The sequence below is a fragment of the Pyrus communis genome, chromosome 17 (genome assembly GCF_963583255.1).
Source record: "Pyrus communis chromosome 17, drPyrComm1.1, whole genome shotgun sequence".
Taxonomy (NCBI): domain Eukaryota; kingdom Viridiplantae; phylum Streptophyta; class Magnoliopsida; order Rosales; family Rosaceae; genus Pyrus; species Pyrus communis.
The window spans coordinates 5,781,427-5,853,363 of record NC_084819.1 but is presented as its reverse complement, the minus strand read 5'-3'; the positions used below and the strand labels follow the sequence as shown (position 1 = coordinate 5,853,363).

Here is a 71,937-nt window from a genome sequence, read left to right as displayed (position 1 = left end):
CTCATAAACGGCCGATCGGCTGTAAGTGGGTGTATAAGGTGAAATTGAAGGCTGATGGTACGGTCGAACGCTACAAAGCCCGCTTAGTGGCAAAGGGATACAGTCAAGTTGAAGGAATTGATTACCGGGAGACTTTTGCTCCCGTTGCCAAACTGGTGACAGTCCGTGTCCTGCTTAGTGTGGCCTCTCTGCGTGGCTGGCATCTCCACCAATTGGATGTGAACAACGCGTTTTTGAATGGTGATCTTAATGAGGAGGTGTTCATGTCTTTGCCTCCCGGTTTCAGACGAAAGGGGGAGCATCGAGTCTGTAAATTGCACAAGTCATTGTACGGTTTAAAACAGGCATCTAGGCAGTGGTTTATCAAGCTGTCTACTGCCCTCAAAGCTGCGGGATTCCAACAGTCACGATCCGACTACTCTCTGTTCGTCCGAAGTCGTCAAGGCAACCTCCTGGTATTACTCGTATATGTTGATGATGTTATATTGGCAGGGAACAATTTGGAGGATATAGAGAACACGAAATTATTCTTAGCCAACCAATTCAAGCTTAAGGATTTGGGACAGCTGAAGTATTTCCTTGGCATCGAAGTTGCCAGGTCACGGCATGGAATCAGCTTGTCCCAACGTAAATATGCCTTGGAGATTTTGGATGATGCTGGATTCTTAGGGGTCAAACCTTCTCGGTTCTCTATGGAACAAAATTTATCACTCACACAATCCAATGGAATGTTATTAGATGATGCTTCGGCATACAGAAGAATGGTTGGAAGATTGATATATTTGACCATAACTAGGCCGGACCTGACTTACGCCGTGCATGTGCTAAGCCAGTTTATGGACAAGCCACGGCAACCGCATTTGGAAGCAGCCCATAAAGTGCTTAAGTATATTAAGCATACACCGGGTCAAGGTATTCTGCTCCCATCTACAGGATCACTTCAATTGCGGGTATTCTGTGATGCAGATTGGGCACGTTGCAAAGACACAAGGAGATCAATCACGGGATACTGCATTTTACTTGGGCAAGCACCGGTTTCTTGGAAGACTAAGAAACAGACGACAGTATCACGTTCAAGTGCAGAAGCCGAGTATCGTTCGATGGCTACCACTTGCTGCGAGATCACATGGTTGAAGAATATTTTGAAGGATTTGGGAGTTGATCACACACAGCCCGTAACTTTATTCTGTGACAATCAGGCGGCTATACACATAGCATCGAATCCGGTGTTTCATGAGAGAACCAAACACATAGAGATAGATTGCCACCTGGTTCGAGAGAAGATTCAACAAGGGATGATTAGGACAACTCATATTCGAACTGAAAACCAGCCGGCTGATTTGTTCACTAAGCCATTAAGCTCGACACAGTTTGAAGTTCTCCTTAGCAAGTTGAGTGTTATAAACATACACTCCAACTTGAGGGGGAGTGTTGAAGGAGATCAAGCTAAGAATGGAATGTAGTATTTATCAATATTGTAAATGACTTGTTTCCTTATTTGTAGTTGACTTAGCTTGATTGTAGAACCATATTAGGATACTTCTGTAACTATAAATTGGTGGCTCCACCTCTTGAGTAAATACAAATCAATTGCATATCAATTTCTTACAATATGCCTTTGTTCTGTAATCCCGAACCAAACCGATAAATATTTTAATATAATTTTATATATAGTTGAATTAATAACGACCATTGGATTTAGTTGAGATTAAATCTCAACCGTTCGTTACTCTCTGTCACCTCACTTCCTCAAAGACTTCAAACTCTCTGATCTTTCTCAACCTTCGAATACAAAGTACTGCAACCTCTGCTCCCTCCCAACCCCCAAAACGCTAAATTCCCAACCCTCATCGTGTCCTTCCAGTGCCCAATCACTGACCGAGAGATGCCACGCCGTGGCCAAGCTGCTTACTTCTCATCAGATAGTCCCCCAGAGGGTCCTCATTCTTTGTTGGATTTAATTAGTATCAAGATAGAGCATACACAACAGGCTTATACAAGAAATATGCTAGATGAAAAATGGAGAAAAGAGAACAAGTTTTCTTCTTTCTATAGAAACCAATCTCTTTCCTTTTTTTTTTTCTCAAACAGAGGAACCAAAACTTGGTTTTGCATTGTTTTCACCCAAAGAGAAGTTTTACACACAGGAATCGAAAGCATAAAGCTTCCTACACCTTAGCTATAATCATTATGTCTGGAGCATAATGACTTTCACATAGACCTGGCATTCGTGTTGTGTTTTCCGTGTTCGTTTCATTTTCGTGACATACTCAATATCTTAATAGATCGTGTCGTGTAATACCCATTAAAGTAAACGGGTAATATGACCAGACCTGAAATCGACCCATTAATATTATCAAGTAATATGACCCGACCTGTTACCCATTAAAGAAAATATATTTTAAATTAATAAATAATGAAAATGAAAAACATAATATAAAATTAGTACATGCATACCATATTGTCACATAAACATTACTTCAAAACATAAAAAAATAAATAAATAAAGAAAAAACAACATTTGTCTTTCAAGTATTACATACTCCAAAATAAGAGCCTAATGAAAAAACATTAATACATTATTACAAAATACCAAATGTTCAAGGATATGCACAATGAAAGGAATTGTGTTTCAAGGTTGAGGAACTTTGCACGTTTATATATGCTTTCACATTTTTTTCAAACTTGTATATTAATAATTATGAATTTTATTTATTTTGAACTCCCTTAAAAATGCTATTCATGAGGATTTGTATGGTTTTAAAAATGAGAGTTTTAACGAAAAGCCCACGGTACTGTTCACTTTAACGAAAAACCACATTTTTACACTAAAAAGTCAATCCTGGTACTATTCACTTTACCCTTTATTTTGTCCTTATCATTAAAAAGTTTTCAAGCATTTTTCTTTAGTTTTCCTTTTAAAAATTCAGACGACAATGTACCCATACTCAAAACTAGAGGATGCGAACACGAGCGTTTGCATATTTTTTCACATTTTTCGCACTTGTAACTAATTATTATAATTTTTTTAATGTGTTTGATATTTTTATTTTTAATTGTGTTTTATAATTTTTTAATGTCACTCTTTACTATGGTATATTATAAAAATTAATTAATTAATTAATAAAACGACATTCTTATATATTTCCTTTAAAAGATGCAAAAGGTGTTGATACGTCCTATCTACATAGAAAGTTTACCCTCTTCCACGCATTACCGGTGGATGCTATAGCCGCTAACACTTTGGCTACAGGAGGGGAATGGTTAAGTGAAACTATCTCCTATATCTAATAGCTACACAGAAAACTTATTCCCAGACTATCCCTGAACTTTGATTGCTAATCCACGCGGAAAGTCTGTTTATACAAATCATGTGCAAATGCAATCAAGCATTCCATAAGAGCCCATTATGTGATAAAGAACCTTGCTTTCCTAATACAATAATACATATTTAAATTACAATATATACATATACATTATGGCTATCGTATTTTATAATGAGTTTTTCAATAGTTTAGAAAATTAAAATCTTCAAAATAATTTTTTTTCTTAACGTGTCGAAACGGATTACCTACGTGTCACCTTCGTGTAAACCTATTAAGGACCCGTTATTAACAGGTTCTTATAATGACCCGAAAACAACCCGATTAGTTATCGTGTTGATCTGAAACCTATTATTTTTGTGTCATTTACGTATCGTGTTAACAGATCGTGTAAGAAATTGCCAAGTCTAATTCCACCTCTTTGCTAACATCTAGACTCTAGGCATATTGACTTTCAAACATAAAGCAAAGACAACTTGGCCTTCACAATACAAAACCAACGTGCCTTTCATACAGACACAGGTAAAACTAAAACGTTATAACTGAACATTAATTTATATTTAACATTCTCAACTCGCTTCATACCCTGATATTCTTTCTCTCTCCCCCATCTGAGTTCTCCATGTTTTCTCCGTCGCCCAGCTAGACTATGCAGTCACCACGCACCACCACCGAATGACTTTGTCGTACAACCACCACATGTCTATCACCACATCGCACAGCCACCACGACTCGCTTATTGTTTCTTTGTCTCTCAATCTTTGTCTCTCAATCTTTCCTCCTCCCTTATTCTCCACCTCTGTCAATCCATGGCGCAGTGGGAAATCTTTGCACGAAAAATGGCCAATCTTGAATTGTAACGAAATTCTAAAAATTTTTTGGGAATCCCAAAATTGCTGTTCAATTTCGGTTGTCAGAATCCCATCCCGAAATAGATTGGTTCGGGATTTGGGTTATGAGTTTCGATTCAGGATCCCGTCCTGAACCACCCCTACTTGTCATCATTGGGTTGCTGTGTAGTTTCTTTCTTGCCTAATCCTCTATAGTCCATGCTACTTGAGATCTATAGAAGTAACTCTATACGTAGCAAAACTCATCCTCTTGTGCAAACGGAAAGGTCATACATTTCAGTTTGGATGTTGTATACTGAGAAGGACAAGTTAAGAAATATATTGTGCACCGATATGTTGTCTTTGCCAAACCATAGCAGGCTTGAATCTTCTTAAACAAAATATATTTGCTTCAACCTAACTCTCTACATTCTTGGAAGAGAAAATGTTATTTATGTATTTCAAATTGTAATTAACTTAATAATAAGCATTAACCTAATTCCTTACGGGGGCGTTTGCTTGCCCTCACTAAAGTTCATTGGACTAGACAGGACTAAGGGTTAGTCTAGTCTCAAGTTTGTTCCCAGTAGGGATTAGATTGGCTTTTTAGCCAAAATGGTCCCTGAGATTTGCATAACACATCACTTTGGTCCTTGACATTGAAAATCAATAGAAATGGTCCTTAAGATTGTCCACCATCAATAGAAATCTTGTTCTAAACTTTCCTATCTTCATTTTGATATATTATAGGTCGAATTTGTTAAGAAACGATTGAGTTACGAAACTTTGAAAATTGCCCAAATTTCCGGCAAAGAGCTCCGGGGCACTTAACGGATTAGATTTAATAAGACCAAAGTGATGTCTTATGCAAATCTCTGGAACCATTTTGGCTAAAAAGCCAATTAGATTTAATGAGACTAAGTCTCACTCGCCTAGACCAAATCAAGGGCTAGCCGGTCTCAGTGAAGCCCCCCAAAAACCATGGGACTAGCTAAGACTATCATCTCTCTCACCTTCGTTATGCTCAATGACCACTCCAATGACTCCTCGTCATCTCCGATCACCTAGATCGATTGTTAACTTTCTGATTCGACTCTCTTTCAAATTCGTTTCACAACCAACTTTCAAATAAAATATACCAAATTGAAGCTGGGAGTGACAGGATTATGATTTTACTTGAATCGAGGCCAAAAGGTGGTCGAATGTGGCTGGAAAATGGCCTGGAAGTCTCGACCTGTTTGGGCTTCTTCAAATCCATGACAAATTCGAGCATGCAAAGCTCAGATCCGGTCAAGGAATGGTGAAGAGTTTTTTGGCGGTGCTAACTTCATCCAATTCAACAAGGTTTGGCCGAAAAACGCATCGGGACACCTGCAACTCATCTGAAAAAATGGAGCCGTGAGGTTCCGTTTGAACAACGCATAGCTAGATAGGGATGAAGGAAAGAGAAAAAGAGACTGGAATCGAGAAGGAGTTGGACCGGAAAGAAAAAAAAAAGAGAGAAAGAGAGAGAGAGAGAGAGAGAGAGAGAGAGAAAGAGAGAAAGAGAGACGGGAGTCGAGAGGTATGGGAGGAAACACAAAAGGGAGGGTGCTACGGAGAAGGGAGAGAATAGGGAGAAAGTGGGACGGGAATGGTAGGAAAAGATGGAGAAAAAGAGGGGATAATAATAAAATATTAATAATTATAGATTAAATAATATTATATTAGAATTTGTTATTATCCAGCTTCTTAGTCAGACACTGCATCAAACGCTTCATTAAGTTAGTCCAACTTAGTCTAGTATAAGTTATTCCTGCTTAGTCCTTGAAGTTAGTCAAGTCCGAGATAGTTCGGTGCAACAAATGCACCCTACGTGTTTCAGTTGCGACATACATTTAGGCTCTCTTTTCTTTTCTTTTTTCATTGGTTCTCAATATAACGGTTACAGTTTCAAATTTCTTGTGCATAAGTAAATACTCGTAATTATTGTGATACAAGTCAATTTCAGCATTTTTGCATCAACTGTTCAAATCTCACCATGTCTTCCACCATTAAAGGCATACAATTTTTGGAAAAGGTAACACATATGTACCCTCATGCATAGGGCAAATGTTGTGCTACAAAATCAAACTGCATTAAGAGGAAGACAATGATAGAGAAAAGTAGACCTGGTAATTTCTTACATGACCTGTTACCATAACGCGTAAACAACACGACAATAACAGATTTTTAGGTCAACACGATAACTAATCGGGTCATTATCGGGTCACACGATAATAACCCATTAATAACAGGTTCTTAACAGGTTTACACGAGATAACACACGGGTAACTTGTTTCGACACGATAAGAAAAAAGTTATTTTGATGATTTTAATTTTTTAAACTACTAAAAAAAACTTACTGTAAAATACAATAGATATAATGAATATGAATATATTGTTTATTAATTATTATTCTATATAAATTTTAAAATTTAAGTTTTATTTATTTATTTTTATAGTATATTTGACACACTTCGATCCGGAATGTCCACTAGGACCCCAAATCGAGCTGTGTTGGCCGACACCTGGAGGGTGACGAAGCCATAAAATGTGATAGTGTATAAAATGTGAATAAATTTGAACCTAAAAGTGTCTAAATACCAGAGTGCGCTACGAGTGGGAGCGAACCCATTTCACACGCTATGTCAGAGCGTAAGTAAACTACAGTAGTGTGAGTAAGAATCATACCCTTAAAAGTAGCCACCAATACTAAGATTAACTATATATCCTCGTCCATACGAACTCAGCTGTTAAAACCTGAAGGGGTACAAAACAGAAAGTGTGAGTAAGCAGTAAAACCAAGTTTCCCAAAACTATTACCTTTCTAACAATAATAACCCCTCACTGTAATTCCCTTATCGTTTTCTATAGGACAGTACCACACACACACACACACACACACACACACACACACACACATATATATATATATATATATATATATATCCACCCATGCTCAAAAATGGCCAAAACCACGGGTATGTCATGTCCATAGACTCTACAATGCATTAACAAGTAGGCCAAATGAACTTAATCAATATAAAATGATACATCAGCCGGAATCACCTAATATGACCCGTACGACTGCACTCATATCTCATTAATCAATGCTAACATATAAGTCAAGAGTCACCTCTAGTGACCTGTATGACTTATCCATATCTCATCAATCATCCCTGCACACGAGTCGGAACCACCTCTAGTGGTCTGTACAACAGGACTGGGTGTAAATAAGTACGCTCAAGTGCAACGATCACGTGAAGACTGTGCGAATAATCGCAGGTCACCTATGAGTCATAACCACCTATAGTGGTATGTACGATAAGCATGTGCACCTACCTTGAGTCCAAGGTGATCGTAAGGTGCGGGAGGTGAACATCACGTGAAGGACTGTGCCCTGGTCACGGGCGGGAGCACTAACATCGGGGTGCAGGTATCCATATCACATCAATCAATACTAGCATACAAGTCGGGAGTCACCTATAGTGACCTGCACGACTTAATCTATAGTTCATCAAACATCCCTGCACACGAGTCGAAACCACCTCTAGTGGTCTGTACAACAGGACTGGGTGTAAATAAGTACGCTCAAATGCTACGATCACGTGAAGACTGGGCGAATAATCGCGGGTCACCTACGAGTCGAAACCATCTATAGTGGTCTGTACGACAAGCCTATGCACCTACCTTGAGTCCAAGGTGAGCATAAGGTGCGAAAGGTGAACATCACGTGAAGGAATGTGCTCTGGCCATGGACGGGAGCACTAACACCGAGGTGCAGGTTTATGAGCTCTCAATGCATCTCAATATAACATGTACAACTCATGGCAACCAGTACGACAGTATCAAAGTTGCCTAACACATAAATATAGTCATGCTATAACTGTATCGATTCAACTAATACCATAAACTCACCTGAACTTACCTGGGTGTCCTGCATTCACCTTTGCACTTGAAAGCATTCCCAATAATTATGTGCAAGTAATATACATATAGATATACCATGATGCAATCTAATACTCAACCATGTCGTAGCATTTTCAATTATATACAATACGGTGTAAAATGTACAGTCAATAACGTCCTACTCCCGAACTACTTATTTTCAAGGATAATTATTCGTGACCAACCCAATTAACACTAATTTAACTAACTAATTCACAAACCTAAAACTTTCCTTTACCAATTTTCTTCGCATTACTCAATTTCCCAAATAAGGCTTTTGTCTCAAATATATTATGGCTGCATCTAACGTCTCGTTAGACTGCCTACGTACCCTAAATAGGGATCAAACCATTCGTAGTTCATATTAGTACTTCAAGCATTCACAATAATCATATGAAGGTAATATACCTAATATATTTAAAAGTGTCGATGGAATTATCAATAATATGTACGATAAAAGGAAAAGATCCACTGACCTGGAATCCACGCTATGATTCCTAGCGCACGCATCGAGGCGTCCCGAATGATTGGCCCCTGTGACCAATTATCGAATCACATCTCGGAACTTTTATCAATAGAATATGTAATTCACATAAAACACATCCTCAAGGACATTCTAAAATAGTTTGAGACTCATTGACCACAAGTCAACCGTCGATCAAAGATCAACGGTAGGGTCTACACCCTGTATAACTCGACCCGGAAGATCCGCATCTCAGATTTCCAATCCACAACTCCCAAAGATCCACAATATGCTTCTAGAATAACATATTAAAATATCATTACGATCCAACGGTCGGATATCCACCAATTGCCCAAAACAAGTGGCCGTGAACATTTATTTTACTAACTTACAAATCCAATTCGGGAAGATCCGTACGTCGAATTCCTGATCCATAAATTCCTATGATTTTTAAATATTATGTATTATAATGTATCCAATTTTGGTGACGATCCAACAGTCGGATTATCGATTCACATTTTTATCAAGTAACGTATCGTAACGAATTTAGGTTCCAACGATCACCCTACGTCATTCAAATATCAAAACTGAATTCAAGACATTCGACATAGCCTAAAAATAGCATTGGTGGCCCACTAGCCACGCGCCGCTGTACGCGCCACTATGGGTGGTGGTCGGCCATCCCAACTCACCGGAAAATCCAACTATTTCCAAAAATTCTCAAACTTCACAAAAATGAAGATCTCAGTGAGTGGAGCAACTTTCATACCTGCCACGAAATCCAAAAGTGGACGGAAGATGGTCAATTTTGCCCACAAAGCCGGTGGGTGCCTAAAACTTCCCGGTGTCGATTCGTCTTCTACAATGGTCCAACGGGGTCAAGGTTGGTTGGGTTTTTCTCCTGGGATGATGGGCTACAAAGCCCAAGTGGTGGCATCGGCCATCGCTTTGCCGATTTGCCGGAAAATTGAAAAGAGTGGACGGAGCACTGTTGATTTTTGTTGACTTTCGTGGCCTCCAACCGCCATGTACCATGGTTAACCAAGATGGTTCTTGGGTGAGTTTTGTAGAGGAGAATGAGAGCTTCAAGATGGTGGTGGTGGCATCGAAAAAATCCATTGGAGTTGGCCAGAATCGGCCTTGGAAAATGGGTGGTCACGCAGGATTGGGCATGGGTACACGGGAAGCTTTCCCCTTTTTTTTTTTTTTCTTTCTTTTCTGATTGGGTCTCACCCTCTATCTCTAATTCTAATTGGTTCCTTGACCTTATAATTGATCGGTCCTTCCTATTTGTGCCTAAAATCTGATTGGCCACTTTCCCACAAGGTGGGAATTCAAATAATTTATAACTAAACTTTAAATAATCATTTTCAAACATCCATAACTATACCGTTATAATCCGGACTCGCAAACGGCTTTCGCCTATGCGTTCACACCAACGAGTACTACGAGAATATGTTAACAGAATAAGTCATACGTCTCTCTAGACGATGGTCAACATAAGTCAAAATCTTTGCCTCTAGGGCATTTTCGTAAATTCACGTTTTTAAAATAAAATAAAAACGTAAAATTTGGAACGGATTGTCACAATATTATAGGCAAAGATTGAGATTAAAAATCATAAAGCACATTAAAAATAAAAATATCAAGTAATTTTAAAATACCAAACACATTAAAAAAATTATAATAATTAATTTACATGTGCGAAAAATATGAAAAAAATATGCAAATGCCCGAGTCGCATCCTCTACACTTTAAGGATGGGTATATGATTGTTTGAATTTTTAAAACCATACAAACTCTCATGAATAGTATTTTTAATGGAGTTCAAAATAAACAAAATTCATAATCATTAATGTATAAGTCTGAAAGATGTGAAAGCATAATAAACGTTCATAATTGCATCATTAACACTTAGGCGATGGTTACATGGTCGTTTAGATTTTTAAAACCCTCCAAATTTCATGAACAGTGTTTTTTATTTGAGTGCAAAATTAATAATAATTATTGTAGAAGTGTGTTAAATGTAATTACTCGTAATGAAAAGCTTTACAACTTGCATGAAGGAGTCAACTCTGAAATTTAGTATGTATATACGAATTTAGTATTATGTTTTACAATTTTTTGGGTCAAATTATGTTTTTCATTTTTATTTTTATTGATTTAAAATATATTTTTCTTAATGGGTAACAGGTCGGGTCATATTACCTGATAATATTAACGGGTTGATTTCGGGTCGGATCATATTACCCGTTTACTTTAATGGCTATTACACGACACGACCTGTTAAACTATCAGGTATGATACGAAAACAACACGAATACAAAAAACACGACACGAATGCCAGGTCTAGAGAAAAAGAATATAACCAGTCCTCTTTTTTTTTTAAGAAAAACTAATGAAAATGGCTTAAAAACTTTGAGTTTTAACGATAAGGACAAAATAAAAAGTAAAATAAATAGTACCAAGTTTGACTTTTTGGTGTAAAAATATGATTTTTTGTTAAAGTGAACAGTACTGCGAGTTTTCCGTTAAAACTCTTTTTTTTTTATTCTTTAGTTCAAAGGTTAGCAATAAAAATAAATTTCAAGTTCACTAGTACTTGTGTTTGTGTAGAATCCCCTTTTTTTTTCTTTTTTTTTTTTTGGAAGCAGAACCTTTTTTTTTTTTTTTTCGAACGACAAGTACCTTTCTAATGCACTTTTATCTTTTTACAATAGATATGAAATGAACTTACTGACGTTGCAACGTCCCAAACCATTTATACATGATATAGAAAAATAGTGTTACACATAGGTGCAGTTTGGGATTAAGGTGATTAAAAAAAAAGCTAGGATGAAAAAAAGCTAGTAAGGATTTTGGTGTTTGGTAAACATCCCAAAACAGCTTTTTTTCAAAGTTTCACATGAAAAAAAGCCAAAAAGTGGAAGCTGCATTTTGCAGCTTCCAAGAAGCCACTTATTTTTACAAAACACAGAGCTACAATACCCACTTAATGAATTTTTTCAATTTACCAAAACTACCCCCTCCTTTCTCCTTTCTCCCGATCCTACACTCTGCACTCCCTCTTTCTCTCTCGCAAAAAACTTCTACCCTGCGCCGTTCAGCGAACCCCTCTTCCCTCCCGCCGCTGCACCTCTTCCTCCTCCTCCTTTTCGTTTCTCTCTGTCACTCTCAACGCCATACCGCCGCATTCCAGGTACCAGCTATTTGACTTGCTTTCAATTTTTGCTATAACTAATTAATTTAATTTTTAGGTTAGGGTTTGGCTGCTCTCTGATGATGAACCCATGTTTTGGGGTTTTCTGAAACAGGGTTTTGTGTGGCAACCAACAAACGAGCTCGATCTCATTGATTAGGTAAACATAACTCTTTCTGAAACAGGGTTTGGTGTTTGAATTAATGTTCTAATTTTCAGTTTTGGGGTTATGTTCTGATTTTCAATTTTGGGGTTTGAATTAATTCTCTAAATTTCAGTTTTGGGGTTTGAATTAAGGTTATTATCATGAGATCCATGAATCAATTTCAGTTGTTAGGGTTTGATTGGCAACGATGGTGTTGCTTTGTTTGTGTTGCTTTGTCTGCTATAAAGACGTTAACAACATCCATTCTGTGTAAAGGCTCAGTCATATTGTTGATTTTCATCCATTTGAATGCCACATATAAATGGGTTTCCTTATCTTGAATCTATAAATTCTATATGAAAATCAACAATATGACGGAGCCTTTACACAGAATGGATGTTGTTAACGTCTTTATAGCAGACAAAGCAACACAAACAAAGCAACACCATCGTTGTCAATCAAACCCTAACAACTGAAATTGCTTCATGGATGTCATGATAATAACCTTAATTCAAACCCCAAAATTGAAAATCAGAACATAACCCCAAAACTGAAAATTAGAACATTAATTCAAACACCAAACCCTGTTTCAGAAAGAGTTATGTTTACCTAATCAATGAGATCGAGCTCGTTTGTTGGTTGCCACACAAAACCCTGTTTCAGAAAACCCCAAAACATGGGTTCATCGTCAAAGAGCAGTCAAACCCTAACCTAAAAATTAAATTAATTAGTTATAGCAAAAATTGAAAGCAAGTCAAGTAGCTGGTACCTGGAACGCGACGGCGGTATGGCGTTGAGAGTGACAAAGAGAAACAAAAAGGAGGAGGAAGAGGTGCAGCGACGAGAAGGAAGAGGGGTTCGCTGAACGGCGCAGGGTAGAAGTTTTTTGCGAGAGAGAAAGAGTGCAGAGTGTAGGAGCGGGAGAAGGAGAAAGGTGAAAGGAGGGGGCAGTTTTGGTAAATTGAAAAAATTCATTAAGTGGTACTGTAGCTCCGTGTTTTGTAAAAATAAGCGGCTTCTTGGAAGCTGCAAAATGCAGCTTCCACTTTTTGGCTTTTTTTCATGTGAAACTTTGAAAAAAAACTGTTTTGGGATGTTTACCAAACACCAAAATCCTTACCAGCTTTTTTTCATCCTAGCTTTTTTTTTAATCACCTCAATCCCAAACTGCACCTAAGTCCTGTGCTATTTTACATATATATTGTTTGTAAGGTTTTCTCTTCCGAATCTTATTCTGCAAGAGTTTTCAATTGGCTACTACAAATTTTGAAAAATAGAGTTGTTAGTGATTAATTCGAAACAGTAGAACATATGAGAACAAATGGGGACAATGTAAGTAAAAGCTAAGACACGGTTTATTTGTCATCCTGAAGGTAATAAAATCCTTAATTTCCCTATTTTTCATCTGCTCTATCGTATTAAGCAAAAGTAGTAACAAAGTCGGAACTGGACTGTGATTAAACAGAGGTCCACAATCTCTCCAACAGTGCCTCTGCATTGCTACTTGTTTCCTAGGTCCTGAACTGGAAAAACCCCCAAACGGGCAAATCCAAATTTTATCATCAAAACCAAAATTATAGTAAAAAAAATAATCATTTTTTCCAAAACCCTTCTAAAGGGCTGAAAGAGAGAAAATACAAGTTAAGTTTGGAAACCTACAGAGGGGTTTTGGAGGAGGAGCAGAGAGGAGGAGAGGTGCGACCACCATGAAGAGTCCAGGTCAGTCATCCTGGATTCAGTTTGCAGCATAATTGCTGCTTCTTGCGGTGATTCGCCTATCATTGTCTGGCGAGCGAAAACCCTGCAAGGATCAAAAATCCCAAAATATAAGTATATATCACTCCCTGCAAAACTCCACAATCAGAAAATTAGAAAAATAAAATTTGATAACGTTATACCTGAAGAAACCCCAAATTTCCATTCAAAGGGAAATTAGTACAATCTCTGCAAAAAATAATCAAGAGACAAATACTCAGTTCCTAGAAAAAGAATCAGCAAATTAATCATATAAATTGTGATTTGGAAGAAAATTTAGGAGGAAGGTCAGATTGAAACGCACTGAGAGGTAAGCATTGTATTTTTGCAATCCTTGTCCCATTGGCCCTTCACAAACTTCTCCGAGTACCACCTACACACAGAAACATCTATTAAACCCTTTCCAGAAAATAAAAAATGGATTTTAGAGAAAGGAGAGAGAAATTATTTAAAAGCAATAATTGAAACTAATTTTCTGCTGAGAGGACCTGGTGAATCAATTGTGGTAGGCGTCTTTGAGATTTGCACAGGGAGAAAATGAGGAGCTACGAGAGAGTCTGAGCAAGACGATGTTGAGAGCTCAAGAGATCTGTACACAAATGGAAAAGCGTACTGGAACCTTCGAGAGAAGACTTGGGCTTCCATCCTCCTACACACGTCCACCATCAACAACACGTGTAGTATTTGCCATATTTTTCCTTCAATCTAGACATTTTCGTAGACGGGCTTTGCTCAAAACCGAAATTTCTTCCAAGTTTTCAAATCACACTCTAAATTCTTCAAGAAGCATGATAAGATGGTGTCCTCATATATATTGATTGTTTATTATGTAATACTTATTGACTATTCAATGAACCATCAATATGAGAGAATTTTGTACAAAGATCTGTATATCAATTGCGTTAGCATGCTAAGCATAAATTCTGTGGTTGTGGTATGCTAACGGTCATTTGCAGCACAACAAATGGAAGCTCATTATAAGCAGAGATGGTCACTATATATACAACCTGATCCAACCACACTATGCAAAAGGAACTATAGTCTTAAACAATGGTAGGAAAAATGATTATACTTACATAATACACAGCCCAATGGCAGACCTCATACTTCAATTCTGAATCCAATTTCTTCAATAACTCATAAAGCAGCCTAAGATAACAGCAAATATTAACTTTCAAATTAAATTCAGCAAAAGCTGTAGAAACACAAACAAAGGAACACTATATTTAAAAACTAGTGTTTTTCGTTTTTAAGAAATGAGAATTACATTGCTATTACAAATTTTACACTAAAAAATTTTAGAGGCATTCCCAAGGTTTTGTATGGAGTTTATGATTTATCTAACCATCTGGTCTTCTCAATTTCATCCATGATTCATACAATATATGTACATGCAACCATTCTTTCTTTCACATCAGAGTAAGTTAAGCTTTTGTTCAGGTAACGTTGCCAGGTGATGTACATGTTTGAATATAATTTAGGCACAAAAACTTTCATAATCTTTATAATAATTAATCATGAAGACAAATGAGAGTGCAGAAATCAAATTACACTCCATAGTAATCCCACTTGCTTCATCGTCAACACTGTATGCATTAGAGGTCTTTGCTATTTACTGATTGAGTATGTGGCCTATATGCAGTCACTTGGGCATGTTTTCCAGATCCTTGAATTGCAAAAGATGTATTCCAATACCATACCCAAATACCCTACGACACAACATATAAGGCATATTCATCATAACCTCTTACAAATGGTAATTTGTTATCAAAGCATTCTTATACAAAAAATTTATTTAAATAGTAACTTCATGCAATCCAGTAGCTAAATGTTAACTCAGAAACCAAAACTCAAAACATTTGCAATTAGATAAGGCTAGTAAATCTGAACTCACCAAATCACTTACCCCAACAAAAAAAAAATGTCAGACAAAATACCTGCATCAACATGCAACCAAAACAAAAGATAAAATAAAATAAATCAACAGTTCATCAAATAGAAAAGAATACAGTTCATCAAATAGAAAAGAATATGTATTTAAGGTTGTAAGAGCTGGCAAATAGACCATACCAGAGAGCTCACCAGGAAACCCAACCTTTTTTGGGTTTTAAATTTTTTTTCGGATTCGAGCAAGAACAGTGGTGATGCTGATCCACTGCATGCTGCGAAAACTCCACTTGCTAATCTTTTCTAGGTAGACTAAAATTGGGGACGGCGAAAAACCCAAGAATTCAATCACTGAGAAAACATCAAAAACCAAAATTAAACGCCAAAGAAGTCAATCACTGAGAAAACTGCAAAAACAAAAATCAGACTCCAAAAATCCATAAAAATACAAAAATTAAAATATGCAGTTGTCGCCAACTTGAACAAATCAAGCATGGCAGCCTTCAGAACACAAAGTAAAGTGAGTCACTGTGAGCAGAGCAAGAAAGAAGCAAGACGAAACATCCAAAAGGAAGAAAACTCTGTATAAATGAAATTGAGTTGGTGAGGACCCACGCGTCACCATTTTCATCTCACAGCAAAGCAAAGCAACAATGTTGAAATAACAAAAAAGAAGCAGGGGTGAAAAAGGAAGAACACTATAGAATGAACAGTAATTTGTGAAATTATATAATGAATGATACAAAATTGTTAAGCAAACATGGACTAGAGCTGATTTAAGTTATTTAAAAGGGAATGGTAAATCTTATGCATGCCAAAGAAGATTCAAAGCAAAATATTATGAAACATTTCCAACTCGTTTACTTTTGGATGCATATATGTGTGTGTGGTGTGGGTGTGGGTGTTTATTGTTCTTAAACTAATATATTGTACAAAATTGGGTCAATTTTCAGATTTTCACCAACATAGCAACCTTGAATTCTTCGACAATCAACATTCACATGCACTGGTAACAAATATTGTTTTCATCTTACCTTTTCTCCCAAAAGAGAGAAAAGTAATGTCAAAGATCCAAATACTTCAACTTCAAGAAATTCCCATATCAATTGCAAGAAACGGCTTCGACCTTGTATAATTCTTCAATTTTCAGAAAAAAAAAATTCAAAGAATTATATTAACAAATTCACCTTTTATCATCTAAATCATTGACTAAGTTCAAAACTTGGAACGAAACGAGCACCTTTGACACTTACTGGCTTCAAGGTCAAGTATTTGCATGATCATAAACATGATATTGACACCAACAACAACGAAAGGATATTCCCAAGCAGCTTGCTTTCCACCCTGCTTTTTCAATAGATACTGGAAAGATGTTCTGCAACATAAATAAACATATTTAGACAGCCTAACATGGTTGGAACATTAAGTATATATCAGTCGAGCACATTAGCCATAATAACACTTGTATTTCAAGCTTCGTAGTTTCTTGTTATGTTGGGAGTATGCGAAACCTATTTCTTGTTGTTTCAAACTTTCTAGTTACATATCAATGTTGGAATCTTACCAAAAATGTTTTCGCAAAGAACAGCAGGTTCTCCAAGGAAATGAATCCCATCTTTTCTGCCAGGTAATCCAAACTAAGCAAATAAGAGAATGGACAATACAAACTAAGCAAATAAGAGAATGGACAACACAAACTAAGCAATAAGATAATGCTATTAAACTGTAATAATTAGATAACTATACTTCAGTTTGAATGGATGAACAAAACCATTATAATCATTTTGTTTACCTCCATCATTATGTCTGTGTATTAGACCAAATTTCTGTAAGGGATATATAATTGAACGGATCAAAAAGTCCAGCATAAATTGGAAGATCAATTATTCACCATACATTGCACAATGTGTATAGAGCAAGTACAAATTATAACAGCAGAATTTTGATTCATCCATTCCATAACACATTGCACAATGTGTATAGAGCAAGTACAAATTATAACAGCAGAATTTTGATTCATCCATTCCATAACAACCCAAACCTAAAAAACATAAAAACCCAAAAAAGATTAATAATTTACAGATGTTTAAAATGTAAGTGTATAATATACCAAATGAGTTTCTCAATCAAACTCAAATGCTTCAATTTTCCAAAACGGAGAACCAGAAAAATCAGAGAACTCAAACCAGAAACATGAGCACAAGATTGACTACTTTCCTGCGGGACTCTCGAGCATGGAAAGGTTTTTTGTTGACAGAGTGATAAAATTCAACAGTAAACCAAAATAAAAGGACTAGAGAGTAAAATTTTATTCTCTCCCGCAGAATTGAGAAAGAATAAAATGTACAAATCTAAAAATGTATCCAAGCAGCAAATTTTAGTTGTTAGTTTACTCATGCATCAAAATTTATAACATCCCAAAGATATGTAAGAACAAATTGCCTTGATATGAGGGTGCAACTGATTGTGCCATCTTTCTCTGCACTGCTTGCCAGCCCTACCCACCAACTTCTCAACTATCTGTGCCCATTTTCCCACTCCATACTGCTTCACCAGCCTGATCAGCTTTCTGAAAGTTTCACCATACGAAAACAAAACCAAACCAAACAAAAAAGAGGAAAACCCATTTAATTTTACATATTATTTGATGGCTTCGAAACAATTAAAAAAAAAAAAAAAAAGGAAAGAAAATAATGATTTAAGTGGGACAAATAAAAAGGAAGGGAGAATCCACTTTACCAAACAACGTGCCCACGCGTCCGAGACGAACATGGCAGAAAATCAATAACCCCACAACCCTAAACCCAGTCACTGACGATTCTTTGGCTGAGAAAGCTCAGAAGTCACTTTTCGAAGATAATTAACAAAATAGATTCAATCAGAGGCCAGAAAGATTGAGCAGAACAGAGAGAAAAAAAATAATCTCAAACAAAATTCTAGAGAGAGAGAAGACTTACCCTGCAATTATAGCCGTCTTGGGTGATCTCGCCGAGCTGGACGGGGGCGGCAGAGGTAGCATCCCCTCCAGGCTCCTGGCCCGCTGGTGGTGGTTGTTGGACGGCAGAGTTAACATAGTGAAGAAGGTAGCCAAGTGTTTCTCCAGTTAAGATTTTTGAGAGAGAAAGTGGAATGAGATAGAGAGTGGAATGATAGTCTCCCTCCCACCGCAGATGAATCAACACGCGTATATTCAACCTCTTTTCATTCCTAGATGACCCACACGTGTACATCTAGATCCTTCCCTTCTTAGAGGTACTCCACCTCTAAAGACTTTGCGCCAACACCCAATCCATTTGTCCACTTCAGTGAACAGTAATAGACCCTAATGAAAGGTAATAGGCCAAAACATCTCCATCCCTATAAAAATGTGCTGGCACCCAGTCTAAAAATGCGATGGCACAAACGATCTCCACCCCTACAAAATGCACTGGCATCCAGTCCATTTAAAATATTAATAATTTTTTTATAAAATAATACATTAAAAAAATATTTTTAATTTCGGATAGGATTTTTAACCAATCTCGTCACGCCACGTGTCATTATCTGAACGTACTATTTTGTGAATAGATTTTCGCTAAGATTTTCAACAAATCCCAACAAGCCACATGTCACTTCCTGTTTACAATAATTTAGGCAAGATTTCGATAAGATTTTCAACCAATCTTGTCACGCCACGTGTCATTATCCGAACGTACTATTTTGTGGATAGATTTTTGATAAAATTTTCAACCAATCCCGACACGCCACGTGTCACTTTCTGTTTATAATAATTTAGCCAAGATTTCGATAAGATTTTCAACCAATCACGTAGTGCCACGTGGCATTGTCCAGAGCCTCATCTTTTCTTTTTTTGTCCATATAAACCCTACATCCCTACATCCATCCTCACACTAAACTCAATCCTTTTTTTTAGCTCAGAATCCTTCTTTATCGTTTTCAAATCTTAAGTTCTTACAATGTCTTATTCAAGGAGAGTGTATAAACAGTTGCAAGAGCAGCAGAAAAGGTTGTTGGCACAACAGAAAGAATTGGTAAATCTTGACGAAGGTGGAGGTGGAGATGAGGCCTTCGCAATGGAGGAGGATGAGGATGATCACCATAAAAGGCGGAGGGCCTCACATTCCTGCCATATCATAGAAGCTGTGGGTCAAATAGCCCAACCCAGACGTGCGGCAAACATCGATAGAAGAAGGGAAAGACGAGGTAAAGATCTCTTGGAAGATTATTTTATTCCCAACAGCGTTTTCCCTGATCATGTTTTTAGACATCGTTTTAGAATGCAACGAAGTTTGTTCGATAAAATTATGAGTGCTGTTTGCAGCCATGATCCATATTTTGTGCAAAAAGAGGATGCTTTTCATGTTTTAGGTCTTCTTTCTAAGCAAAAAATTATGACTGCCTTGCAAATGCTTGCATATGGAGCATCTGCAGATCAAGTGGATGAGATGGCAAGGATGGGAAAAACAACTGTTCTAGAGTCCCTGATATGGTTTTGCTCTGCAATTGAAGCCGTCTACACCAATAAGTACCTTCGGTAACCCACGCCAAGGGACATGCGAAGGCTTCTGAGGAAGGATGAGATGCGAGGCTTCCCTGGCATGATTGGAAGCATCGACTGCATCAACTGGACTTGAAAAAACTGTCCAAGTGCGTGGAATGAGCTTATGGCGACAGAAAATGAACCAAAAGCATTATTTTGGAAGCGGTGGCTTCATTTGATACATGGATTTGACATGTTTTTTTTGGTGTTCCAGGAGCTCAAAATGACTCAAATGTCCTTGCCCAATCTCCAGTGTTTGACGAACTGCTACAAGGAAATGGGTCGAGATGCACATATTGGGTTAATGGTAATAAATACGAGGGACCATACTACCTTGCAGGTGGCATTTACCTAAGGTGGTCAACATTTGTCAAAATTGTGCCACATCCATAGAGTGAAAAAGAAAAACACTTCGCAAAGTGTCAAGAGGGGTGTAGGAAGGATGTCGAGCGTTGTTTTGGTATCCTGCAAGCTCGTTGGGCGATTGTCAAGGCTGCAGCTAGAATGTTTGATGTCGAGGCTCTTCGATCCATCATGATGACGTGTATTATTCTCCACAACATGATTGTTGAAGACGAGTACGATTATGATGCCGTCGATGAATACGAGCCAGATTCGATGAACAACTCAAGAATACAAATCTACTATGCTCATGACCAGACCGAAGATCCCATGCAACACGAGCCGTTGGAACGGGATGGACGTTACAATGAATTGATCGTTCAGCGGTACACTTCATTGCAAGAACCATACTGGCACATAACCCGCCAGAATGACTTGATTGACCACTAGTGGGCATTGCACAAAGGCGAAGATAATTAAAATAAGGCTTGTGGTTGAAGAATAAAGTGTATTGTTTTTTAAGTAATCTTATTTAGTGTGTTTTTTTTTTTAAGTTTATATGGTGAGGTTATGTAATTTTATTTGGTGAGTTTATGTAATCTTATTTGATGTGTTTAAATAAACTACAAAAATTACATAAGAAATTAAATAAAGTTCTAAAAATAAATAAGAAATTACATAAGAAATTAAATAAAGTTCTAAAAATGTTAAGAAATTACATAACAAATTAAATAAAGTAGTACAAATAAATACGAAATTATACAAAGTCTGTGGAGTTAGGATATGTGGTGCTAGGATCTTCGTTGCTAGGATTTCTGTAGCTAGAACCCCCTTGACTTGTTTCGGCATCTCTTGCACGCCTCCTTCGCACGACATCTCTTTTTTCCGATGTCCAAAAATATTTCGAATTCGAAGACAGTCCTACTAGAGACTTGTTCATAGTGTCACGATCTGCTTGAGCCATCCTTTCTTCTCTAAGCATCTCATTCTCTCGATGAAGTGCTTCTCTAATCATCTTGTTCTCTCGATTAACTATTCTCTTTGTCTCTCAGCCGTCACATCACGAGCCTCAGTAGCTACTATTATTGCTGCCATAGCAGTAGCTTTTTCCTCATCTTTAGCCTTTTCCCATGCCATGTCCAGTTCACCTTGGCGAGCAAGTTCCTCCATATATTTAGTGTAGTCATTTTTGGAAGAACTACCTTTTTTCTTTGATGTCTTTTTACCTTGAGGCCTGAGGGACTAACGAGTCGGTTGGGTCTCTAGCACTTCTTCAGGTGTCCCTTTCGTGTCTTCAAATGTGTTGGCTTCTTGTTCGGCCGTGTCTGCTTCTGGCGAGCTGTGTAGACCCATACCATGCATGACAACTTCTGGACCGGTTGCCACAATTTTGTATCTAGGGCAATCTTTGACAATTTGCCAACATTCCCATTTGTTGAATGATTTGTTACGATTCTTTGCATTGTAGAATGCTTGTGCTTGTAGTGTCAATAAAAATGTGGGATAAGATAGTATTAAAAAATACGGGTGTAACACAAATAAATAAATTAAAATATTGATGCGCGTGGAATGCATATAAATTACATAAGAAATTACATAAAAATTGCATAAGAAATTACATAAGAAATTAAATAAATTAAAATATTGATGTGGGTGGAATGCATATAAATAAATAAAAATATTGTTACCTGATCCGCTAAACTTGTCCCACTACGCAGATTACCTGAAGCATGAGCGATGACATTTTTCCAACAAGTAAAGGATGCGTTGAGTTTTTTCCAACGACCTTGAAGACCTTGACTAGATCTGACATCTTTTCCATGTACATCGCAAAACGCTTTCGTAATTTTACTCCACATTTCTCGCTTATCCATCTCATTACCTATAATCGGGTCATGAGTAGTGTGAACCCAACATTCACACAACGTAACATCTTCAATGAGCTTCCACGAAGTCATTTTTTTCTCTCAAAGTGTACAAAATATTCAAATGTAGAAAGTGTAGAAAATATTGAAATGTGGTGTAAGGTGGAAGATGAGAGTTAGGTATTTATAGAAAAAAAATTTTTAATTTTTTAAAATTTTTCTGTATTTTAAAAAAAAAATTCATAATTTTTAATAAATTTTAATGTTGTTAATTAATCTGGACCGTTGGATTTGAAAAATATTCAAATCCAACAGCCAACGAGCTGTCATGTGACATCCCACATCGCCCAGGGGAGTGATCCTTATATGTATATTCTCATCTCTACCTAGCACGAGGTTTTTTGGGAGCTTACTGGCTTCGGGTTTCGTATGAACTTCGAAGTTAAGTGAGAAGGGGGTTAGAGCAATCCTATGATGGGTGACCCACTGGGAAGTTGCTCGTGAGTTCCCAAAAACAAAACCGTGAGGGAATGGTAAACCCAAAGCGGACAATATCGTGCTACGGTGGTGGAGCGGGTCCGGGAGGTGATCCGCCCCGGGCCGGGATGTGACAATATGGTATCAGAGCCAATCCCTCCCCGGAAGTGTGCTGACGAGGATGTCGGGTCCCTAAGGGAGGTGGATTGTGACATCCCACATCGCCCATGGGAGTGATCCTTATATGTATATTCTCATCTCTACCTAGCACGAGGCCTTTTGGGAGCTCACTGGCTTCAGATTCCGTAGGAACTTCGAAGTTAAGCGAGAAGGGGGCTAGAGCAATCCCATGATGGGTGACCCACTGGGAAGTTGCTCGTGAGTTCCCAAAAACCGTGAGGGAATGGTAAACCCAAAGCGGATAATATCATGCTACGGTGGTGGAGCGGGCCCGGAAGGTGATCCGCCCCAGGCGGGGATGTGACATGTCACGTGGCCAACGGTCAAAATTCTGACCGTTAGGCCTTTTTTTTTTTTTTTTTTTTTTTTTTTGTGAAAAAAACATGGACCGTTGATCTGTGATCGGACGGTCCATTTTAAAAGTCAAATTTAAATTTTTTTTTACCGTTGGAAATCCAACGGCCTACAAAAACTAGCCGTTGGAAATCCAACGACATTGAGGAGGGCTACGTAGCCTTCATCCGGGTGAACACAAGTGGGCTGACAAGCAGGCCCCGCCGCCTACACCCTTGTCTCCTACTCGCGCCCAGTCGCGAGTATGCTGCACGCGCCAGCCAAATAGGCCGGCTTCTGGGTCTGTCCGAAATGGGCTGGTCTGTTGCCTGGCTTGGGCTGGGTGCCAAGCTATTTTGAGGGCTGGAGCACTTGGACAGGGTGTTGGCCTCACTTTTGGACAAAGTGCTGGGCTATTCCACCTCCGGTGGAACTGCTCTTAGATAGACAAAAACAAAGCACAAGACTCGAGAAGAGCTAAAAAAGAAAGGGTAAAAACGGAATCACGCTGTACAATAAACAGTAACTAAAGAAACAAAGAAGGGGTAAAAAAGGAATCACACTGTAGAAGGAACAGTATTTTAGGCTTTTTTCCTCTTTTAGTATATATATAATTTTTCTCAAATGTGTGAGAATGGTATTGCGTAAATTGTTGAGTTGAAGGTCTTCTGTACGTTGCAAAACCACTTCTATTTATAGAAGTGAATTATATGACAGTCAAGTCTACTGAAGCAGAGTTCTATTATAAATGTAACTCCTCAGCACACTTGGATACCCTTGGCACTTATCTCAACAAACACCTCTCATGCCAAGACTTTATCTCTATCCAGATTCAACTTCTTGGACTTGGACTAGGACTCTGAACCTAATCTCTTTCTACGCTGGTTTCATTCTTTATATGATCAGTCATAGGTTTAGATTCTTAAAATAATTTGAATCTTACCAAAACTCATTATGGTCCTTCAACAATCCTAACCCAAACAGGACTCGATCGAACCACTATCACAATCTGATCCTTTAACAATCCTAATTTCACTAGGACTTAGTCAAATTGCTGGCATTCTATTTCTGAGCTGAGAATGTTGCATGGACTGAAAATTCATTATTGAGCCGATAATCACAACCTTCCATCTTGGTTTATTTACTCTCGGCCCATATCTGGATTTCATGCCCAAGCACTATCACTTGGTCTCACCTGGCCAACATGTAATTGTCAAATGTCGATGTATTCGGTGTCAATTTTAATGTATAATTTATTTACGTTTAGTTATACCACGAAACCAGCAAGTTATAAAGGACCGATGCGACTAGCAAAAACCAATTTTTCTTTTCAGCCTTCTCTATCACTTCTCTATTTATAAAGCCATGGACCATGGGCAGCATGCGAAGTGTAATCGTGAAATGTTGATGCATTTGGTGCTAATTTTAACCTATAATCTGTTGTTAATTATACCACAAAACCAACCAGGTAAAAGTTATAAAATATCGATGCAACCCTCAAAAATCAACTGTTTTTGTATTAAATATGATGGAATTTTTCCTCAATAATGATACATTTGAGTTTGGTTCACGTTTCAACATGTTAGTAATTCAAATGAAAACTTATAACTGCAATGATCAAGTACTCCTACAAGCTTCTGATATTTTGACATTGCTAAATGTTTTACTGAATTTGATTAACATAGTGAATCTGCAGATAATATTGTTCAACTTTTTATTTTTCTATATCAGAACATGTTGGCAGCATGCTCCATATCATATCACATCTTCTAAAGTCAAACCTGCTTTTCTATTATTTTTGTATGATTAATCAGAAGGGTATCCATTAATTCCATATACTTGTTTAATCATAGATTCATAACCACTTGTGAAAAATAAATAGGCTATAAATAATTGAAAAAAAAAAAAGAAGATGAACTGAATGGTCCAATCCATTGGTCCCTAGACAAACAAAGCGTAGTTAACAAAGATATTGATAAATTTTTCACGGAATGACTAAAATGATTTACAGTGGACAAACTCAGAGACCACTTGAGCAACTTTCATCTTCAAAGACTGAATTGAGGAGTTATGTCAATTTTATGGATCATTTTGGCTAAAATGCCAATTAACAGCGTAGTTACGTTGGTTAGACTAGATGTGCTCTTCCCTGTATATCTGAATATGAATCTCCGTTTTCGTAGAGTAAAATATCGCTGGTACAAAAAAGAAAAATCATACAACTTGAATGGAACCAACCACACAACAACTTCCATTTTGTGTTTTGTACCCATCTCTTCCTTTATTCCTTTTCACTTCTTTTACTTATCCACCATAAGTTATTTACAGATTTGCAAACAGCAAACCCCAAAAGTAGAGAAAAAAAATGAGATACCAGTTAATTGTAACAAATGGAAAATCAGACCAGGAACAATGTATTTAATTATACATGTTTTAACAATGCAATTCTCATTGTTTTGGACTCTAATTTGAGGAAGAACGTACTCAAACAACTTCTAATTAGCCCTTTTGGTTTTAATCAAAAGTTTCCCATTTTGTTGTAACTACAACTGACTCAGAATTCTTCTCTTGTTGCTGCTGCATCACTGGATTTTTTCGTACCGAATTTTCTAGTTTCCAATGCATGCTTTGTTTTTGTGTCGGTTTTGAGTCCTTTGGCATGTGGCCGGTTGAACTGTCTTGTTGCTGCAATTTGATTTTATTCCCATTGCTGCTAGATTTGGAGTTCTGATGCTTCAACATGTCCAGAATTTCTATGTACTTCTGAACTCTTGTGACCTTCAAGTTTGTAAACCAACAGTTAGAATAATACAAATAATGTGCAAGTAGAATACATTTTAAAGATGTTGAAATTTATAATACCTGCACTCTTCTCTGCAATTTTAGATCTCCGTCGGCAACAGTTCCATCCAGTTTAATCAACTTCATCATCAGAAGCTCAGTCAATTTCTCCACATCCGTCTCGGAAACTTTCCCACCTGCGGAAGCTGTTGTTTCCAAAGATGTGACCTATTTACAACAAAAAGGATATTAATACAAACTATTCAGTAGATAGCGATTAGGCCAGTTCGTCACTGCACGCTTGCGCCCAAGTTCGAGTTCTTTTCCCCCAAATATGATTCAATTTCATTACCTGGCCTGCAAGCTTGTCCACTTCCAAGTTGATTTCGGCTATGGATTTCGAAGATTTCTCTGCATTTGAATTTCTGAGCAACTCTAGGCACCTTTTTTCTCTGCCCAAAATGTCCTCCACCAGCACAATCCTTGATCCGTGTTTAACTCTTGCCACATCAAGATACTCTTTGGAGTCCCTCTCTTTCTTTTTGTATATTAGCTTCTGATCCAGATGGTGCAATTTCGTTGGCTCTGCCAACATTTTCTTCAACTCCCCTGCAAATTCAAAACCAAATTCAGTTAAACAAAACAATTCCAAAACAAAAGTTTATGGATTCGAAATTTCAAAGTAGTACCAAAGCTTGCTTGGGAGCTGATTAGAATTTCGTGGTACGAAGAGCCATAACGGACTCTAATTTTGATTGTGGGGATTGAAACAGAACTGGGATTCATCTCAACGGTTCGCTTTTGCACCAGCATTCCCCCCGGCCTGATTTCCAAGCCTGCGCTCTCGGGGCATCCCCTGCCATCGTCATCAGAGCGCTTGCTTTCCGAAGAAAGCATTTTGTTCTTCTTTGACTTCATTGGCTCCATCTATAATCTAGTTCTTGATCTTCTGAGGGTAAGACCAAGAAAAAAGAAAACTACTTGAACAAGAAACTCAAGAGAAGCCGAGAGTTTTCGTGCGATGTTCTTTGCTTGGATTCAAAGTAACCCAACAGAGAAGAGAGAACCCTTCGATCCCTATCGTGGAATCAAAGAAAACCCAATGGTGAAAGAATTGGGAAGAAAGGGTGCAAAACAAAAACAACGGTTACAAGTAATATTAACAGCCTTTTTCTATTGACGACAATAGCAAAAGGAAACAGAGGATTAGACGAGCACAACTATAAAACTAATGGCCAGCAGAGAAAGAAGGTGAAGTGAGTGAAGGGAATAAATTTTTTATACAAAAAATGGAAAAGAGGGGGAAAAGAGAAAAATCCACATCAGTTTACGTGAACGTAAGGAGAGGGACAAAAAATAGAGACAACTATTTGGATTTTAATGTAAAATAAAACCAAAAATGGCAAATAACAATAAGCATTTTACATGCAGAATTCAGATCTTTTAACTCTTTTTTTTTTCTTCTTGTTCAAGGCTGTCGTGTGTGTTCATGTAAACTCAAAATTCAACACCAAAACAAAAGAAATTAAAGCAGGAAAAGATTATATAATAAGATATGTTTCTGTCCCCATAGCAACGGGTAGACAACTACATTGGTTTTCGTAATGATAATACAACGCTATGTGCAGAGAAACTATTTCGTTACAATTTTTTTTTTTTTTTTAACAAACGATATTATTTATTCTAAGAAAAGGAGAGTGAGGCTCAGCCTCACATTAAGTTTGCAATAATGTGGTTCAAACTCACTTTTAACGAGAATGAAACCTAAATTCTCTCACTTACAAGTAAAAAAGAAATACTACTAGACTCTAATATTAAGTGGAATCATATTGTTACATTATTAATATAAAACGACACAATAATAATGAATTTGTACTATAAAAGTTGTTCTCCCCTGTACATAATTGAAAAGGAAAGCCAACATAGAATTAAAAAGCGGAACATGCAAGGCCAACTAAGCAGAAAGAAAATCTCAGCCAGTTGGCACCCATCTGGTTGCCTAAATGTGGTTGTTCTGAGGGACATTACTGTCTTGTCGCAAGAAAATAATTGGTATAAAGCTCAAAATTATTTTCTTTTAGAGAAATGGTAAGGTGACTCTAAAAGCAGAGTTTTACATAAATTTTTTGTCATTTTATATTTTAACGTTAATATTCGTACTTATATTATAAAGTATTATGCCAAAATCATGAGGCAATAAAGAGTCCATGAAAAATCTTATATTTGAGAGAGTCTTCTTAATATTTTCTCTACCCTTTATAGAAGGTACGACACATTTTTTTCATGTTTGAAGTAAGGCTTAATTGAATTAATAGTCCACTTGATGACAAAATAGTCCAAAGATAAACTCTCTCATTTTTGCACAACAAAGCCGTCTCTGCAATCTCATAGGTTAACACATCAATTCGAGTTTATCAAAATAAATACGAACATTTTTTATTGGTCAATGCCTTTAACCAGACTTAAATTATACTTTTTTTTTTACGATTAAATCTTTGATCATTGGTTTTTAAGTAAGGCTTTGACGATGAAATGCTCGACTCTAAAACCGACATTGGTGCATCATGCAATTATGAATCAAACCCAATTCCTCCAAAATTGTCCCTCAAGTTTAACTTTAAAGATGTTCGTGTCGGTTCAACTGTAAAACTGGCACCAATAATCTTATTTTCCAACACTGTTCTAAAAATCTTCGTCTAGCACCGTCTAAACCTTAACTAAGTGCTAGGTAACTAGTCATCGTCCCGATTAGTCCCTAAGTGTTTGAAAGTTAAGAAAGTGCACTTAGACCCGCTTAGGAATCCGCCTAGTTCGCCTAGACACCTACCTAACTCACCTGAACCCACTTAGGCACCCGCTAGATCGCAACCCTCACTTAGACAGAAAATTGATAGCTTTCATTTTACATTTTATTTTTTTAATACTTGAATGAACACTCATTATATACTTGATCCCATGTTTTGAATATGTTCTAATACTTTATAATATATTTATCATTTTATTTTGCAATTTATGTAAACAATTATGTGTTTTTATAAATGGGAATTTATTTATATAATATATAATAAATTTACTTAAATTAGCCTAATCTGCCTATCCACCTGGGCGTAAGACCCAAGCTCACCGCCCGACTAATCTTTTAGAACATTGTTTTCCGATAACATCTGTTTGGACAGCTAAAGAATTGCTATTGCTAAGCTACTACAATTGCCTTCCGGTTCGTTATTCGCGTGATTTCGCTTACTGAGGTTGACGCTACAAAAGATGAAACAGATGCCCTACTCAAATAAACATTGATTCGGAAGTTATCATGATCAACATTTTCGGTGGAACAGATGTTACAACCATCGTGAACAAGGTGAAGTAAACTTAGAAAAGAAGTGCCTTCTTATCTCATTGCAGCAGACGACCTCACTCTTCCTTCCGAGGCTTTGATTTCGCAGGCCTTGGAGGTTTTATTACGTAACTCAGTAGGATCAATGCTACGGGAAGAAAGGTTCCGATGAAATGCACGCTTCCATACGAGGCCAGTGTTTCACGAAGGCTTAATACCTGTACCATGTGAGACGGGTGCATGAGAAAATTTAAAGCATCAGAGGGTGGTATGTGTTCATGTACATGCGTGTGTCGTGGTCATGGTATGTTTGGATGATGTGCTCATATGCATGCGTGTGTCTTAATTGCATGTGTTCATGTACATGTGTGTGTCTAAAACGGCATGTGTATGTGCGAGAGACAGCGAGAGCAAGGACTAACAATGAAACCAACACAGGAGTAGTTCAGAACCAAGACAGTGTAAGCAAAGTTGATGAACACCAATATCTTCTTAACAACATCCATAGTTGGAGGCACAGCTTGCTGCCATCGGTAAATCACTGCTTGCGGAACAGGTAGAAAATGATATAGATTAATTATCTTAAAAAAAGGAATAATTAGTATATGCTTGCTTATTAAAGCACAGATGGCAATTTAATGAAACAAAGAAATAATTAGTGAATTAGAAGCGGAGAGACTAATACCTCTTGATCCAGCAATCATCAATGCTGACTGAACAAAGAATATGATGTACCCAGGATAGAGGCCCTGCAGTTCAGAAAATAACCAATATGATACAGAAAATTCAAGTTTGAACCATGCAAAAAATCAAACATATTCCCAAGATAAGAGAGCATAAGGCTATGAAACAAAAGTAAGCCGACTAGTTAATGTAAGAGAAACTTAATGGGTCCGAGCACAAATTTTTGGAACTTGGCTTGACAACACTGCATGGTGGATGATCAGAAATTATGACGTTAACATTGCAAGTACATGAAACTATAAGGTCTGCATAATGAACTACCCTCCCACCCAAAATAAATATCATTTCACTTTAGCAATTTGAACACAAATGGGCACCAAACATTGGCACAACTAACGTACAATATAGACTGCCATATTTTTTTTGTTGAAGACATTGCCATCAATCATTAGAATGGTATAACTCCTAGGTGTTCTAGAAAACTATAGAAACGCATGTAATAACACAAGAATCATAATTACTTTTAAAATAACACGTCACGGAAATCCATTCAGAGCCAAAAGTGGTGGCATGAAACACAAAACTGGAGGGCATGTTGTCACCCCATCCCCCCCTCCCAAAAACAAATTCTACTCCACCCAGCCACCTATTTTTCACCTAGTATTTGTTAAAGGCACAAAACTTAAACACAAGATTTTAACGTAAAATGCACTAAACCATTTAGGTTATATAAACATTGAATTTCCCACACAATTTATTACATTGCAAAACTAAGAATTAAAAAGTGTACTCAATACTCTACTAGAGGAAGAGTAAATCATCCTTCCGGTGCCCTAAAACAATCAGTCCCAGCATCCTTATTAGGGAACAGAACACTACAAAGTAACAAAGTCCACACATAAGTTACACGAGGAAACTGTTTATCTGACGTTTTGAAGAGAACTGTCAACCGGTTAATCATCTGGTAGTAGTTGACTGCTTTTCCTTATTTTTTATTTTTCTTATTTTTTAAATTATAAAAATGGACAGCTAAATCCACTCCGTAGAATGAATGCATTTGCAGCAGAGCTATTGTTTGAAGAAACAAAATCTAAAATGGACACAAAATCAGCAAATGACAAAAATACACATTCAGGATGAGGGTAAGACAGTTTATACTCACATGCCAAACAGCACTGACGGTCTGTGTAGCCAGCAACTGGAAGAAACCAGGCTTCTTGCCAGGTTTAACAAGCCTATCATAAACATCTACAGAAGGATAATATATTAGTTAATTAAACAAAATATGCGCTTTCTTGATCACAGCTAAAAGTAGAAAATATCTCAGCAATGAAATGCAACAGGAAGAAAACTGAAGGGACCAGATACCAAACTATATGATCAATTATTCATATAGTTCTTTGCATATAGAAAGCATAAAACAGAATCCAACTCAGTCCTAACTAGGATTCATAGTTTGGATATGCAAAAATAGTTTCCTAGGAAAATGTTGGGATTGTATGTTACTGACAAAAAAGAAAACTTAGGAAGCAAAAGAAATGCTCACAATGGCGAAGCCAGGTGCTGACTTGTATGTTCCAAACAAGTGGTAACTGAACTGAACTCTTTGCAAACTCAACGCCTATAATATCAACATTTTTTGCACGATCCCATCGAGGTTTTGGTGGTGAGGACTCTGTCCAGCCACTGAAACCGAGACCAGAAAGAATGATAGAAGCCTCTGATATTGACCAAATGAAATAATATTTCCACCTTGCTGTGAATCCAGACATATACTGGTAGCCCAGTCGTTTCCAAAACCCCCATTCTTGGTATATGGGCTCAGTAAATCTTGACAAAGGAAATTTGGGTACCAAATATAAATACAAGGCCATACAGAATGCAGCTTGGAGAAGAGCTCGAATTGTTGCTCCATAGGGTGATGGAGACGGTCCTTTCTCTGATTGGCTCCATATCTGAAAATGATAATTAATAAAAGCCAAAGTATGAGAAAAAATCAATTCAAGAAAACAGAACTGAGAAGAAGGTTAGACACTTGGTACATAATAAGCATACCCCTTTTCCTTCGGTCCAGTCAAGATAATCCTTTATTTCATAAACTGGACCAGCAAAGTGACTACCACAGCAGAGGCAGTAGCCAAAGTACTCAATCAAGGAGGGTAACTTAATCAACCGGTTTTTCTTCTGAGACTCACGCAGACCATCCTCTTTCAAAACCCCATCATTGTAATTGATTGCACACGAGATGACTTTCAGTGTTAACACCATTAAGGCCCCTAAGTATGAGAAGGAAGTTCAAACTTAGCTAACGCGCATAAAAAGTAAAAGTGCATAGACAGATATGGCTATTCAAAATGTCAACTATATACATTTTTAGTCGTGTTGAGAATTCATTAGAAGAGTCCATGAATTCTAGTAAAAAATAAAAAAGAAACGGAAGTCATCAATGACCAAAATCAGAACTCGCCATTTTCTTACAGGAGAATGACACTCGTTGCAACCTGGTAAAGAGCAGAAAATTAAGGAGGAAACGCAAGCTGGCTAGAAAGGCTGATATTGTGCTTACCAGTTGCATCAATTCCTCCTTCCTTCCATGCGTCCCCACTCATGTAAAATACATGGCTACACATAGAGAAACATGTTTACACATGATCAAGAATTATCAAATAAGACCTTTAATAAATCCCTAGATACATAAATATTAAACTTATCGCATATAGATAGTGTTATCACTTCAATACTGTTTAGGATTATCGAAACAATGTTAGCATCAACAAAGAGCACAAAGATCCCTATACCATTCACATACTGTTAATGGTGTCATCAAAATTTCTTGCCAACATCATAAGTGATTGAAAGTTGAAACATTAAAAATGCATTTTTAAAGTTCAAAGACATAATTTTGGGACAAATCAAATCTGTAAAACTTAGAATGTAAAGTTCTTCACTGATTGCGCATAAAGAATCAGAATTTTTATGAAATTAACAGTTTCACACATGCGTCCTGAGTTAGAAACTTTCACCTCACCTAAATTATTGTAAAAGTTTCGAACTCTTCCACCTCCCCCTAATAATAATAATACAATTTTTTCATTTAAAAAAAAAAAAAAAAAAGGTTACAACCAAAAATAACACGAATTAATTGGAATTCATGACAGTTACACATGCATTGTCAAATTCAATCATCCATGATTAAAAAAACAAAAAAAAAATTAATAACACTACAAATCATAAAATAACCATACCAATCAACCAACATGAACTATCCAATAACAATCTTTGAAAAATCAATAAAACCCGAATAAATTACAAAATCAGCGACACAAAATAATACCATCCACCAAATTATTCTCACTAAACTCGATTACCAAACTCACAAATAAGGAATCAAATTCTTCAAAATTACGAATCGGAATCAAATATCAGTCTTCGTGTTTTGGAAACGTACCAGCCGATGAGGTAGCCGAAGCCCAGTACGAAGGTAATGATTCCGCAATGGTTTCGGGCGAAGGCCATGGAAGCATAGCCGAGGAGCATTGGGACTAAAAAATGGAGGTTGGAGGAGAATCCGAAGGAGAGGTAAGAGAGGAGAGCGCCGGAAGCGGCGGCGTAGAGGTGCTTGGCGGGTGCACTGGGGACGAGTCGCCAGATAAAACTGACGGGGATGGTGGCGACGAAGCAGAGGAGGAAACGGAGCACCGAGACCGAGACGCCGATCCCAGCGGCCATGGATTCCATCTCCAGGGCCATGGCTTGTAGTATCAATCTGCAAATCGAATTGAGAAACCTGTCCTGATTTTTATTTACGGAGAATTAGAAGGAGAACAAAATCGATTTCTGAGTTTGGGCCTGCCGAATGAAATGACCGATATGCCCCTCGGCGGACTTTTTACTGTTTGCGTGGGAGTCAGTGTCTCACACGATTTGGATTTGGTGATGAAAACTGCGAGGGAGAACGCTGGTTGGTTGTCTGTTGGAGCTGAAATGACGATAGTGTCCTTGTACGGTGTTCTTGAAGTCATCGAAAGCATTTATCCACGGCTGGCATATTCTCGTTGAACGGATTTCGAGTCTCTATATTATCGGTGCATTTATACGCGTTACACTCATAACCCTTAAATTAATGTAATAGATTTTGAGTCCCAACATAATATATGTGCATTTTATATGCATTTAATAAATCGGTGCACATTTTTCTCATTTGACAAATCAAAAGGGTTTCAGATGGAAAAATCCCGATCTGTCTTTCACTTCTCTTACAGTTTTTTTTGGCAATATGTTCAAGTTAAAATGCCTCTGGTTTGTTTCTCTGAAATCAGCAGGAAAATTTAAAGGGAATAAATCTTGTTGAAGTCATCGAAAGCATTTATCAATGTCTGGCATATTCTTGTTGAACGGATTTCTAGAGAATTAAGTTTCTGTTGACCCTAAACATTACTTAACTTACATGACTCGCAGGCCGAATAGCTAATAAACTAACTACGTCATTTGGTTGAATGCGAGGCGTGAGCTCGTTTGGGGAGTAAATGAATGTTGTTGCGTCGTTGGGTGTGCTGATGACTTCTAATCTTGCAATTGCGGCTGAGGAAGGAACATATGTCAGCCTTCGGGTTCTAGATCTTGAAGATGAGGCTGTTAGTTACTATGAAGTTCAATAAATATTCAACTTTCAGTGTGCCGAATGATGTAACTGAAGGAATATTTGTGAAAAACAAGTTCATTTGAGCAACATCAACAACATGCAATTAACAATTAAAAGGCGGAATCATGTTTATATGCACTCAAAAACAAAACTTAACCCATGAACTTCAAAGCCTAGTAGATAGGTGAACCAAGACTCAACTCAAAACAAAGTGAGTTGAGAAATCAATACCTTTGTAGATTCCTCTTTGCATAAGCAAAGGCTAATCACCCAAAGAGAGGGCCTTCATTCCTTGCATCTTAGATCCATGGATTTGGATGGATGAAAAGGTTTCTCCAAGTTCCCAAAATTGAGAACCTCTAAGTCTCCACACCAAGGTAAGATTGGAGAATAAATGAGTGACCTTGAGGAAGTAAGATTGCTAGATGTTTTCCTCAAGAGTGGCCGGCCATTTTAGAGAGAAAGGAGAGTTTGTTCTCATCTTTTTTCCTTAGAAAAACCCTAAGGATGAAATGGCTATAAAGATGTCTTTATACCACCTCACAATGGAGTGGCAAACTTGCAATTAAGCCAAGTTCACTACCCTCCTCTAAATGGCCGAATTTAAGGGGATTTATTGGGCTATTTGGGCCTTTGTGAATCATTATTCATTAAGTTGTCATTCAACTTAAGTCAATGGACTTGACGTTCGAAGCGCATTGGGCCTTAAGGTCCAAAACTATCCCGAGGTCTTTAACGAACTTATTCGTTTGATTAATTAACATATTAATTAATCCTTGCCATAAATAATTAAACCATTTAATTATTCTTACTCATCTCCGTTGAATCTTCAATCTCTACCTTACACGGTGTACGATCCATTAGGTTCCTTTTAGCGAGGCAGTGAGCGATTCAAACTCTTTCAAATCGATTGTGAATTGAAACTTACTTTCAATTCTCCCGTTAGTGATAATACACTTTTAGGGCTTCCACAAACCATGGTTGACGCCTAGCAGCATGTCATGGTTACCCAAGCTAATCAGAAGAGGTGGAGAACCTATTCAGTTTTAGGATTACAAATGCAATACGGTCTTTCTCTAATACAATACTCTTGACCACATTGTTTGGTTTGATAGTTTATTCATGTCTACTATCCAATGTGAGTCTTGTGCTTATATGATTACCTTGAATGTGATTTGGAACACATTCCAACACCTCATTCATACTCTGGCCAGAGATTCTAAATCATATCATAGAGTATTCTCCCTCAAACAGTTTGAAGGTTAGAGATCCCTTGTTGCGCATTCACTTGCCTCCATGGCTAAGTGGCTTAACCCCAACGATGCCGTGGACACCCTCCTGATGGAGTGACTTTGACATAATCAAAGATTAAGGACCTAACCACAAGACAACTGTGATGCCTCAGGTCAAAAGACTAATTTGCATTATCCCAACCATGAGTTCTCATGTGACATGAATATGAGAACTCTTCGTTGATCGTGTTCAGTGAACTCATTCTCTATTGAGCACCTACGTACTTGTCTTGATGTCACACACACCAATGACTCGAGACTAGTCACTCTCCCTGAGAGAAGACATAACACGTACTGATCTTAACGGACTGTCAATGCCCAATTGACAATCCTATGATCAGGAACGTTTAGGATGTGTCAACGAAAGAATGGTCTCATGAATCTAACTTCTTTAGATCGCATTCTTCCAATCACATATTCCTTGGACTTATCGTTTAAGCATATAACATTTATATGAGACGGCTCAAACAATAATATTTGCCCTTAATATTAAACTAGATTTGTTTAACATGTGAAATGTCCATAAAGTATCATCATATGATTGGTTTTAGGGCACATTTCCAACAGTAACTTGGTAACACCCCAACTCGCCGAAAGGCTAATGGGACGACCTCTTCCAACAAGGACTCAAATATTCATTGTTGATCGAGACTTGAATAGATAACCAGTCGATCTTGAAGTAGTGTTGTTTATCCAAACAAAAGGTATTCTCAACCGCCTGATTCTATGGCTCCAGTGCTATATATCCAAACGGAAGATGTCATTGATTGCGTTCACAATGTTGTTTATCCAAACCGAAGATCTGTTGGCGATAAAAGCAATAAAATAAAATTCTCAAGAGGTTTAAGAGGTTTCGCATAGAGTGCGAGTTTGCACAGGGCAGATTCATGTGTTGAGTTGAAGGGGGTTTGAATGATGTACTCCTTTCTCTATTTATAGTAATAATTTCTCACATGACCGAAGTAGAATTCGACTCGAATTATAATTCCTCGAACTCTCCTTCATCCATTCTGATTGGGCCTTGATCTATCCTAACATATTTAAGACTCTGAACTCGGCCTCATTATCTTCCAGATTCAATCCCCAATTCTCAATAAATGCTCATTGATTCTCGAGGCATTATCGACATCTAAAGACTCCTTATTGTATAAGGACTCAGCCAACTCTGAAACTAACTCTTCCGAGGGACTTCTCCTTTGGGCCGAGCTCATAATTTCCCTCGGCCCAAAACTATTAATTTGAGTCCAAATAGTTTTGTACCAACAAAATTGTCCTATCTGAGCTCGTTAGTTTACCCCTGTCTATCTGAATGATTAGTCTCAACTCGGGAGGAAGAACTGGTAATAGACATAAAACCATCCATTCTGATTCTATTTCTATATTTGTTCGAATAAAATGTTTAACCAATTCCACGCGCCTAACCAAAAATTTCCTTCTTCTTCCAACTTTTTGATCCTCCCATTCATTAACTGTGGGGCCCTCTTCCCCTAATTCTTTCCATTTTGGAAAAAAAACATAAGAATGAAAAAGATTAAGTGGAAAAAATAGCAAGACGGGACGGGAGAAGGATGAAGAGAGAGCGAGAGCGAGAGCAAATACAAATGATAAAAAAAAAAATTTAACAAACGATATTATCTACAATAAGGTCATCTCCAATGGATCAGGTCATAGGGTTCTAGGCTCTTTTATAGCCTGAAATGAAGAAAAACCCATCTCCAATGGAGGTCTAGGCCAAAGGAAAAAGAGGATCCACTGGGCCAAATTCCAACCCATGGTCATCGAGCTGGGCAATTGAAGTCAGCCAGCCCGAAATGTTGGGCCAATAGTCAGAAACTCATATGCTGGCTAACGTCAGCTAGCTGTTATATTTGATTTTTTTTCTTTTTCTTTTTCCTAAGACGAAATTAAAAAAAAAATTCTAATTTTTTTCCTATAAGTATAAAAGTCATTTTTACACCATTTCTCACATATTTTTTGCCATTCCATATTATGTTACCTCATTTTATTTCTATTCTTCACAATCTTTAAACTCCTATCCGAAAATTGTATTTTTTATTTTTTATTTTTTTAAGCAAAACAAACATAGTATTCCAAAAAATTATTAAGATTACATAAATATAAGAAATATGGAGAGTTACTCATTTATAAATATAGTAATTTAATTCAATTAATCAATAAAGTTAAAGAAAAAACTTAAAAATAATAAATTATTGAGGGGCTAAAAAATAGCCTTTCGGTTGAAGATGATATATAAATATGTCATGGCAGGGTTCATTAAAAAATAATTTCTTATAGGGCTATAATCTGGACGAGAGTTAAACATAGCCCTTTTGGTTGAAGATAGCCTAAGGGGTAGACCTGGCATTTTCAACCCGATCCGATAACCTGACCCATTAAAATTAGTATTCAGGTGAGTGATAAACAGGTCGAGTGGTTAACGGGTCATTTTGGATGAACCCATGTAACCCGTTTATCACCCGTTAACACCCGTTAGTGAGGAATTTTGTGTAAATTCAATAGTCCTAAGCCCAAATGGGTGGCCCTGTGCGGATCGAACGGCTGCAATCAGCTGGACGCGAAAAGAGACAGCTCTCAGATTCAATCCCTCGCGCTCACATTTGCTGCGCCGCAATTCTCAACTCAGCTTTTGACATCCCACAACGTCTGCAATTCTTCGAAATCCCGAACACCCACTCCGCCAGCAAGGGTGAAATTTGCAGAGGGAGAAGAGGAATTGCCAAAAGTTGTTTTGTCCAGCGCCGGCTTAATTGCATTTTTTGCCTTCGTCAAGCTTATCCAAATTAATTGTTATATAACAACAAATGGTGGAATATACTTTTATAGGATATAATGAATGGTGTTATATTTATAGTATCAAGATGGGTGTTTTTTTTTTTTTTTTTTTTTTTTTTTGGAACGATTGATCAGAAATAACATTTCTAATTTGCATTCCAAAATTTTTAAATTGAATTTATTGGAATGTAAATTTTGGTATATTCGAAAATCACAGAATCGAAGTAATTTTAAAAATTTTGGAACATAAACAAAACCTATTTGACGTTTTTAGATTAATACTAGAACAATTCCAACTTGTAGTAGCTTCACTGTCTTCATAGGAGCTTTCAAGTCTCTAATCAGAAACTGTGTAGCTAGCTCATCATGGGCATCCAACAAGATTTCAAACTTTTGAGACCAAGAAGCATAGTTTGTTGAGACCAAGAAGCATAGTTTGTTACATCAAACTATGAAGGTGCATTGCAGGAACCAACAACTCTATCACGTTTCATGGTAAGATTCACCTAATACCAACAAGTTTCCAGTGATAATATGTATGATAAGAGCTGACTCTCTGATGCCAATTGTAAGTAGTATCAAGCAGAAACGCTGTAATAATATGTAATAATGGACAACATAGTAACCATTTCTACCCAAAACCACCCCAAAATAACTCAAATACACAAGAAAAACTATACAAACATTTAAATAAAAGACATGAACTTGACCAGTCACAATATCATAGTCAAGCATGAACAAACCATAGGTACCGTTTGGTACGTGGGACGGGACGAAATAGAGTGGGATGAGGCGTTCCGTCCCACGTTTGGTACGGCTAAAACGGGTGAAATGCGTTGTTCAACAGGACGAGTTTTGGGTGAATTTTCATTCCACCTCTACCCCCTGGAACGACTCGTTCCACATCCGTGGAACACAAAGTTATAACCTCTCTGTCTCCTTCTTCTTCCTCCTCGCTTCCATCCGAGGGCATGGGGAGCTATCAGAAGCGCCGGCCGTGGTGGGGACCAAAGCCGCACCAGCAATGTCGACACTGGCGGCGCCCTGATGGAGACAGGCGTCGACTTCGCCAACTACTTCTGCACCTATGCCTTCCGCTACCACCAGAAGGAGAAGTTCTCTGATTGAGTCTGCATGGACGCTTACTACAACGCCATTTTCAAGAACAAGCACCACTCCATGGCAAGGTACAACATCTCATGAGCTCACTACTTAATTACTCCTCCTTTACCATTTGTTGTTATGCTGTAAAATATTTGGGATAAATTTGGTTTTAAGGCCAGAAAGAACGAAAATTTACTGAAAAAGTTTTGAAATCGAGAGGTACCCACTTGGTTTTTCCCGATGATTTGTTCGAAATCGGTCTGAAAGATTTCTTATTTGTTTGATTTGGGTTGGGGTTTTCTGTTTTTTGCAGGCGCTGAACAACCGTTCTGTTCCGTCCCTGTGCATACCAAACATACACGGAACCTCCGTCCCGTCCTATCCCGTCCCATCTCGTCCTGTCCCATTCCGTCCCGTCTGCGTACCAAACGGTACCATACAGACGTCAATTGTCAAAGACAAATGAACTCTACATTATGATATACATCCAAGATTAAAAAAATCATTTAACTAAATATTTCCAACGACAGTTAAGGTTCAAAGAGGTGTTAGTCACACACAAGGATTGTACCTGAAAATTCTTAACTGGTAAAAAATCGAGAAAACTCTAGGGGTCTCCATCCAATGGTAGAAAACAAGTTTATGAATCACACGCACAAAAACTCAAATTCCAAGTTATACTAAAGGAGCGGCTTGTACATCTGTGCAATTTGGAATTTTTCAAGAGAATCTAAGATTGATCTTCAGAATGGTGGCAACTTTAGCTCGAGCTCTTCACTTGTGGCACCAATGATATGAATAAGACTAAGATGAGATGCAAATGTGAATCTAGCAACAAACAAATCTCCTCAATCGAACATCAACAGATTGAGATGATTTGATATGGATCTTTACTAATGTTACGGTTAGCACTAGCTAGGAATCGACATTAGGTTAACGTTATGGTCAGCACATAGAACCTTGACAAGCTCAAGATAAACAGCCCGGTTGCAGTCCTCAGCTAAAACGCAGAGCCGTGCAGCGTGCTTCTTGATAAGGAGGACGATTCTCTCCCCTCCTAATGTCTCTTTCCTTTTCTCCTCTCCTACTTGAATGGTTACGGTTAAACCACGTCAACAATATTAATCTTTTTATAAAGACAATAAGACAAAAAATAATATGTGAGAGAAAAGAAGAGAAGAGGATAGAATTAGAAGGAGAGAGAATCCTATTCCTCTCGATACTCGATAACCGTTGCACAAGAAGATGTTGATGAACAAAGGAACAAACAATTGCAAGTGCATATGTTGCGCAGAAACATAAACGCATTAAGGAAACCTACAAGTGTATTCCGGTGTAAATATTTTGGGCCTAATTGGATTAATAGTTTCCGTAGTGATAAGGTAATTGGAAGATAGTCCATGTGAGAAAATACTAGGATTTAAGCCTATGAGATAAAGTCTGTTATGATTTATGCTCAAAATTGAAAATTCTATCAATTTTTTTTATTAATTATTAGCACATGAGCTACACATATTAGACTAAAACGGAAATCTCCATACACATATTAAACTAAAACGGACCTCTCCGTTAATTGTTAACTCACGTGCTAATAATTAACAGAAAGTTAACAAAATTTTCACTTTTAGACATACATCCTAACAGACTTTACCACGAGAGCTTAAATCCTAGTTTTTTTACCATATGACTATATTCCAACTACTCTATCACCATGAAGACTACTAACCAATTAAGCCAATATTTTGATTACAAAATCCCATATGAAGCAGAACAGAAGCCCTTAACTTGGAAGACAGACAGACTTACAAAATCTTAATCCACTGTCACTAATTAAATTAATCAAACCAAGAGATATGAATTTACAGATTTCTTTGCTTAAATACACAGGACACAGGACACAGGACACATTCACTATCTAATTTCGCTTTCTTCTGAACACGACCTGACCTGACCTACCTCTATAATACAGCGCTTCCTACCCGATAAAAAGCTTACGCGCAAACTAAAAATGCTTTAGCCTTTCTCTAAATTCGCTAGGGTATATCAGTACAGAGTCTAAACAGAGACCGCCTTTGGTGTGGGTGCAATCAATCTGGGTCATACAGAGTTTAATCTTCGTTGATGCATTCGGCTTCTCCACAACAAAGTCCCCAACATGGTAGTAATTCCATTTTCCAGGTTCGGTTAAAAAGCATTGAGACGAGGCATAGTGACCTTCTGAAGTCCAAAGCTGGAACCTCACAGGTTTTATGTCCCAACCGTGGACATGCTCCATGTTGCAAACTCGGCGACCAAACCTCTTCTGTGAAGACCGTCCCAGCTGCAACCTGAAGAATAGGCTGTATTTCCCGACAGGAAACGGGAACTCAACCTCCCCATCAACTTCAAACCACCATATTTGCTGAAGATATGCAACTGAGCAAAATCTGTGTTGAAGCAAAGAAAAATTACGAATTAATTCCACAAATACTTGTAGTTCAAAGGTAAATAGGCAAAGCATCTTATTCCAGTGAGGCAACCTCAATCTGAAAACCAGACCGGGAGGACATGCAGTTCCAAAGACTCAAGAACCAGGGGACTTGGGGGCATCAGAGCCACAACAGAAGTAAGCAATCCACAACCCCTCGGTTTATTTCACATGAACACATTAAGATGCATTGTATTAGTCATGAGCCCAATTGAGAACCAGTGTAAGAATAACCATAAAAATACACACCAACCTCATATTCTATATGCTTTGGGTTTCATTTTGTAATCGCGTTTAGAAACATTTTGTAGGACAGAATCAACTTGTAGGAAGGCAACCATAAATGCAACAGTAGAAACAAATTCATAAAATGGCTTGATAGCAATTCAAATACGCTCAAATCCAGGAATAATCTCAATTTTTTCTCAATACTGGGAACTTTTAATTTTTTTGAAGAGTTTCAGTTGCTTTAAATAAGCTGAAAACGAGCCATTTCAATATCAGATGCTTCAACTTTTGACAAGCTTAAATAACATCAACTTCACGAAGGAACTATGTACTACAAAAACTTTGTAGTCTAAAGGGACGGGGCACATCGTCCTCAAATAAGATATTAGCCCATTCTCATTATTTTCAGTAACCAAATAAACTTACATATTTATAGACTCCTCCCTCCTATCCTTTCAAGAGCAGAAGGGAAATACTTCTATATGCAGATAATGAGATAACAGATTATGTTTACCCAAACAGTTAACATCGATCATTAGAATGATTGCGATCATATTGAAAAAGGTGATCACCTCGAAAAAACGAGATTGCCACAAATTCTTTTTTATTTTTGGCATGCTTGACCTGAAAAACTTCAAAGGTCATTAACAAACCACATACAATCACAGCCTCAAACTTCCATACCCCAGAATCATGCATTAAAATCACAATATTATTCAGAAAAGCCATAAAGTACCATCAATCCGTAACATACAAATTTTCACATTTCTCCAAAATCCAACCAATTAGTAAAAAAATGTCATTGTTCATACCTAGATTCTTCAGTTGGAATATGATTCCAATATCTTCGATCATCAATGCCGGTAATTGCTAATCCCTTCGACGAAATTGACAGGCAAACCGATCCTGTACTTTTATCCAGCCAAACTGTCTGCACCCACAACACAAAATCTATCAAACACCGCACCAAATGCAAAAACAAAAGGATAAACCAAGAAACAAAATAATAAATTTAAAAGATGAAAAATAATAATTCTTACGGAAAGTCAATTAGTTGAGTTTCTAATCCCGGAACATGAAAATATCTAAACTTTCAATAATAAATTTTCATCTTTCAATACGATTTCTGCTAAACAAAAACCGAAAACGAAATTTGAATTTATGAGAAAACATAGAAACTAATCAAAACCCACACCACAATGATACAATTCAATTCAAAGGCTCTAACATTCCCAATTTTCCCACGCCTTCTCGGCAAACAGAAAATAAGAAACAAAACCATGAAAACGAAACGAAAGATGACCCACCTTGGTACCATCATCGAAAGAATTAGGCTGACAAAGCCTCGTAAAAACATCTCTCTTACCCAGATTTTCCAATCCATCGCCGAACACTTTACCCACAATAGTTTGATAATTCGACGGCATTTTCGATTCCCAAATGAAATCAGCCCAAGAAGCGCCGCGAAACGCCCGATTCAGATTCGCCAATTTGCAAATCTCCGGCGGGTCCAAATACCCCAGAATCAGCGCCGCGCAGCTCTCCGGGAGATCGCCGAGACCGGGTTTCGATGGCAAAGATAGGACTGCAACTGGGTTTTCCGATTTGGAGACAGAGGAGAAACTGGCACCCATAGTCAAACAGAACACAGCAATTCTAGAGAGACAAAGCTTGAAGAATTGAGGAGAGAGAAGTGGGTATGGTGGGAGTGGACATGGGGGATTTATTGGTGGCAAAAAGTATGAAACTTGGTGATGATTTGTAGAGGGGAGGGGCCGCGTACAATACAAGCTGTGGGAGGATTGTGTTTGGCTGTTTGTTTCCCGAGAGAAAAGGAGGGAGAGAGAATTGCGGTGTCTGATGTATGAGAAAATATGAGGAGAGGGAGAGAGAGAGCATCATCTTGTCGTTGTTTTACTTCTTTATTGTTATTTTTTCTTAGCTGTGGACTGGTGGTTGGTTCGCACAGTAAACCGTTTCTGGTTTTGGAATTTATCCTTTTGGATTTGGTTTCTCGAACAGGATCCGTGAATCATATATGTTCTTCGTACATCGTACGGTTAGCTTCTGTCAAATACTGTTTATGTTTAATTTTAAATAAAAATATTTAAAATAATTTCTGACTGCATGATATACTATAAACGGATAAGATTTATAAATTCTTAGAATCTTCATAAAAGAATCCAACAAGGATCCGGATGCTTGGTTTCTGACTTTGTTTTCTGGATAATGGATTTGTTTTCTTTCTTTAATGGGGGTGATTAAGCTTGACAACTTTCAAGTTCACCATCGGTTAATGAGACTAGCCTTAAAACCCACCTCATCTCAACAACTTACTTTGGAATTTTTCTTGGGTTTAGAATTATAATGGTAAGTTGATCAAATACCAGAGTCTACCAGAATGGTTTTATTTTTTTTTTATACATGCCATTTCTTGCAGTCCTTGGCAAGTTGGCATTAAAAAATGACTCGATAGCTAGGCAACTAATTAACAAATATAAAAGCTCGAGATCGAGATCGAGTGTTTGCCGACAAAAACATAAAATGCTATGTAGCTCTTCTTTCTTTCAATTGGAAGTCCACTATATAACACCAAATTGGGAGCCGTATGTTCCACACTCATACCATTTAACGAAAAAGCCATCATTCCTACAACTAGTATTTTTTTCATAAGAAAGAGGGCCAATTGGTTGTTTTGCTACAACAATCAATTTTTTTAGGAGTTGAAAAAACTCACATGGGTATTTCAGTCTTCTCTTGTCCACCATCGTGTAATTCATACAGCGTTAGGAATCGACTCAAGATATGTCATGTTAATTACGAAGTTCAATATCAAATTCGGCTTTCAATGTGCTAAATGTAGTAACTTGTAACACCTCACTTTGCTGAGAAGGCTAATGAGATGATCTCTGCCAATAAGGATTCAAAAATCCTTCTCGATCGAGACTGGGATAGATAACCAGTCAGTCTCGACGCTGTGCTGTTTATCCAAACTCAAGGTGCTCCGCGGTCGGCTAATTCTACGACAACAATGCTGTTTATCCAAACTGAAAATGTTCGCCGGTTACCTTTATAGTGTTATTTATCCAAACTGAATGTGTGTTGGCGAAAAAAGAAAATAAAAAAAATCTCAAGGTGTTTAAGAGGTTTGCGCTGGGCAGTTGTGTGTTGAATTCGAGGTCCCTTTTGTCATTGCCACTGCCTCTATTTATAGATTTTGTAATGCTCAATCACTCAAATAAAGTATTCCAGTGTCATTCTAACTCTCAGCATCAGGATATTGTGATAAAAAACCTTTTTGATAATATCCCTCAAAGTCAAGATTCCTAGGGTTGATGTTGTGTGCTCCTTTCATCTTTGCAGAACACCAATCTAATCCAAAGATTGGTTATAATATTTAAATGTCGTGGATCTCTGTCATCCAAATTCCATGTACCAATGACATTCCAATTTGCATCATTATCTTGACTTCAACATTATCCCAAAACCATGCATCTTGACTATCCAAACCTCATCTTAATGCACCATAACTGTGCTGCTCAATCTGATAATAGGAGTCCCAAGTCCAATTGAATTGTACTGCTTGCTCAGAAACTTACTTTGCATCTTATTATCCCGTATAAGAAAATATCAAGATAATTTGTTAAACGATAATTATTATGATAAAAATCATAATATTATCTTTCAATAATAACAAAATTATCTTCACTTTTCATCCGACGGTTGAGAGCTATGCTCACTCAATAGCCTTGATTGCATGGGCTGATTGTGTAAATTTGGATCCAAACAACATGATGGATTCGTATGTTAGAATTAGTTTGTATCTTAGCACAGTTGTTAGTTGGTATCTAAAGCTATGATAGGCTTTTGGATTAATTTAGGACCATTTGGAATTAGATTTTAAGAGAGTTAAAATTATTTATGGAAAAAACACATGATATGTATTTTTTCCACAAAATTATTTGAAGCTTTTTTATTGAAGTGATTTTACGAAGAAGCATATAAAACGTGCTAGTCTTTATGTAATCACTTTCAAACAAGCCTTGATTAGAATTGGACCAAATTCCACTTGAAAAAGGAGCTTAGTCAGCTAGAAGCAGGAGAACTATTGAAATTCAAGACCAATGAAGACTTGTTTGAAAATTAACTAAAGTTTATCCATGGTAGTGAAAACTGAAGACCACCTACCAAAAGTTGTGAAAACTGGCAAAGTTGGCATAATTAACTAGGTCAAGACTTCTAGTAGTTTTCAATTTTTTGCATTGGATGAAACTGTCTGCCAATATCCTGACACGTGCAGCACGTAGAAAGTTAGAAACTAAGAAATTAATCAACAAACAACAACGAATATTAGTCAATAATGACGTGCTCGGGTAAGAAAAATTAGTATGGAGTACATATAAATATACTGCTTACAACCAAAGAACTGAGCGATAAACCAGAAATATAATTCAGTCATACCTACTTGCAAACTGCAGTGCCAACCACATGTTTAGCTTTTTTTAGTTGGAAACCACATGTTTAGCTTAATCATTTTGTCTTCTCTAAAAAAACATGGGAATTACTCCTGGTCGTTTCATCGTTGTCAACTTCTTTTCAAGAAAATATCCCAACTTTTTATCAATTTCAATTGAATTATGTCGGAGAAATGTCTAGAAAATACCCCCAACTCTTTATTAATTTATGGGATTTCCTTTGAGGGTGATGTTAAATATGAAAACCTACGTCTGTTTAATAATTTTGAAAATTGACTGAAATGATGAACATACAAATTTTAATTGTTAAAATGATCACTTTCGAAATTTTATTATATGTCGTCCATGTTTGATTGACAATGTCGCCAATTATTTGACAATGTTGCTAATTTAGGGGGAGCAACAATTTTGACATTTGTAGTTTAGCTTCTACCACTCTTTACTCGGAATGCATGAAAATCATAAAGTGCTCATCTGAAGTGTCAAAGAGAATGCCAAAATCATTACTATTTACGTATGTCATCGAGTTAACTCTAATTATGATTGTTGTTGTTAAGGATCGTATGGAGTATGTAAAACCTAAATATCTACTATATATATGTTGACTTCTTCTAAATAGAGTCATAATTAGTTTTCTATGGACGAGTGATGGAAATGTAGGCTTCGTAACTTATAGTTCTTTTATAAGTTAAGAACCCTAATAGCTAGAACAAAAAAACCTAACGTGTATGCATGCAGGTTTCCTTTCGCTGATGTAGAACTCTTTTACTTTGACATCCTCCTACACCCCTCATGTGTGGGACTCTTTTTTATTTTACTTTTCATATATTCATTTTTTAAAAAAGATTTATCTCTTTAATTTGTTGGAGACTATTTTAACATACATTTCTTACAGTTCTTGGTATTAAAAAAATGGAACTTTAACGAAAATCTTTCGATACAATTTATTTTAATAAAAAATTATATTTTTACACTAAAAAGTTAATTCTGGTATTATTCACTTTACCTTTTATTTTATCTTTATCGTTAAAATTCAAAGTTTTCAAACCCTTATTTATTAATTTTCCTTTAAAAAAATGACTTAATAGCTAGGCAACTAATCAACAAATATAAAAGCACTCGATCGAGTTCGAGTGTTTATCGACAAAAACATAAAAGGTACGCGGCTATTCTTTCTTTCAATTGGTAATCCATTATTATAACACCGAAGCCATCATCCCTACTCCCTAGTTTTCCCTAAGAAAAGGGACCAACCGGTAGCTTAATCATGTCAGTTTGCTCTTTAAGAGGTTGAAAAAACGCACAGTTATTTCAATCTTCTCCTTTGCATTATGTGTAATTCACACAATGTCAGAATTCAACTCAAGACATGGCGTGTGGAATAAAAATTTAAAATTCGTCTCCATCACTAAACCACCCGTGTAATTTCCCTACTCCTTAGTATGAATTAGTAATGTTTTGTTACTTTGGTATCCCATTAATTCAAAAGAAATGAGTGGTTTTTGAATTCCAAAATCCAAACGAATGAAAGGAAAAGAATACGTAGACAAATCGTCCAAAATAATAAAGTAATAAGGGGAAAGATGTGAACCGTTGGGGATGCGTACAAGTAGCAGAAAGCACATTGAGGACATCAACGTGGATATATATGAGTCAGCTCCGACGTGTGATGCTAATTTTTAGGGTTTTCATGGTCAGGGACTGAGTAGGGTTTTCCCTCAAATAAAATAGAGAAGGGCGGCTTAAATAAGAGGGTACGGCAAAAAAAAATTATATTTTAATTTATGTGCATGATGAACTCATTTTTTTTTTGTTTTTTTGTTTTTAACAAATGGACTCATATTTTAGAATTAGTTTGTATCTTGGCACAGGTTTTTTTATTTATTTATTTTTTAATTATTTATTTTATTTTTAAAAAGAACTAGTTGTTGGCTTCATCATATAGTGCATCTTTTCGGGAATCGGAAGACTCATAGAGACATTTTGTTAGAGAAAATGTAGAATTATGGAGAATAATCTGAAAATTGACTTTGAGGTACGACTTGAATAGTTTGCTTAAAGTGTTATTTGCCCCCACTCGAATGAGTTTGCTAAGGGGTTCTTAGCAAATCACTTCCAGGATACAACAAAGTATGGAATATTCGATTAGCAAAACCGAACTATATTCCCTTAGAAATAACTAGAAAGAAATTGTATGAATGTGATGGAGAGAGAAGACAGTAAGGAATGTAGAAATAAATTTCTGAAATTGTGTATGAAACATTATGCCACAATAGGTATTTATAGGCATTAAAGCACCCGTTTATCGAACTCTTTCATTTTAGTTGAAGATATACAACCCTTCTTAATAGTGTTAACCCAAAAGACATGTCTTCTATTTAATATTTTCAGAAAATAAATATTGACTAATTACATCTTTTGATTCTACTCATACAATTTGAGTAATCATCATGTTTTTTAACGAAAAGTTGCAACCATTCAACAAAATGTGCAAAAGATTGAATGAAACCTAACCTTTTGTAAAGGATGCCGCATGTACATTTGCTGCGCACTGCAGCACCTTTATCATACACACGCATTTTGATTAATGCAAGTCATTATATATATATATATATATATATATATATATATATATGTGTGTATATTTATTTATTTATTATTGAATTCTCTAACAATCCTTCCCAATTTCAATAATATGATAAATAATATATTATAACAATTCTCTCTTTATAATTAATCACAAGCATACTGATATAATCATGCATACAATAAATGTGTCTTTCGAATTAAACCTTTAATTAGTGTAAGTAATTCAAAGTTATAACAAATGCAATGGTGACCTAAGTTTAAACCACATATTCTTATGTTAAAACCGGAATCGCTACACACATAACTATGTCTTATTTCCTTAAAGAAATTTCTGAAGTAATTAAGCATTATTATGGCATTGTGCTTCATCCTGGTTTCATGAACATTTACAAGAGAAAACCCAACTCTTGGTAGAAGCGGCACCACTCCTTACGTTCATATAGGTGAGATTCCTTCCCATGTCCCTGCTACTATAGACATAACTACAAATAACCTCATTAAGAGATAAAATTCATCCTCCTAAACGTAGCAGTCTTGCTCTGATCATCTTGGAATGAGCTATATATTAATTTCCAGTGCTTTCACAACCACTTAATAATAACTTGTTATTACCCATTAAACTTTTAAACTAATGATGTTCTAGAGAAAGTCGGGTTACCATTATTGGTGGCTAATTTTTAGTAAAGGGTTTTAACCCTATTCCACTAGATGTACTAACTACCAAAGCTCTTGAAAGTGCTTTCGTTAACGTATCCGCCAAGTTATTACTTGATTTAACATAAATAATATTAATAACTCCATCAGTTATTAATTGCTTGACATATTCATGTCTCAAGCTAATATGTCTAGACTTTCCATAATATACTTTATTGTATGCTCTAAACAAAGTAGCCTCACTATCGCAGTATAAAGAAACGGATGACATTGGTTGTGGCCATAACTTTATTTCCAATAACAAATTTCTAATCCATTACGCTTCTTTACCTGGTGCCGCTAATGTTATAAATTCAGATTCCATAGTTGAATGTGATATACATGTTTGCTTCTTCGAAGCCCAAGATATTGCTCCTTCGGCAATCGTAAAAATCCACCTTGATGTAGACTTATTATCATTAGCATTTGTTATCCAATTTGCATCTGCATATCCTTCAAGTACTGCTGGAAACTCATAGTAAGTTAAACTCAGGTTTATAGTTTTTTTAAGATAACCAAAAATTCTATTTATTGTTTTCCAATGAGCAGTACTTGGATGACTAGTGTATCTAGAAAGTTTGCTTACTGCAAATGCAATATCTGGCCTGGTACAATGCATGGCATACATTAAATTTCCGATTACACTAGCATACTCAAGTTGTGCAACGGACCTACCAGAATTATTAAGCAAAGTTTCACTAGGGTCATAAGGGGTATTTGCTTCTTTTATTTGTAGATGCTTAAACTTATCATAGAATTAATCATTTCAGTGAGTGTTCTATTTTTTCTTTTTGCCAAACCATTTTGTTGTGGTGTATATGATGCAGTTCTTTGATGTATAACACCATGCTCTTCACAAAAAATATCAAATTCATGTGAAAAATATTCACCACCTCTATCACTACGAAGACATTTAATTTTCCTTCCTTTTTGGTTTTCAACTTCAGCTTTATAGCGCTTAAAACACTCAAAGGCTTCATCTTTATTAGACAATAAATAAACATAAGTGAACTTAGAACAATCATCTATAAATATGATAAAATATCTTTTTCCTCCTCTTGTTAAAACACCATTAAATTTACATATGTCAGAATGTATTAAGTCTAATAAATTTGTATTTCTTTCAGCAGTTGGAAAATGTTTCTTAGTCATTTTCGCTTGAATACATGTTTCACATGTATCATTATAATCATCATTACAAGCAATTAAACCAAGTGTGCGCATGTATTTTAAAGATCTAAAATTTATATGTGCTAAAAGTAAATGCCATAAATGAGAGGAAGATTCAACAATATAAGCAGAAGAATTCACTTTATTATTAATACTTAGTTTGAACATCCCATCACAGGAGTACCCCTTCCCAACAAACATTCCATTTTTCAACATTTGTCGAACTCTAGAACAGTCTTTATACCGTTCTTACATAATAAATTTGCAGACTCAAGATTCTTTCTAATTTCTGGAACATGCAGTACATTAAGCAACGTCAATTTCTTCCCAGAAGTAAATTGAAGTTCAACGGTTCCTTTTCCTAGAACCTTGGCAGAATTATGATTCCCCATTAAAACCTCTTGATTGTTCGTTGATGCATCATATGTCATGAATTGTGCCTTGTCATTGCACACATGTATAGTAGCTCCTAAGTCGAGCCACCAATCAGAGGATTTTATTGCCGCTGCCATATTCAGTTCGATAATCATGCCAATATGCATCATTGATACCATTGCAACAATGTTATCAATTCCAAAGTTTTACACCATATTGTGCTATTGATCTTATTGGCATATTCCTCACTTGCTTTTCTGTGTCTACAATCACGAATGTACAATCACGAATGTAATGGCCTTTCTTTCCACAATGGTAGCAGACACCATTTGGATTCTTTTGATTGTTGTTGGAATTGGTCTTCTTAAACTTCCTTTTGTCAATTTTGACTTTGAAGTTCTGTTTGTATTTGTTTCATTCGACAATGTGAACTTTGGATAAATCTTGATTTGCAAAATTCTTATCACGATTTCGATTTTCTTCTTCAATTTGAATACCCTTTTGCAAATCCTCCAAACTAATATCTTCCACTATGCGTAGAAGTTTCTTTCTATAATTATTCCATGTTTGGAGTAATTTTGCCATAATAGCCCTAACTATCATAGGATCCGGAATAATTATTTTAAGTTCACGAAGCTTTGAGACCAAGAGCAATAATTCATGAAATTGGTCTAGGATGGGTTTGTTATCAAACATAGTGAACTCATAATATTTGAACATTAAAAATTTATCGGTACCTCTTTTCGCCATTGTGTGCTTGTGTTCAAATACTTCCCAAATTTCCTTCGGAGATTGAATGTGTGCATACAGGTCATATAAGCGATCAGATAATGTACCCAAGATGACACACCCCGACCGAGATCAGGGCATGCTGGCCGTCACACGAAGGTGACGTAGCCATGTGCGCGTGCGGAAGCTATTAAGATAGTAATGTAAAAGTACGAATAATTAAAAACTAACTAGCATACTAAGTACTAGTGTAGGTGAGACACAATTTCAGAGCAAGTCTACAGCAGTCAAAAGGAAAAGATGCGACATATATACACCCGAAGGTGACCCTACAATGGTGAGTGTCTGTCAGAAGTGTCGGGACACCCTCTGGGATAAACCACCGAACTTGCTAGACCACTAGAACCTGGAGGGGCGCAAAAACAAAAGCGTGAGTGGGCAAAAACAAAGCTCTTTGAAAACTCTTTAGCAAAATACATTCTAACCCCTCGCCGTAAAACCTGTATACTTCCCAGAAAATGAACATATATACGTATGTATAGATATGCCAATCATGCTCCATGATATGCCATTCATGCTCGAGAATATGCCACAACGGAATCTCATAATAAATGTAAATGCTCAAGCGTAAATCACATCAATAGCATACAATCTGACAGCCGGGAGTCACCTAATGTGACCTGTACGGCTGCATATAGAGCTCCAATCTCAACTCAATATCTGAATCTGCACACGAGTCGGAACCACCTAACGTGGTCTGTACGACAGGACTGGGTGTAATATATACGCTCTAGTGCTACAATCACGTGAAGACTGTGCGAATAATCGCGGGTCACCTACGAGTCGGAACCACCTAATGTGGTATGCACGACAAGGCTATGCACCTACTTGGATCCAAGGCGAGCGTGTGGTGCGGGTGAACATCACGTGAAGGACTCTGCCCCTCTCTGGGCGGGAGCACTAACACCGGGGGTGCAGATTATGAGCTCTCTAAGCATTTCAAACTACTACTGCATAACAACATGAATACCACTTACCTGGCACTTACCTGTGCGTCCACAGCACCGAATACACATATATATATGTATGCCACTACTAATACATGCGATGATGCGTAAACAACATTCATATGATGCATGGCATAAAACAAATAACATTTTCTATTTAATTTCTGGGAATATAAATGTATATAGGTATATACGGAAAACAAAAGCCCACTCACTGATAAGTGGAAGGGTCGTAGCCCCCCTGCCTCGAGTGTGCACGCTCGTCCTCGGAATACGAATCACCTATACGCGAAAAAGCTACGAAAACGTTAATTTAAAAGCACGTAAGCAACTTCTCGTAATAACTTCTCATACATTGCTCAAAATGGACAATTGAATATACCAACGTGCTCTACACAACCTCAGGATCACACCCATATTTTTAGAATAATTTTTGGACCACGCACGCGCCCCCACGCGCCGTCCTAGGCACGGACCTACGCGCCCCCACGCGCGGCCACGTGCCATGCACACTGACGGTGTCAACTGACGCCGTCAGGAATATTCCGTTAAACTGACGGAATATTCCGTTAAACTTAACTGACGCCGTCACTGCCGTTAGGAATATTCCGTTAAATTTAACGGAATATTCCCCTTTCTTCTCCGGCGAGACTCCGGCGCCGGCGACGGCGCCGGAAAACTGGGAAATTTTCCAACCGTGTTTTCTCCTTCGTTTTTCAACCATTTTTCACGATCTTTATACCAAAATGAAGCTTAGGACTAGTAGAACAACGTTAGACCACTTTTACAAGCTAAAACTCACTAGATCATACCTGCAACAACGATCCAAGTTCGGCCAACTTTACATCCAACGATCGTGACGTCCAAATTCACCCAACGAACCACTCCGAGGCTCCTTGGGACCTCACAAACACATCTACAAGCTTAGAAATTCCAAAAACACACTAGTTTAGGTTTGCATGAACAGTGTTCAAATCGGCCATGGTGATATCGACGTGAAAACATCGAAGTTCTTACCTGAAAATGGCACCTCTGAACTCCTCTCAACCTCACGAGCACGAGGGTGGTCTTGGTTTCTTGATTGGTGAAGATTTGAGTGTGTTTGTGTGTATGTCTGTATGTTGAAGAAGAAGAAGAGAGGAACTCGGGGAGAGAGAGAGAGAGAGAAGAGACAGAGAAAGACAAAGAGTGAGGGAATGAGGGAGGGAATCTCGGGAGAAAAAGAAAGGGTATGAGTGTGTGTGGTCCTACAACACCACACCACACCACACTAATGTGTAAACGAACAAATTAGGGGTAAAATTGTAATTTCCCATGTACGTTTTAATAATCCCGAGACGGGATGTTACACAAGATGTGTCCTCGACATACCAATTCATCTTCTTCACGATTCTTTCGATCGGCAACCATTTTGTCTGAGTCTTTGTCACTTGGTTCACGAATAGGCTCCAATTTCAGGTCCAACACATGTATGACATTTAGGACAGTAAGTATGAAACACATCTTGTCATTCCATTGGGTGAAGTTTGATCCATCAAATTTGTCTAACTTGTAGACATCTTGATTGATAATCTTCAAAGTCATGTTATCAGACTTTTTCTCCATGACAAAAATAACACTTTAAGATTGTTAGAGAAAATGTAGAATTATGGAGAATAATCTGAAAATTGACTTTGAGGTACGACGTGAATCGTTTCCTTCAAGTGTTATTTGCCCCCACTCGAATGAGTTTGCTAAGGGGTTCTTGGCAAATCACTTCCAGGATACAACAAAGTATGGAATATTCAATTAGCAAAACCGAATTATATTCCCTTAGAAATAACTAGAAAGAAATTGTATGAATGTGATGGAGAGAGAAGAGAGTAAGGAATGTAGAAATAATTTCGGAAATTGTGTATAAAACATTATGCCACAATAGGTATTTATAGGCATTAAAGCACCCGTTTATCGAACTCTTTCATTTTAGTTGAAGATATACAACCCTTCTTAATAGTGTTGACCCAAAAGACATGTCTTCTATTTAATATTTTCAGAAAATAAATATTGACTAATTACATCTTTTGATTCTACTCATACAATTTGAGTAATCATCATGTCTTTTAACTAAAAGTTGCAACCATTCAACAAAATGTACAAAAGGTTGAATGAAACCCAACCTTTTGTAAAGGATGCCGTATGTACATTTGATGCGCACTGCAACACCTTTATCATACACACGCATTCTGCATAATGCAAGTCATTATATATATTTATTTATTTATTATTGAAATCTCTGACACATTTCAGCATTCTCTGGCCATCATCGTGTAATTTACCAGTGTCTAAAATCGAACCTAGGACGTGCCATGTGAAATACTAGCCTGAAATTCATTCTCAACTATTGAGTCACCTCATGGTGGTTACATTGGCACAATTAGTTGGTAAAACATGGTTGGCAGTTGAAATCTATTGCAAAAGTTTGATTAATACCATATGAAACCGAAATTGATAAACTTTTGGATCGAAAGTCAAATCTTCTCGATCGATTATATTTTGTTAATAATATAAAAAGCATAACATAAATAATGCATGTGGGTTATTTTCTGATTTTTCTCTTGTACTACAAAATTAACAGGACATATTAGATTGTAAAAGTAGTTATCAATTGATATATAAATTATAAGGGTAAATTACATAATACCCCGTTAGATTTGATGTCTATTACAACCTCATACAACATCTTTAAAACATTTCACTTTCATATCTCACATACTATTTTATTTCAAAATAATACATCTGTTACATTTTACATCCATTGATCCGTTAAGCACTGACGTGGCTGCCAAATGTGTGCCACGTGGCAAAAAAAATAATTTTTTAATTAAAAAAAAAAACTTGAATCTTCTAAAAAATAAAAAAAAAACTTAGAAAACGCAGAACCTGCCCCCGCAACCTCCCCCCCCCCCCCCCAAGTCTCCCAACCACCTCCCTCTCCTCCACCCTCTTCACCTCCCCTCCCATCCAAAAACCCACCCCACCCCCACCTTCCTCAAGCCCTTTCTCCTCTTCACCCCAACCCCTTCCCCACCCCCCCCCCCCAACCCACCCACCTTCTTCCCTCCTCCACACCTCACTCCTTAAATCCACACTCATTCCTCCCATTTTCACCTCATGAACCCGGTGATGGCAGCGTAGACGAGATTTGGGTCTTTTTTTTCTTTTCTTCTGGGTTGAAGATAAGGGGTCGGGGGAAGAAGATGAAGATGAGGGAGAAGAGAGGGGAGGGGAGGAGGAGGGGGGAAGACAAACTGAGGGGGTTTTTTCTTTTTTTTCTTTTTTCCTAGGTGGCAAGGGAAAGAAGATGAAGATGGGAGAGAAAAGATAAGGAGGAGGAGGAGGAGGGGGGGAAGATGAACTGAAGGGCTTTATTTATTTATTTTTCCTGGGTTGCAGGGGGAAGAAGATGAAGATGGGGGAGGAGGAGGAGGAGGAGGGGGAGGGAGGTGCATCTGCGTGGGTCGTGGAGGGATAAGGTTTTTGGGTTTGGGGGTTGCGGGGAGGTGTGTATCAACTTTTGTTTTTTTTTTTTTTTTTCATTTAGAAGATTTAAAAAAAAAAAATCTTTGCCATGTGGCACACATTTGGCAGCCATGTCAGCACTTAACGAATCAATGGATGGAAAATGTAACGGAGATATTATTTTGAAATAAAGTAGTACGTGAGATATGAAAATGAAATGTTTTAAAGATGTTGTATGGGGTTGTAATATAGATCAAACCTGAGAGGGTATTATGTAATTTATCCAAATTATAATTATATGTTATCAATTTCATAGTAAATAATGCAACATATCAAGTCATTCACATTAATTATGTCAAACGATAAGAGTGGTTGGAAAAACACGTTATAACTAGGTTGGGTCAATAAATTTGATTCACTTTCCCGCTGTAACAAAGGGGAAAACCTAACCTACGTTAGCCTTTGGGCTTAATTTAGGACCATTTGGAATTAGATTTTAGGAGGAGTTAAGAAGAAGCACATCATAAATATTGTAGAGCAAAAAATAATTAAGAAAATTATGGAGATGACATGTGAGTTTTTGGGTGAAAAAAATAAAATTACTTTTAAGGTACATTGGGATTCTCACGCGCATGCAACGGACAATAACGGCTCAATCAAGAAAGAATCAAAAGTGATCAAAATGATATTTATTCAAATCCCTCTTTATCACTCCTCATCAAATCCTTATTCAAAAGGTAACTCTCAAAACTTTCTATTTAATTTGGGATTAATTACCATGTTAATTGCAAGATATTATTTCACATAATATCTTGCAATTATTCTCCAAATACACCATATACGGCCGACCACTATTCTTCAAATACATTCTTTTCAGAATTCTAACTTTGACATTGGAGATTCTTCGGCCAAACCCCCCCCCCCCAATTAATCGTGGGCATGTGAGACTTTTGACCTTAATCTTAGGTATTATTATTTTGCAGATGTATTTTCGTCAAAGGAAAAGATAACAGAAATTTACATCCACAAACATTTTTTCCACTAAATTATTTAAAGTGATTTTATGAAGAAGTATACAGGACGTGCTAGTCCTCCTGTAATCACTTCTAAACAAACCATTAATTAGAGTTGGACCGAATTCCACTTGGACAGGAGCTTACTCAGCTATAAGTAGAATAACTGTTTAAATTCCATACCAAATTAAGACTTGTCTGATTTCCAACCAAAAAAAAAAAAAAAAGATTTGTCTGAAAGTTAATTGAAGCGGTAGTGAAGACTGAAGACCACCTACCAAAAAAGTTATCAAAATTATCAAAGTTGGCATAATTAACTAGGTCAAGACATATGCAGTAGAAAGATAGAAACTAAGAAATTAATCAACAAACAACAACAAATATTAATCAATAATCACATGCTCGGATAATTAAAATTAGTAAAACTAAGAAATTAATCAACAAACAACAACAAATATTAATCAATAATCACATGCTTGGATAATTAAAATTAGTATGGAGTACACATAAATATCCTGCTTATAACCAAAGAACTGAGCGATAAACCAGAAATATAACTAACTACAAGTTTAGCTTCTTTTTTTTTCTTTTTTTTATTTATTGTTTTTGGTAGAAACCACATGTTTAGATTAATCATTTCAATTGTCTTCTCTGAAAAATGGGAATTAATCCCACTCTTGGTCGTTTCATCGCTGTCAACTTCTTTTCAAGAAAATATCCCAACGTTTTACCATTTTCAATTGAAGGGGCGTTTTGATATAAGCATCTCGTTTTTAAATTTTTTAGACTAAACATACATTTCTTTTGAAAATTTGATCAAACATTTTCCTAAAATTTTGGTTATTAATTTCAGTTTTTCACATAAGTTCAATTTTGTTTAGAATTTTAGTTTTTCACGACTTTTTCTAGACATTTTGTTTTTTTTTTCTTTTTCTTTTCCTATTATCCCTATATTTATGCATTTATTATCCATCTCTATGCTTCTTTTTTTTTCATTGTTTGTTATAATTTTACTTTTTTTTTTGTGAAAATAGTAGAATATTTATATAAAAAATTGTCAGATTTTATTATTTAGAAGACCCAACACATAATAAAGATTTGTTTGATTACATAGTTACGTCTAATTACCTATAATATGGACACATTTAGTTTTATAGTGGATTTGATTTTTTGTATTTCTCGATACATTTGGAATGTAAATGTACCAAAAAGGTTATCTGATAGGGACATTTGGTTTTGTGGTACATTTGTGATTTTTTGTTCATTTGGTCATTTGGTACATTTGGAATCTAAATGTACCAAAAGGGTTACTTGACAATGGGCGCATTTGGTTTTATGGTACATTTGGTTTCTCTGTATATTTGAAATCTAAACGTACTAAAAGGGTTACATAACAATGGGTACATTTGGTTTTATATATCGTACATTTGACTTTTTGGTACATTTGGTTTCTCGGTACATTTGAAATCTAAACGTACCAAAAGTCGATACTTTTGTTCTCAAATGTACCATAAGTTTTAAGTATATTTTTATATATGTATACGTGAAAAAATATGTATTGAAGACTTTTTATTGAGACATTTTTAATAGAAAGAGAATTTTTTTTTTAAATACTGATAATAAGGTAATGAGGAATTAGTTAATTAATTTTTTATTTTATTTTATTAAAAAAATATCATTTAATGCGTAGTAAGGGATTGACGAAATTAAATTCCTATGTTATAGGCAATTAGTTGCTAAGCTACCTTATGCTTCTATATAAATGCATTTAAATTAATGACATGGAAATTAAATAAATAGAAAATTATTGAGGTGGCAATTGATCAAGGCACCTTAATCAAATCTTTAAAAGGGATGAATGTTTAATCTAACAACTATAGAAAAGATGTAGGGCATTCTAATTTTCCCTAAAATTATGTCGGAGCGTGTCAAGAGAGTATAATGAATATTGATTAATCAATATATGGGGTTTCCCTGATGTTAAATATGAAAATCTACATACAAATTTCAATAGCTAAAATAATCACTTTTCAGAATTTTATCTATATGTTGTCAATGTTTGATTGACAATGTCGTTAATATTTGCCAATGTCGCTAATTTAAAGTTAGCTATAATTTTGACACTAGTAGCTTAGCTTCTAGCACTCTTTACTCGAAATGCATAAAATCATGAAGTGTTCATATGAAGTGTCAAAGAGAATGCCAAAATTATTACTCTTTTAAGTATGTCATTGAGTTAACTCTAACTAGAATTGTTGTTGAGGATCGTGTGGAGTATGTAAAACCTAAATATCTTCTATATATATATGTGTAGAATTATATAATTAGTTTTCTATGGTCGAATGATGGAACTTAACTTATAGTTATTTTATAAGTTAAGAACCCTAATAGAGAACAAAAATACCTAACGTGCATGCATTCCTTTCCCATCGAGATCATTACACATTTACCACAGAAGGTTTCGATTTTCAGAGAATGGTACGTACAGGCGTACCTACTACAGTACTTGATATCTAGATACCAAGTACAAGTGCCATTATGATAGCGTAGCATTAATCTATATACTAATTAGATTTATAGCCGTTTTATGTTACAGGAAGAGCCCCAAATCATTGTCGAGGATGTCATGGCAACCATCACATGCATTGCTGTACTAACGAGGATGAAGAGGAAGAAGACAATGAAGATGAATAATTGACAACAACTTGAACAAATTGACACCGCCAAATTTAGGTCTTGATATCGACATTAGCGGCAAATCTAAGGAGGAGGGGCCATCTCTCCAGCAAATTGTTCTTCCAACTTTGTATTGATATTATAACCCTGGCCGGTGCCATACAACAATGTCATAAAAATGATCAAATCAACAACCTTGTGGCTCAAATTTAGGTTTCTTTTCTGCATTTGGAGGCTGTCAGCATCAAATGTTTTATTCATGATTATAAACGATAGAATATCTATAGAGCAATTCAGATAGAACGGAACAATTCGTCTGTAATAGTCACACGATAAATATACAGCTAGTCACAAATACAAATTGAAATCAACACACAAGTAGTATCCAACTTACATCTACGTGCATGTGCTTTGGAGCAGGGACACTATAGTCAAATAGAGGCAATTAACTACTACTAAAGTAAGCATCAAAACTTTACCTAGGTGAGATTTTTTGTTCCACTATATAATAAGAGGCAAATTATGTTGAGTTTGAAGAAAGTTGAGATTCACCATAAAATCAATTAGTAATATGGGAGTAACCCAATCTCTTATCAACTTTTGCAAGATTTTTTCTTTCACCGATATAAGATTCTTTTACCTTCACGTCCCCACAGATTTTAACTTATAATGAATAAAATTTCCCTAGCTATTGTTCCACCGGGCGGTGCTAAGTTCGGTTTCGTATTAATTTAGCATGGTCCGCTATAGACAATGAAAGAGGAGACTAAGATCAAATTATAATTATATTATTCTAATCCTAGATAACTTATTTTAATTCTATATTATTCTATAACATAACGGCATCATGATATCGTATAAAGTGATAAACAATGTTGTTGATGGCTGGAAATTTGTGAATTTCAAAAGAAGTGTCAGATGATTCAAATACTAAAAGGATGATCTCTCTGATATCAAATATATAATCACATACTGACGATAACATTTGAAGATGACTTGAAAACTTAACCAAACAAAACAATTTAAGCTACCAAATGTGAAAGCTCATGCATGCTCAACCAAGAAAAACCCAATCCAATTGTTTTCTTGGGCCCACTTGTCCATTCTTATTACCAAATTTTCACATCAAAACATGCCTTCAAGCATTTTTTTTTTTGGAGTAGTTGAGACTCGAGATATTACTTGTCACTTTTTGTATGTATGACACTGTCACTCCTGAAGTACGTGCCGGTTGCTGCCGTATTCATATAGGGGCCTGTATGCATTTTATTATTAGAGATGTGATATCCACACATCTTTTTTTACTTTTCTCATATCTTTTTAGCTTTCGGTCGTCGGATCAGATGAATTGAAAAAAATCAACGGACAAAAATTAATAAGGGGTGTATGAGAAGTAAAAAATGATGTGTGGATAGCATACCCCTATTATTACACATGAGAAATTGTCCAATGTTCTTTTGATCTTCTCTTTGAGCATGACTGTCACGAGAGCAAAAGACGCTTGACAACTTGCTCCAAAAACGACTTGCCAAAATTGCGTGCGAACGCTATCTTTCCCTTAAGAGATGCTTATGGATTTCGAGACTTGAATTAAAACATTAGAAATGAATGCAAATAGTTGAATTTAAACAAACTTTTCTTCCATTTTCTGATAATATCTGCACATAACCAGTGTTTGTAAATGCAGACTAACAAATGCATAGAGGGAGAATGAGGGATAGAGAGAGAGAGAGAGAGAGAGAGAGAGAGAGAGAGAGATGAACAGCCATATCATATATAACAATGGAATTTTCAGCTACATGATCCATTAATACAAAGTAGAACAAATGACCAATCAAATAGATAATGTGACTTCACTTCACTTGACTTATTTAATAAAGAATTTCAACATTACATAAAGAATCAAAGAATAAACAGAAATTGGATTGACTCAGAATACTAACAACAACATGGACTGCAAAGAATTGAAATCAAATATCAACCTACAACTGCTGTAATTCTTACAAAACAAATGATTCTGACACTATCGGACGAAGATTTATCTGCAACAAAAGAATGAATGAATACTCGTGACAGATTTCCCCTACATACAAAGAATTCTGTATCCCTTTTTTCTGTATGCAACAATGGAATAAAAGTGACTGTATTGTGTACGAAGAAACTAAAATCCACGGCTATTTAACTTGGTTGCGAAAATGATGACGAGCTGCCTGCTGCATCAACTGGTGTCCATGCTGAGACTGTGTAAAGAGGCTGATCCATCCAACTTAGAGTAAGTGCTTCTGCTGCTCCGTCTTTCTCTTGCTTCTTCACGGTGTAATTCTCACTAGCATACATCTTTAACAGAAACTGGCTCTGAAGCATTTCCCTCTCCGTTATCCCAACGCATCGAAACCCTTCTTGCTCCATCAACTTCCTCCACTTCTCAAAGCTCTCGTGCCTCTCCAGCCTGTCGCTTCCTTCACAAGCAATGATGTTCCTAATTTCTTGTGCAAACATCTCCTCTACTTTGATCCTGGCCTGGCTCTCAAAGGGAAGACTAGAACCAATCGAGTCAAAGATGGCAGAGTAGTACTTCAATGAGTTGGAGACTCTTGTCTCCAACTTGGACTCATTGTGCTCGGCCTCTTGCTCTGCCATAAGGACTATTGTTGGGTTTGTACTTCGAATGAGTCCCAAAAAATCCCTCAGCGCTCCTCCTGTTGCGTCATAAAGCGTCTTGTGCAGTTGGAAAACACAATTCACAGCCACACTCTCATGCTCCTTGACATGAAGCATCCAAAGCCTCACATCCTCCAATCTATCCACAACCGGGTGGAATTCAAAAGGTAGGTTCAGTGCCCCAGCAAATCCAGCAAGCCTATCTCCCGTCTCATTGAGCTCTTGCTTCGACTCCCCTATCCCTGTGATCCTAACATGGCTCGGAGGATTGGTCCTCGACGCCAAACTCTGGAACAAACTGGGCCACTGCAGCCCTTGTTTGATGTCGAAATCTATGATGTGAACCCTGTCCTTCCCTTCAAAAGCTCTCAGCAGTATCTCATTTGAAGTGAAATGAACAAATTTTGGAATTGGGCTAACCTGGTTTAGAAGCCTCAGCTCAATCCCAGAGTCCTCATCCCTTCGATCAAACTTTCGAGGAGCATTGATCTGAAACACATGAGGCCAAAGCCTTGTGACTCTCAGAGATAATGCCTCAGTGTAATAAGCAGAAAGCCGGCTTATAGCACTTCCTTTCGGCGAAGCAAGCTCCCCCAACTTGGCTATAAAATGGTTGATTGCTGCAATGTTCTTCAACCCAATTGCCTCCACACAAGCTGTAAGCAAGCTGACAAGCTCAAACCCTAGATGCTCTGCCTCACTCTCATCATCCTCCTCCTCCTCTGCCACAACCCCTGCTCCTCCATGTGGGACATAAGGATTCCGAGTACCGTTACCTGTGTCGTGTTCGGAGGCACTCTCATTTACCCTCAAAGCCAGGCTCTGGCTCTCCGACGAAGTACTCGACCCTGCTGATCCTTCCCCCACCAGTCCACGGCTAGCCTCGCCGCCGCCATCCTTCTTCCCCAAGTCAGTAATCTCAGTCACAATTGAGTCCAACCAAGGATTGTTCGACAACGGAAGAGGCTGCGAAATCTCCTCTGCCGGAACATAACAAACCCTCTCTTCATCCCCTGAACATGTCAGAGAGAACGGAGGCTGAGTCGTCGGAGGGAGATGGAAGCCAGGCTGAAACCAAAAATTCCCACCACCCAATTGGCCTAAACTCAAACCACCGCCGCCTTCGCCGTCACCGCCATTATCCCCACAACCCCTTTTCCTCTTTGCCCTTTTTCTGAAAGACTCATCATCATCCACCGGCTCCGCGAACCTCTTCCCTCTCTTCTTCTCCCCCCAAAACTGATCATGATTCTCCTTCCCTGTCTCCACGAACGCCGCTGTTGCCGTCACAGGACCGCTGGTAGCCAGAGGAGGCAACCGGATGCTCTGCTTCAGAGAACAACCGCCCGCCTTCGAATCGATCGATTTCTCAACCGAAAGCCCCACAGGCCTAATGGGTTGCGACCTTGAGGTGTCCTTGCGGGGAAAACTGCATGGTAAGTCCAATCTCTGCGTGCTCATCGATGGTAGCTGGAAACTGCAAGCTTGTAACTGGGCTGCTGCTTCACTCCTCAATCTATGCCTTGGTGACAACAATGTGGAACTAGAGCACCCAGCCAACATATTCTATGATCTTCCTACTTTTTTTTCAATTTTCTTTTGGTAATCTTTGGTTAATTTCTGTGCAGCTAAAGATCCACCCACCCAATGTTTTTTGTTTCAATTTCTTTTTTGATCTCCCTAGCTATCTCTTCTTCCTTTCGGGTTTTCGAAAAATGTATGAACTTTTGAATGAATGTGTGAGATTAAAAGAGAAAATCCAGAGAGATAAACTATGTGAGTGAGTGAGTGTGTGAAAAAATCAACAAATAGGAATAAATAGGAATCCGATGAGTGAATAAATCAATCAAATGGTGTTTGTGTATAAGTGCTGTTTTTCCTATATGTGTGTTTTTTTTAATGCAACAAAGAAGAGATTATGCTAAAAAATTCCAAACCCAAATCAAAGAATCAAAGAATTTTTATAAATTCCTACAACAACAAGATCATCGGATTCCGAAACGTTCAAAGAAAGCTCATTGGGAAGAAGAAAAGGTTTGATTTTGGATCACCATGGAGAAAAGAACGGAGTGATATGGAGTAATGCAGATACATACATGGCGGATGATCAAACTCCGAGAAACTTTGAGGCCCAGACCAGCATTTGAATCCCCCATGGAGAACAACACCATGGCTGAAGCAGAAACCAAAAACCCTTTAAGCTTGCATGCGTGAAAAAGATGAAGATCAAGCAGCTCTCTCTGTCACTCTCTCTCTCTCTCCTCTCTCTGTTACTCTCTCTCTCTCTTTCCTCGCTCTCTGTCACTCTCTCTCTACCCAAAAGAACCGAAAACCATAGAACACTTGTGTTTTTATATATTAACAGGGCTTTTGGTTCTCTCTCTCTCTCTCTCTCTCTCTCTCTCTCTAGACAATCTCCATGACTGTCTCGATCATGGAATTTTTCATTTAATTTTGTAAATTGTATGAAAAAAATGGAGGGCAAAGAGCAGTGAAAAGGGTGTTGGAAAAAGGCCGATGGGGGAGTTGGGATTTGTGGGCCGTGTGATTGAGATCCGACGGCGGAGAGAGATGGGGTATATGACCGTTGGGGGTTGTCGGTGAAATATGACCGTTGGGGGGGGAAGAGGGTTTGGTGTACGGAAATGGGGGTGTGTGGACACGTAGGGCGCACGTGCCTGTGCCTGCTTTCCTCCTGCCTGCACTTCACTCGACCGTTCAGGTACAATCATCATTGGGGTTTTTTTTATATTTGGATTCTGTTTAATTTCCACTTAACTTAATTAAGTATGGTTTAAACTGTTAAACCATACTTAATTAAGTTAAGTGGAAATTAAACTTTAACTTCCTTAACTTCTTTCAGGGCCCCCTGAGTCCTGACCAAGCAGATTTTTTGACACGTGGTGGCCAAAGCTTCTGCCATGTGTACTTCTTCCATTTTTGCATTCATATTATTTTTAACATCTATGAAATATATTAATATGAAAAATAAATTCTGAAGTCTTGTTGACAACCTCTCATGTAAGCATTATTGATTTCTAATTTTAAACCATGTGAATCAAACCTACAAGCATCAAAGGCGAGTAATCAATCTTGTGCTCACATCCAACTAATTTTAACATTCTTTTTCGACATTCATACGATAAAAACTGCTAAAACAACGTCTAATTAATACTTGATTAGGTAGTAAACTTTATGTGCATTCTCACTTGCAAACAAAACATTTTACATTAGGACAATTCTTAGTTTCTAACCGTTTAGTCTTAGAACCCAATTTTCATACCCCAAATGGACTTTTAACTTTCATACCCCACCTGTTGTCTTAATTTCAATGTTGAATGGCCTTTTCACATTGCAAAAAATAGATAGAACCCAAGAATTATTGAGTTTGAAAACAAGAGGACAATTGCTGTAGTATTATTCGTCCACTTCATTGAGCAAGAAAATGAACTCTTCAACGGTGAGGATCCAAGTATTATCCTATTACGCTTAAGAGTTTAAATTATAACATGTCAATCTACATGCTATATCTACTAGACAATCAACGTATATTCAATTATTCCTAAGTGTTGGTGTTTGTCCTTGAGTTTTTGTGTTATCATATATAAGATGTGAATTATAACGATGAATAATACATTATCTTAAATCCCTTAACGTGTAGCATTCTTATGTTAGATATCTAAATTACCAATCTTAACTGAACTACCTATTTGTAGCATTATAAAGTAACTTGTTACACGTCTGTGAAGAAAGTTTTTCTCATGTAGTAACTTATATAAAAGGAAGGTATTCTTTGATTTCTCCTCTGAACTTGTATCGAGTTGCCAGTTTACTCACTCAATTTTTATTTTAGTCAATTACTACCATAAAATTTTATTAATAGCTGCTTACCACCATGCCGTTAGATTTTCAAATTTACCATCTGTTTTACCCACAATCATAGGGAATCTGATTGGTACGTGATAAATTTTAACGAAAAATTAGATGAAAAAATGGAAAATCTAACGGCAAGATGGTAATCAGCTATTAATAAAATAAATTCACTAAGGTAATTAGTTAAAATAAAAGTTGAAGAGATTAAATTAGCAGCTTAGTACGAGTTCAAGAGAAAATCGACTGATACTTTTATAAAAGGAGTAATGTTTCAAAACTCATATGGTGGGATGTGAGAGAGAGAGAGAGAGAGAGAGAGAGAGAGAGAGAGAGAGAGAGAGAGAGAGAGAGAGAGAGAGAGAGAGAGAGAGAGAGAGAGTAATGACACTTGCATTTGGAAAGGGATCCGGATCCCTTCCTCCTAATCCACCAAATCAGGAAATCCGTGTCGTTGAAAATCGATCAAACGGCTGAAGTTATTATAATTTTTAAAGTGGGTCCCTGTTTGTAGTTGTTAGATCAAATTTCAACGGTACGGATCCCGTGATTTGGTGGATTAAGAGGAAGGAATCTGGTGAGGATCCATTTCCCTTGCATTTGCATAGAAAAGGTTCATATGGTGGGATGAGAGAGAGAGAGAGAGTAATGACACTTGCATTTGGAAAGGGATCCGGATTCCTTCCTCTTAATCCATCAAATCAGGGAATCCGTATCGTTGAAAATCAATCAAACGAATGAAGTTATTATAATTTTTAAAATGGGCCCCTGTTTGTGGCTGTTGGATCAAATTTCAAAGGTACGGATCCCATGATTTGGTGGATTAAGAGGAAGGGATCCGGAGAGGATCCCTTTCGCTTGCATTTGCATAGAAAAGGTACCAGGCTAGGGTAGGGGGAAGTTTGGTTAGGCTTTTACCATGCCACATCATTGATAATCCCCAAATGCTTACAAACTGGATTGGGAGATATAGTGTGATTGGTAGACGGAATTAGACCTGGCAATTTCTTACACGATCCGTTAATACTACATGAAAATAACGGGTTTCGGGTTAATACGATAACTAATCGGATCATTATCGGGTCACACGATAATAATCCGTTAATAACGGGTCCTTAACAGGTTTACACGAGAGTGACACGTGGGTAACTTGTTTCGACACGATAAGGAAAAAGTTATTTTGATGATTTTAATTTTTTAAACTACTAAAAAAAACTTACTATAAAATATAATAGGTATAATGAATATGTATATATTGTTTATTAATCATTATTCTATATAAATTTTAAAATTTAAGTTTTATTTATTTATTTTTATAGTATATTATAGACAAAGCACTCGTAGTTGCATCCTCTACGCTTTGAGGATGGATATATGATCGTTTGAATTTTTAAAACCATACAAACTCTCATGAATAGTATTTTTTTAGGAAGTTCAAAATAAACAAAATTCATAATCATTAATGTATAAATTTGAAAGATGTGAAAGCATAATAAACGTTCATAATTACATTCTCAACGCTTAGACGATGGTTACATGGTCGTTTAGATTTTTAAAACCCTCCAAATCTCATGAACAGTGTTTTTTATTTGAGTGCAAAATTAATAATAATTATTGTAGAAGTGTGAAAAATGTAATCACTCGTAATGAAAAGTTTTACAATTTTCATGAGAGGGTCAACTCTGAAATTTAGTATGTATATACTAATTTAGTAGTATGTTTTACATTTTTTTGGGTCAAATTATGTTTTTCATTTTCATTTTTATTGATTTGAAATATATCTTTCTTAACGGGGTAACGGGTCGGGTCATATTACCTGAAAATATTAACGGGTTGATTCGGGTCGGGTCATATTACCCGTTTACTTTAACGGGTATTACACGACAGGACTTGTTAAGTTATCGGGTATGACACGAAAATGACACGAACACGAGACACACGACATGAATGCCAGGTCTACACGGAATGGTATAATACGTGTTACTATATAAATGGTAGGATATGTGTTAAAAAGTTAATAACTTAAAAAATAAAATTTCTCACCATTTATATAAAAACATGTGGTGTACCACTCATGTTTCCGTCATAATGAAAAATCCGGAAGTGAATGGAATTACAACCCTATAGTGTCCACCCTCCAATTTGGGTGTCCTTCTCTTCCCCTCCTATTTTATGCGGTCACGGTTAAGCCACGTCAACATTTTATATTGATTTTTTTATAGAAATAATAAGACAAAAAACAATAAGAATATAAAATATTGACGTGATTTAACCGTGACCGCACAAATAGGAAGAGATGAGAACGACATCCAAACAGGAGGGCAGACAATCCGCCTCCAATCCTCCAATTAGGTATTGGTATAGAGGCCATAATAATTCTGCCAACTCTTTTGATTTGAAACGAAAAACGTCAAAAGTGTAAAAAGACGGTTAAAGTAGTAGTCCAAGGATGCTGTAAAATATAACGTATATCATTGACAGCACCGAAAACGAATCTCACCAAAACGATAATATTCCTCCTCTGCACCCAAAAGTCCAATGTCTCTTGTTTTGTGACCATATTTCTTTACCGTTTGCCCTTTCAACTTTCTACTTTCTTCTTTCCGGAGGATTCGGTTGCACAGTTAACAAAGAAAACGAAATTAAATCAAACGGCGGTGCCTCACCTCCAAGGTGAGTGACTTCGATGATACGGGTATAACATTACTATGACGTCTCGTACTGTACAAGTTACTCTCCTTTTAAAGTATTAACAATATAAAATTCAAAGGTCGGCCTCTACACCCAAAGGTTCCAACAGGATCTTGCATATTAGCATTCGTTTCTCCTTTTGCACATGAAAACAAATTTGAAAATATTTTATATGGTCTTCATTAAAAAGGATCCGACATTCTGAACATTTTAACTCTGTGATCTTTGATCAAAAACACAAAAAAATTAAAATATAATAGTTATAAAATTCAAAATACTGCGAAGTACCATAAAATTTCTGAATATTTTGATGAGTTGTTGACATCTTAAATTTGCAAGTATCCAAATGTACTTGCTACGTTTAAGGAGCCAACTAGACTAACTAGGGTTTGTTCCGACCTAATGCCTAGGTTGAATGATGGGTGGTCGGAATTCATTTTATACAAATTAAGAGTAGAAATTGTGTCTTTATGCCGTAGCCGTTTAACATTATATGATCAATGCTCCCGCAGCTTTAAATCCAGAGGACGAATAGACACAACGAAAGATCATGCAAAAAACGGCAGTAACGAGAAAACGACATCAGAACACATCGTTCCAACTTCCAAACACTAGGGGTGCAACTCGGGCACGTTAGACGGGTTAGATCGTCAACCTAATCCTAACCCAACATTCCTAATTCGGGTTTCGATTGGGTTTGGGTTCATGCGGGTTTATTTGGGTTCGAGCTTATTTGGATTGGGTTCGAGTTTTGTAATTTTATCAAATACAATCTTTTTAACACATTATTTCATAAGATAGATCTCAAATTTTGAACCAAATAATGCAAAGCTATTTAAAATTCAATTTTACACATCTCCATTCATACCGAAAACAAGCCAAACGCATTTTTCAAATTCCAACCATGCAAAGTTGAAATTAAATGACAAAACAATACCAACGTTTTAACAAATAAAACATAAAAGTGACTATCGTTTATTTTCAAATGAAAAGCAAACAACGTTCAACTATAGCTCTCCCAAACTTGTATCTAGCTCACATAATATGAAATGAAACAGGTAATGTGTGCATGAGCTAAATCGAACCCAATAGATTATCGGGTTCAGATTGGGTTGGGTTTAGCCTTTTAAGCGGGTTTTTACTTCATTTTAACCTGCTCAATCAAGTTTGAAATCGAATTAAACATGGGTTGACTCAAGATGACCCAATCTAATTGAACCCCTACCAAACGCGTAGGATCGAAGTTCAACCTAAAGTCGAACCACGGATAAACAGAAAACATTCCCCGAAACTCGTTAAACTAAAATGGCACTGATAGAAACATAAAATGACCATAATTATTCTGCTTTTCAAATTTGATTCTGCCCATGTCTTCAAATCCATGCATGAAGCATTTCATATCCAAACACCCCCCAAAAGCCAAATGAAAACCATGATTTCGTTCAACAATATACGCGGCTCAAATGAAACTGTTCTATCTTTCTACATTTTGGAGCCACCTGCTATATCGACTCCAAAAACAAAGCTTCTTGTTTGCTGGTAAGTCCGAGTTCATTCAACGTCAATGCACTTTCTCCATCGCTAAAAGCGCGCCTGGGGAATGGCCTCACCTGTTTACCAAGATGCTTAGTATTGACAGCATTCAAATGCAGTTTTGTTCTATTTTCTCCACGAAAACAACTAAATATCGATATAATTTGCAAAGATTGATAACATGGGCTTACGGAAAGTGAAATGGGTATTCAATTAAACGCAAACATTACTCACCACTCTGTAAGAGCCGGGTTTGACCCTTCTGCCAATATCAATAAAGTCGAAAAGAGACTGCAAACAGAATCACACTCTGGTTTAGCGAGG

General features: G+C 36.9%; 6 protein-coding genes and 1 long non-coding RNA gene across 21 annotated transcripts in view; 1 reads left to right on the top strand and 6 right to left on the bottom strand.

Annotated features, from left to right (window-relative positions):
* Positions 1 to 13,198: 13,198 nt before the first annotated feature.
* LOC137723245 (uncharacterized) lies at positions 13,199 to 18,726 on the bottom strand. Of its 13 annotated transcripts, none has more exons than XR_011066874.1 (14): positions 18,529 to 18,726; positions 18,311 to 18,417; positions 18,014 to 18,140; positions 17,136 to 17,186; positions 16,812 to 16,946; positions 15,767 to 16,708; positions 15,579 to 15,621; positions 15,236 to 15,393; positions 14,761 to 14,833; positions 14,173 to 14,389; positions 13,989 to 14,057; positions 13,828 to 13,873; positions 13,589 to 13,730; positions 13,199 to 13,452 (listed from the first exon to the last, which is right to left on the bottom strand). It is a non-coding gene; the product is annotated as an uncharacterized lncRNA (long non-coding RNA). The 13 variants fall into 13 exon arrangements; XR_011066873.1 differs by having other exon boundaries at positions 15,236 to 15,621; positions 15,767 to 15,922; positions 16,606 to 16,708; positions 16,825 to 16,946; XR_011066872.1 differs by having other exon boundaries at positions 15,236 to 15,621; positions 15,755 to 16,708.
* Positions 18,727 to 19,527: 801 nt separating this feature from the next.
* Positions 19,528 to 20,109, top strand: LOC137721929 (uncharacterized). Its single transcript, XM_068460949.1, has one exon. It carries the CDS (start codon positions 19,528 to 19,530, stop codon positions 20,107 to 20,109), a length of 582 nt encoding a protein of 193 aa, XP_068317050.1.
* A 5,597-nt stretch (positions 20,110 to 25,706) lies between these two features.
* Positions 25,707 to 27,310, bottom strand: LOC137721684 (BAG family molecular chaperone regulator 1-like). The gene is made up of 4 exons (XM_068460709.1): positions 26,779 to 27,310; positions 26,442 to 26,698; positions 26,171 to 26,317; positions 25,707 to 26,086 (listed from the first exon to the last, which is right to left on the bottom strand). The coding sequence occupies exons 1-4, from the start codon at positions 27,014 to 27,016 to the stop codon at positions 25,823 to 25,825; spliced, it is 906 nt and encodes a 301-aa protein (XP_068316810.1). The 5' UTR covers positions 27,017 to 27,310; the 3' UTR covers positions 25,707 to 25,822.
* Positions 27,311 to 29,351: 2,041 nt separating this feature from the next.
* Positions 29,352 to 33,940, bottom strand: LOC137722934 (lysophospholipid acyltransferase 1-like). Its single transcript, XM_068462064.1, has 8 exons — positions 33,556 to 33,940; positions 32,674 to 32,729; positions 32,163 to 32,383; positions 31,654 to 32,062; positions 31,270 to 31,355; positions 30,109 to 30,172; positions 29,846 to 29,964; positions 29,352 to 29,641 (listed from the first exon to the last, which is right to left on the bottom strand). The coding sequence occupies exons 1-8, from the start codon at positions 33,855 to 33,857 to the stop codon at positions 29,501 to 29,503; spliced, it is 1,398 nt and encodes a 465-aa protein (XP_068318165.1). The 5' UTR covers positions 33,858 to 33,940; the 3' UTR covers positions 29,352 to 29,500.
* Positions 33,941 to 41,245: 7,305 nt separating this feature from the next.
* On the bottom strand, positions 41,246 to 44,524 carry LOC137722811 (F-box protein PP2-A12-like). Of its 2 annotated transcripts, XM_068461906.1 has the most exons (3): positions 43,941 to 44,524; positions 43,446 to 43,564; positions 41,246 to 42,364 (listed from the first exon to the last, which is right to left on the bottom strand). In XM_068461906.1, the coding sequence occupies exons 1-3, from the start codon at positions 44,265 to 44,267 to the stop codon at positions 41,941 to 41,943; spliced, it is 870 nt and encodes a 289-aa protein (XP_068318007.1). In that variant the 5' UTR covers positions 44,268 to 44,524; the 3' UTR covers positions 41,246 to 41,940. The 2 variants fall into 2 exon arrangements, 1 of the variants encoding a protein (XP_068318007.1); XR_011066797.1 differs by lacking the exons at positions 43,446 to 43,564; positions 43,941 to 44,524 and adding an exon at positions 42,458 to 43,437 and having other exon boundaries at positions 42,226 to 42,364.
* An 18,204-nt stretch (positions 44,525 to 62,728) lies between these two features.
* Positions 62,729 to 65,958, bottom strand: LOC137723566 (scarecrow-like protein 28). The gene has a single exon (XM_068462765.1). The coding sequence runs from the start codon at positions 65,080 to 65,082 to the stop codon at positions 63,037 to 63,039; it is 2,046 nt and encodes a 681-aa protein (XP_068318866.1). The 5' UTR covers positions 65,083 to 65,958; the 3' UTR covers positions 62,729 to 63,036.
* A 5,441-nt stretch (positions 65,959 to 71,399) lies between these two features.
* Positions 71,400 to 71,937, bottom strand: part of LOC137722792 (plant UBX domain-containing protein 8-like) — a 5,010-nt gene continuing 4,472 nt past the window's right edge. For both annotated transcript variants that reach the window (XM_068461882.1, XM_068461883.1), the window contains exons 10-11: positions 71,848 to 71,904; positions 71,400 to 71,690 (exon numbers count right to left, since the gene is read on the bottom strand). In XM_068461882.1, the coding sequence (XP_068317983.1) occupies positions 71,583 to 71,690; positions 71,848 to 71,904 (165 nt within the window). In that variant the 3' untranslated portion in view covers positions 71,400 to 71,582. The remainder of the gene's footprint in view (positions 71,691 to 71,847; positions 71,905 to 71,937) is intronic.

Coding starts and splice junctions, on each gene's coding strand:
- LOC137723566 (XM_068462765.1), bottom strand. CDS start 65,082: ATGTTGGCTGGGTGCTCTAGTTCCACATTGTTGTCACCAAGGCATAGA.
- LOC137722934 (XM_068462064.1), bottom strand. CDS start 33,857: ATGGCCCTGGAGATGGAATCCATGGCCGCTGGGATCGGCGTCTCGGTC. Junction 30,173..31,269: donor CCGTCAGTGCTGTTTGGCAT/GTGAGTATAAAC, acceptor TCTGAACTGCAG/GGCCTCTATCCTGGGTACAT. Junction 29,642..29,845: donor ACTCCTGTGTTGGTTTCATT/GTTAGTCCTTGC, acceptor CACATGGTACAG/GTATTAAGCCTTCGTGAAAC.
- LOC137722811 (XM_068461906.1), bottom strand. CDS start 44,267: ATGGGTGCCAGTTTCTCCTCTGTCTCCAAATCGGAAAACCCAGTTGCA. Junction 43,565..43,940: donor CTTTCGATGATGGTACCAAG/GTGGGTCATCTT, acceptor TTGTGGGTGCAG/ACAGTTTGGCTGGATAAAAG. Junction 42,365..43,445: donor ATTCCAACTGAAGAATCTAG/GTATGAACAATG, acceptor GCTTCAACACAG/ATTTTGCTCAGTTGCATATC.
- LOC137721929 (XM_068460949.1), top strand. CDS start 19,528: ATGTCTTATTCAAGGAGAGTGTATAAACAGTTGCAAGAGCAGCAGAAA.
- LOC137721684 (XM_068460709.1), bottom strand. CDS start 27,016: ATGGAGCCAATGAAGTCAAAGAAGAACAAAATGCTTTCTTCGGAAAGC. Junction 26,699..26,778: donor CAGCTCCCAAGCAAGCTTTG/GTACTACTTTGA, acceptor TTGAATTTGCAG/GGGAGTTGAAGAAAATGTTG. Junction 26,318..26,441: donor TGGACAAGCTTGCAGGCCAG/GTAATGAAATTG, acceptor TGTTGTAAATAG/GTCACATCTTTGGAAACAAC.